We start from the raw sequence: 72,089 nt of genomic DNA on the forward strand, positions 1-72,089 counted from the left end.
TAAATGATATGATCTCACTCTGCAACAAAATTGACCTATGCTTCAGAGAACGTCAGGCTGAAAAGCACAGAACTGACCAGCAAAGGTCATTTACGCCTCCCTTGCCTACCCGCCCACCCCATCCTCCTATAGATGAGGAGCCTATGCAGGTGAACCAAATCCATCTCTCCAAAGAGGAACGTCGAGAAGGATGCTAAAAAACCTCTGTCTATACTGCGAAGATTTGGGTCACCTGGTGGCCTCCTGCTCCCGTAAATCGGGAAATGCCCATTCCTAACTGACCCTGGGGACAACAAGTTAGGAGTTATGAGCCCATCCCCAATTACTAAAGATTTCAAAATTTCCTTAGCTTTAGATCTCAAGCCTAACCCTGTCTTCGTTACTGCTCTATTAGACTCTGGAGCAGCCGGAAACTTCATGACTTCCAGCCTAGTTAATAAACTACAGATTCCTTGTTCATCTCTCAATCACGCAATTTCCCTGACTTCTGTAGATGGACGGCCTCTAGCTAAAGGAGTGGTCACCAAGGAAACTCAACCAGTGTTAGCCCGTGTTGGGGCACTTCACTCCGAGTCTTTAAAGTTCTTAGTGATACCAGAGGCTTCCCAAGAAATCATTTTAGGACTACCCTGGTTATGCCAGCATAATCCCAGGATAGACTGGTGTTCAATGCAGATTCTTTCATGGGGAACTGACTGTCAGGAATCCTGTCTTCCCAAGATACGACCTGTAAGAAAGACAGCTTTGTTAATATCTCCAGCTATTTCCAAGGAGTACCAGATGTTCTCTGATGTTTTTTCCAAACAACAGGTGAATGTCTTACCTCCCCACAGAGAATGGGACTGTCCAATCGAGCTGCTGCCTGACAAGATGCCACCTCATGGTCACACCTATCCTCTATCCTTGCCTGAGACTCAAGCCATGTCTGAATACATCCAGGACAACCTAGCAAAAGGGTTTATTCATCCTTCCACCTCTCCTGCTGGAGCTGGGTTCTTTTTCATTGGCAAGAAGGACGGTGGCCTAAGACCTTGTATAGATTACCGGGGCCTTAATGATATAGCGATCAAGAATCGATATCCTCTTCCCCTGATCACAGAGTTGTTTGAGAGTTAAGGGGTCCATCATATTCTCAAAGTTAGATCTGAGAGGGGCTTATAATCTCATCCGTATTCACGCTGGTGATGAATGGAAGACCGCCTTTAATACTAGAGATGGACACTTTGAATACCTTGTGATGCCCTTTGGGTTGTGCAATGCCCCTCCCGTGTTTCAGGGCTTTGTTAATGAAATTTTCCGGGACTTGTTGTACGTCTCTGTTGTTGTTTACCTGGACGATATATTGACTTTTTCATCTTCTGTAGCAAAACATCATGAACATGTGAAGGAAGTATTATCCCGTCTAAGAAAGAACCACCTTTACTGCAAACTGGAGAAATGTGTCTTTGGGGTACCCAGTGTGCCATTCCTTGGTTACGTCATATCTGGCTCCAGTCTAGAAATGGACCCCAAGAAGGTGCAGGTGATTTTGGATTGGTCCCGTCCTCAAACTTTGAAAGCCATCCAGAGATTGCTTGGGTTCACCAACTACTATAGACGCTTTATTAAAGGATTTTCATCATTATTGGCTCCCACTACTGCTCTGACCTGAAAAGATGCTAATCCTGCCCTATGGTCACCCAAGCCAGAGACTGCCTTCCAGCTTTTAACTGCCTTCCAGCTTTTAAAACAGGTGTTTATTTCTGCTCCAGTCTTACGACAACCAGATCTGGAAAGGCCATTCTTTTGGAATTGGATGCGTCATCAGAGGCCGTGGGTGCAGTTCTTTCCCAGCATTATGATGATAATCAAGTTCATCCCTGTGGGTTATTCTCCAAGAAATTTTCTCCTGCTGAAAGAAATTATGCTATTGGTGAACAAGAACTCTTGGCAGTGAAGTTGGCATTAAAAGAATGGAGATACCTGCTGGAAGGGGCCAAGTTTCCCTTCACTGTCTTCACAGACCACAGAAATCTCCTCTTCCTCAAGAATCTTCAGTGCGTGAGTCCTTGTTTGGCCCGATGGGCAATATTTTTTGCTCGGTTTCAGTTCACCCTGACCTTCCGGTCTGGAGCCCTTAATCAAAAGGCAGATGCTCTGTTCAGATCTCTCCTCTGTGATGACAAATCGGAGAATCAACAAAATACCCCTGTTTTCTAGTCGAGTGTTTGTCACCTTACAGTTACAGTCCTTGTGGCCCAGGAGTTAAGGAAGCAGCTCCTCACCTGGGCTCATTCCTCTTGCTTTGCAGGTCACTCAGGTACCTGGAATTTTTTAAAGATAGGCTATTGGTGGCCATCCATGAAAGCAGACATGTCGGAGTTCATTTCTTTATGTTCTTCGTTTGCCCAGCATAAATCTTCACATCAGGCTCCGGCTGGTGAGTTGTTGCCACTACCTATTCCATCACATCCATGGATGCATCTCTCCATGGACTACGTAATGGATCTGCCGAACTCTCAAGGGTTCACTACCATCTGGGTCATAGTAGACCAATTCTCTAAAATGGTCCATTACAAGCCACTAAAGAAATTGCCTTCTGCTCCTTACTTGGCTCACTTGTTCGTTCAACATATTTTCAGTCTCCATGGTCTTCCTGCTGATATAGTCTCTGACCGTGGTGTTCAGTTCACAGCAAAATTTTGGAAAGCCTTATGTTCTGTATTGCAAGTGAAGCTAAATTTTTCTACGGCTTATCACCCACAAAGCAATGGTTCCACTGAGAGGGTTAATCAAGACCTTGAGACTTTCCTAAGGGTTTTTATGACATCTTCCCAAGACAATTGGTCTGTATTGCTGCCATGGGCTGAATTTGCACATAATGCCTCCTACCACTCTTCCACGAACCAAACTCCATTCCAAGTGGTCTACGGTCTTCATCCTCAGGTCCCTGAGTTTCAAAGCCTGCCTGTCTTTGCTGTTCCAGCTGTAGAAGACACTGTACGGAGATTTGCATCAATTTGGTCTCAAGTTCGTGCTAACCTCGAGAACGCGTCCTCCCGTTACAAATTTCAAGCTGATAAGAAGCGTAGGAAAGTACCACGTATGCAAGTTGGAGACCAAGTCTGGTTGTCCTCCCGGAACCTATGGCTTAGAGTACCATCTATGAAATTTGCTCCACGCTTCATCGGGCCCTTCTCCATCATATAAATCATTAACCACATGGCTTAATGCCTTCAGTTGCCCCCTTATCTGAAAATTCCCAATTCATTTCATGTCTCCCTGCTTAAACCCCTGGTGCTGAACAAATTCCACAGAGTCCTGCCTGCTTCTCTCTGTGTCCAGAATGAAAGGGGCATGGAGTTTGAGGTCTCCCAGGTCTTGGATTCTCATATCAGCAGAGGACATTTGCAGTACCTGTTGGATTGGAGGGGTTATGGCCCAGAGGAACGTTGTTGGACCGATGCCTGAGATATCCATGATCCTGAACTCATCAAGAGGTTCCCTGCTGCCCATCCGGAGAAACCTGATGAGTGTCCTGTGACCACCCATAAGGGGGGGTACTGTCACGGCCAGGGTTTCTCGGCATGGTGGTCACCGGGTATTACCTGTGAGGTCATTGTGGCGAGGGGTGCGTGATAGCGGTGCTGGTGTTTGGTGAGGGGCATTGGCTGTGCATGGTTCTGTGCAGGCACATTGTTTCTAGGGCTGGTGAGGCCTGGCGGTGCATCCATTCCATATGGCATGGGCGCCGCCATCTTGCCTGCGGCCATGTGATTCAAGCTGTCCAATCCTGGTGGATCATGTGCTCTTTCCAGAAAGTCACAGCATGGCACCGGGTATTTAGGAAGGTCCAGAGCCTTCCTTCCTTGCCAGTGCAACGTGTTTCTCAGCTGCGGCTGAGAGAGAGTACCTGTGCCTTACCTGCCTCCTTGGAAGCGCTACTAGCCTGTACCTCGCCTGTCACTTATTAAAAGCTCCACCTTTTTATTTAAATATGCTTCTGTGTTTGCTCCTATCACCACTCCGGGTCCACAACAAAATCAGAACCTCACAGGGCCCAAGTTCTGGATGCGACTTTTTTTTTTTTTTTTTAAAGTGTCTTTTTTTGTCTAATATTTGTCTTGTGTGTGCATGTGTGCGCGTGTTAGGCTTAGCCGCACAAGATACAGCATGTCAGCAATGCAACATAGTGCTGCCCCACTCCAGTCATCATCAATCGGTGCTCCGGGCCCAAGTTGTGGACCGGCCAAAAACTAAAACATAGTGTATTTTTTTGTCAATTTTTTTTCTATGTGCGCACGACTGCATGTGTATTAATTTTATAACTGCACCTTGGCTACACTATTGGTACTTGTGACACTGCTTCAAGACTGCAGAAAATATGGATGGCTGTCACATGACAGGAGAGCAAGGCCAAGAACCACATGTTGTAGCTGCCGCCAGCAGTGCAAGGCCGTCAACTTCCTCATCCTCTATGAAGGCCCATGTCCCAGGGCTTAAGTCACGCCATTGATATGGTAAAGCTACTTTTACTGAAGTTAAAAAAAAATTTGAAAGGCAAGTTGCCTTTAGATAAGCAAAAAATTGGCAATATGCCATTCACTACACAAAGTGGCAAGAAAAGGATAAGGCATTGGCCTTTATTTATGGTGACTGCTGGTTCTGTTTCCGATAACCCTTCTGCTTGTAGTAGTAGTGGTGGTGGTAAAATAAAAAAAATTGAAAGTTAAGAAGCGTAAGACAGCTCCGGAAAAACTAACTGTTTGCTCTGAGAAATTGAAATCACAATCTCCGAGGAAAGTGCTAGTGTGTCCGCGGTTGCCATGTGTGAGCCAGACCTAAATACTAGTGTACTGGAGGATCCTCCAAGTTCCAACATTTGTGTGCCCTCTGTAAATGTGGGGAAGGGCAGTCAACATCTTGCAGACGTAGTCATCGAGGATGCTTCTGTGGAATTGCACATGGAGCAGGATATTTTGGTAGTTGAAGGTGCTAAGGATGATGAGGATGAGGATATTTATAATGAGGATGTTGATGATGAGGATGTTAGTGCTGAGGATGTCCTTGGTGTAAGTAAGGCAACAGGTGTTGCCCATGGATTGAAAAAGCCAATGCCCATTGTTGTCATGCAGGGGCAAAAGACAAAAAATCCACTTCTCACGTGTGGAATTATTTACACCCCAATCCTGACAACAGTTGTCAAGCCATATGTAACCATTGCCAAGCAAGAGTGAGTAGAGGGAGGGACCTAAACCACCTAGGAACCTCCTCCTTGTTACATCACTTGGAGCGCATTCAAATATCAAAGTGTACGTCACCAAGATCCAAAACTCAAAAAGTAACAAGTCCAGTGTCACCTACCTGCTCCCTCTCTGTGGGATCAAGCACCTTCGATCTCCAACACCTGCATCATCAACATCCTCATTCATCATTGGGAGTAGTCCTGCTGAATCCAATGTTGGTATTTGAAGCATTATTGTCTCCTCTCCTATCCGTGATTCCTAAGAAGGATCCTTGATGACTACGCCTGTTGCTGCTGCTGTTCTGTGAGTGGATCTTCATCCCAGAGGGGGACTAGCATATCCTCCAAAATACAATTAACTGTCAAATAATTGTTTGCAAGGGCAAACAAGTATGACAGCAATCACCCAGTTGCACAGCGGATTACTGACGCCATAACAGCTATGCTGGTATTAGATGTGCATCCAGTATCCGCCATTACTGCAGTGGGTTTTCAATAGTTAATTGAGGTCCTGTGTTCTCGCTACCAGATCCCTTCTAGATTTCACTTTGCTAGAACAGCAATTCCAAGTCTGTACAAGGAAATTAAAAAAAACCTTATTAATGTCCTCAGAAATGCCATTGTACCCACTGTCCACTTGACCACTGATATGTGGACAAGTGGGACAGGGCAAACTAAGGATTACATGACTGTGACAGCCCACTGGGTAAGTGTATTGCCTACAATAGCAACAGCAGCAGCAACATCTACCAAAATATAGCTGATACAGAGGCAGGCTACTCTTTGTATAACTGGTTTCACTAAGAGGCATACATCTGAGAACCTCTTAGAAAAACTCAGGGAAATCATTGCTAAATGGCTTACCCCACTTGGACTCTCCTCGGGATATGTGATTTCGGACAATGCCACCAATATTGTGAGAGTATTACATGTGGGTGATTCAAACAAGTCCCATGTTTTGCTCACACAATTAATTTGGTGGTGCAACATTTTTTTTAAAATGACAGGAGCGTGCAGGAGATGCTCTCGGTGGCTCACAGAATATCCGGACATTTTAGACATTCGGCAAATGCTTGTTGACGATTGCATGACCAGCAGGTACTGTTAAATTTGCCCTGCCATCAGCTGAAGCAAGAGGTAATAACTCGGTGGAATTCTACCTTCTATATGCTTCAGCGGATGGAGAAACAGCAAAATGCCATCCAAGGCTATACAACGGCCTATGACATAGGCCGTGGAGGGGGAATGCACCTTACTCAAGCGCAGTGGAGAATAATTTCCGTGTTGTGTAAGGTTCTCAAACCCTTTGAACTTGCCACACGTGAAGTTAGTTCAGACTCTGCCAGCTTGAGTCAGGTCATTCCCCTCATCAGACTTTTGCAAAAACAACTGGAGAAACTGAAGGAGGAGCTGAAAGGGAGCGATTGTGCAAAGTATGTCAGACTGGTGGATCGAGCCCTTGATTCACTTCACCAGAATCCAAGAGTCGTCAATCTATTGATATCTGAAAAATATATTTTGGTGACCATTCTGGATCCTAGGATTAAGTCCTACCTTGTGAGTTTTTTTCCAACAGACCGAAATCTAAAACTATGCAAAGAGCTGTTGGTAAAAAAATTGTCAGCTGCAGCCGCACGTGAAATGCCATCATAATCTCCTTCAGTTTCTGCAGCTGCCAGGACAAAACAAAATTTTCCTTACAGAATGCCTTCTGGTCATGCAGATAGTTCACCAAAAAATTACATCTGGTCAGGCCTGAGAGAACTGCCTACTAGTGACTTGTCTTCTACCGTGAATATGTGTGATGTGGTCTCCATTCAAAGAATGGTGGAGGACTATTTCAGAGATAACATCCTAATAGGCATGTCAGACAGTCCCTTTCAGTACTGGCAGGAGAAAGAGGCAATTTGGAGTCCCATTCAAAAACTGGCGTGTAACCTCCCACAACGGCACTTTCTGTCACTCAAAGTAGCGGGCAAACTGTGTGCTATGAGCACAACATTTCCCATCGCAGAGACTAGATTGCGCACATGCACTGCGAATTAGATGCATGCGAATTGGGCAACCGTGTCTGAATCAGGCCCTCAGAGCACTGCAGGAGAGGAGTTGAGAAGGGGGAAGGGGCTGTTACCACACTGCCTGCATGTTCCATGCCTGCAGAGAGTGCATTGCAAAGTGGTTCAGTACAGTGTAAAGGGTGGGTGTGAGAGGTTTGGCTGTTTGTTAGAAGAACCTTCCTGGCTTTCATGTATCTGCATCCAGTGACATGGAACATGCAGGCAGTTTGGTGACCACCCCTTCCCTCTCCTCGGGTTCTCTCCTCCAAAACTCACAGTCACTGGCCATCAATCAAATATAAATCTCCCCCCCTCCAGACAAGGAGCTGCTACCAAATTACTTCTTGTGTGTGTATGTGTGTGTGTATATTGTATGTGTGTGTATACTGTATATGTGTGTATACTGTATGTGTATCTATACTGTATTTGTGTGCATACTGTATGTTTGTGGATACTGAATGTGTATCTATACTGTATGTGTGTGTATACTGTATGTGTGTGTACATATGTGTGTAAACTGTATGTGTGTATACTGTATGTGTGTGTATGTGTGTCTATACTGTATGTGTATGTGTATACTGTATGAGTGTATACTGTATGTGTGTGAGTGTGTATATTTTATGTGTGTGTAAACTGTATGTATGTTTATACTGTATGTCTGTGTATACTGTATGTGTGTGTAAACTGTATGTGTGTGTATGTGTATCTATACTGTATGTGTGTGTATACTGTATGTGTGTGTAAATGTGTGTGTATACTGTTTGTGTGTGTACTGTATGTGTGTGTAAAGTAAACTGTATGTGTGTGTATGTGTATCTATACTGTATGTGTGTATGTATACTGTTTGTGTGTATACTGTATGTGTGAGTATGTATACTGCATGTGTGTGTATATGTGTGTATACTGTATGTGTGTGTATATTGTATGTGTGTGTATACTGTATGTGTGTATAATGTATGTGTGTATGTTTGTGTATACTGTATGTGTGTGTATGTGTATCTATACTATATGTGTGTATACTGTATATGTATCTATACTGTATGTGTGTGTATACTGTATGTGTATTTATACTGTATGTGTGTGTATACTGTATGTGTGCATACATGTGTGTGTAATATGTATGTGTGTATACTGTATGTGTGTCTGTACTGTATGTGTGTATACTGTATGTGTGTATACTGTATGTGTGTGATGTGTATATTGTATGTGTGTGTAAACTGCATGTGTGTGTATACTGTATGTGTGTATAATGTATGTGTATACTGTATGTCTGTGTATACTGTATGTGTGTGTAAACTGTATGTGTGTGTGTATATATACTGTATGTGTGTGTATACTGTATGTGTGTGTAAATGTATATGTATACTGTATTTGTGTGTACTGTATGTGTGTGTAAACGGTATGTGTGTGTATGTGTATCTATACTGTATGTCTGTGTGTATACTGTATGTGTGTATACTGTATGTGTGTGTATGTATGCATACTGCATGTGTGTGTATATGTGTGTATACTGCATGTGTGTGTATATTGTATGTGTGTGTATACTGTATGTGTGTATAATGTATGTGTATACTGTATGTGTGTGTAAATGTGTGTGTATACTGTATGTGTGTATACTGTATATGTGTGTAAACTGTATGTGTGTGTGTATCTATACTGTATGTGTGTGTATACTGTATGTGTGTGTAAATGTGTATGTATACTGTATTTGTGTGTACTGTATGTGTGGGTAAATGGTATGTGTGTGTATGTGTATCTATACTGTATGTGTGTGTGTATACTGTATGTGCATATACTGTATGTGTGTGTATGTATGCATACTGCATGTGTGTATATATGTGTGTGTATACTGCATGTGTGTGTATATTGTATGTGTGTGTATACTGTATGTGTGTATAATGTATGTGTATACAGTATGTGTGTGTAAATGTGTGTGTATACTGTATGTGTGTATACTGTATATGTGTGTAAACTGTATGTGTGTGTATGTGTATCTATACTGTATGTGTGTGTATACTGTATGTGTCTATACTGTAAGTGTGTGTATATGTGTGTGTATACTGTATGTGTGTGCATACTGTATGTGTATGTATACTGTGTGTATACTGTGTGTGTGTATGTGCATATACTGCATATGTGTGAGTATACTGTATGTGTGTATGTGTGTCTATACTGTATGTGTGTGTAAACTTTATGTGTGTCTATACTGTATGTGTGTGTATACTGTATGTGTGCGTATACTGTATGTGTGTCTATAATGTATGTGTGTGTATATTGTATGTGTGTGCTGTGTTTACTGTATGTGTGTGTTTACTATATTTGTGTCTATACTGTATGTGTGTGTGTATATTGTATGTGTGTATACTGTATGTGTGTCTATACTGTATGTGTGTATATACTGTATGTGTGTGTATACTGTATGTGTGTCTATACTGTATGTGTGTGTATACTGTATGTGTGTTTATACTATATGTGTGTGTATATTGTTTGTGTGTATACTGTATGTGTGCGTATACTGTATGTGTGTCTATACTGTATGTGTGTGTGTATATATTGTGTGTGTGTATATGTGTATACTGTATGTGTGCATATACTGTATGTGGGCCTATACTGTATGAGTGTATACTGTACAGATGTGCGCAGTTAGTTTGTTGCTAAATATGCTATGTAGTGTGCCATGCATGGCGCGCCACACACCACGCCATGAGTCACGACACACAGAAATTTTTGTAACGTAGCGTAGCGCTGGAAAAAAGTAATTATGTGTAATACAACTTTTTTTCCACCAGGTGTCACTTTTCCTAAACTACACAGAGCATGCATGTAGAGGACTTGAGAAGAGGAAAGGGGCTATTGCCACACTGCCTGTATGTTCCATGCCTGCAGAGAGTGCATTGCAATGTGGTTTAGTACAGTGTAAAGAACCTTCCTGGCTTTCAGGTATCTGCATCCAGTGACATGGAACATGCAGGCAGTTTGGTGACCACCCCTTCCCTCTCCTCGGGTTCTCTCCTCCTCAACTCACAGTCACAGGCCATCAATCAAATATAAATCTCCCCCCCTCCAGACAAGGAGCTGCTGCCAAATTACTTTTTGTGTGTGTATACTGTATGTGAGTGTGTATATTGTATGTGTGTATACTGTATGTGTGTGTGTATATTGTATGTGTGTGTATACTGTATGTGTGTGTATACTGTATGTGTGTATATGTGTGTGTATACTTTATGTGTGTATACTGTATGTGTGTATACTGTATGTGTGTGTATGTGTATCTATACTGTATGTGTGTGTATACTGTGTGTGTGTATACTGTATGTGTGTGTATACTGTTTGTGTGTCTATACTTTATGATTGTATATTGTCTGTGTATGCATGTATACTGTATGTGTGTGTATACTGTATGTGTGTGTCTGTGTGTATACTATATGTGTGTGAGTATACTGTATGTGTGTATATGTGTGTATACTGTATGTGTGTGTATGTGTTTGTATACACTATGTGTGTGTATACTGTATGTGTGTGTATACTGTACAGATGTGTCCAGTTATTTTGTTGCTCCATACACTATGTAGTGCGGCACACATGGTGCGCCACACACCACACCATGAGTCGCGCCACACAGAAAGTTCGTAATGTAGCGTAGTGTAGAGCTGAAAAAAAGTCATAATGTGTAATACAACATTTTTTCCACCAGGTGTCACATTTCATAAACTACACAGCACATGTGTCAGATTTCCAATGCATGTTCTGTACCACCGCCCCATGTTTGGCTGACAAAAGCGGTGATTTGGTACACTATACAGTAGAACAGCATTTTCCACATGGAATCAGGAATGTATAATAAAGCTGTAGAAGATTGTATAATAAAGATGGAAATCATTAAGTGTGTGAGTCCTCTACTTTTATATAAAATTATTTCACATGCATGCCCAGCTCTGTATTACACAATGACTGTGCGGTTGAAGTTATACACTTGCGGCAATGTAAGTACTGTCGGCACTATCCCAGACTTAGACATTGCAGTGATTTCATGACTTTATGAACTATTGTAGTATCGGGTTGAGGCGTGTAGGCTAGGGGGCTAAAGCCTAGCCTCACTGCTTCTTCTGCCTTCTTGTCCCGCAGGTTTGAGACCTTGGAAAAGAAAAAAAAAAAAATATATATATATATATATATATTAAATCTTCACTAGTTCAGTTTTCAATACATTATCCACAACTTCCCACCACCTGGCATTTCTATGCTACTTTATGCCACTGTGTGCACAAGAAAGGGATGTACGGCACTCCAATACAGTACCCACGTAGCGCCTTGCTAGTCACGATATGGCGTTTCAAGTCTATTTCTACTGCACATGCCCAGTGTGTCGGGAGTCACACACTGCATCCCAGACTATACTGTAGTGATTTTATAACTTTAGAAATTAGTAGTAGGCTGTTTAAAACAGGGGTCTCTATATAACAAACTGATTGTGCGTTTTAAAATGCAAAATTATGGCACTGTCTCAGACTTTTACACTATAGTGATTTCTCATGACTTCAGTAACTGGTAGTGGGCTCTGTTTCAGAGAGAGGTCTATGTTTTACAAACTGATTGTGCGTGTAAAGTGCAAACTTGTATCAATGTCGGCACTGTGGTGGCTGCCAGATCCGAGGGGTTACAAATGGGATCTCTGGTGAATGACCAGTGGAGGGGTTGCAATGGGATCTCTGGTGCTTGCCCAGCGGAAGGTTTGCAATGGGATTTCTGGCGCATGCCCAATGGAGCCAAGTCATACGTCATGTAGAGCTATGCCATGGTGTATGGAAAATCACAGCACTGTGCATGCCCAGTGCATCGGGAATCACACAGCGAAGGTGGGATGTCTGTATTACAGTACATACTGACTGTGCGTTTAAAGTGCAAACTTGCGTCAATGTCGGCGCTATCCCAGACTTGGACACTATAGTGATTTCTCATGACCAGTAACTGGTAGTGGGCTCTGTTTGAGAGAGAGGTCTCTGTATTACAAACTGATTGCATGTTTAAAGCGCAAACTTGCATCAATGTCGGCACTATGGCGGCTGTCAGCTCCAACGGGTTACAAATGGGATGTCTGGTGCATGCCCAGTGAAAGGGTTGCAAAGGGTTTTCTGGCACATGCCCAATGGAGAGTTGCGTTGGGATTTCAGGGGCATGCCCAGTGGAGGGGTTGCAATGGGATTTCTGGCATATGCCGAGTCAAGCCAAGCCATACGCTATGTAGCGCTATGCCATGAGGTATTGGAGATCACAGCAGTGCACATGCCCAGTGGGTCGGGAGTCAAACATCGAAAGTGGGATGTCTGTATTACAGTACATACTGACTGTGCGACTGAATTTGCACACTTGCACTACTGTCAGCCCTGTCCCAGACTTGGACAGTATAGTGATTTTATGACTTCAGTAACTGGTAATGGGCTCTGTTTGAGAGAGAGATCTCTGTATTACAAACTGATTGGGAGTGGGAGGAAGTAATCAATTGGCATGAAAGGCGGCGTGTATAAGTGAACGAAGAGGGCGGACAGGAGAGTGAAGGGAGATGAGATCAGAGATGTAAATGGGAGAGGAATGGGTGAGGGCTTTGTAAGTGAGTGTGAGAGCCTTGAATTGGGTTCTGAAAGGGAATGGTAGCCATTGTAGGGCTTGCATAAGAGGGGAGGCAGATGTAGAGCATTTGGAGAGGAAGATGAGCCGAGTAGCAGCATTGAGCACAGACTGGAGAGGAGAGAGATGGGATTTGGGGAGGCCAGCTAGGAGAAGGATACAGTAGTCTAATCTGGAAATGACCAGTGAATGTACAAGGGTTTTGGTAGCATCCTGGGTGAGAAAGGGTCTGATCTTGGAAATATTCTTGAGATGGAAACGACAGGACTGTGAGAGGTTCTGAATGTGTGGTTTGAAGGAGAGGGAAGAGTCCAGGATGACTCCAAGACAATGCACTTTGGGACTAGATGAGAAAATTATGCCATCTATTAATAAAGAAATAGTGGGACATGATGTTATGTGGGAGGGTGGGAAGACTATCAGCTCAGTCTTAGACATATTAAGTTTGAGAAATCGCTGAGACATCCAGGAAGAGATAGCAGAGAGATAGTTATAGATACGAGTCAGAAGAGAGGGGGAAAGATCAGGTGAGGATAGGTAGATCTGAGTATCATCAGCATAGAGATGATAATAGAGGTCAAAAGAGCTGATAAGTTTACCTAGAGAAGGCATATAGAGAGAATAGGAGAGGTCCAAGAACAGAACCTTGGGGAACACCTACTGTAAGAGGCTGTGGGGGGGAGGAGTCGTCATGAGAGGAAACAGAGAAGGAATGGTCAGAGAGGTAGGAGGACAGTCAGGAGAGAGCAGTGTCACATAGACCAAGACAGTGAAGGATATGCAGCAGTAGAGGGTGGTCCACAGTGTCAAAAGCAGCAGAGAGGTCAAGGAGAATGAGCAGGGAGTAGTGGCCCCTGGATTTGGCAGCAAGGAGGTTGTTGCTGACTTTTGTGAGGGCAGTTTCAGTGGAGTGGAGAGAATGGAAGCCAGACTAAGAAGGGTCAAGGAGGGAGAGGGAGGAAAGAAATGTGGTGAGGCAGTTTTAAACAATATGCTCAAGGAGTTTGGAGGAAAAAGGGAGGAGAGAGATTGGTCGGTAGTTAGAGAGAATGTCAGGATCAAGGTTAGGTTTTTTAAGAATGGTGGAGACAAGGGCATGCTTGAATGCAGAAGGAAAAATGCCAGAAGAGAGGGAGAGATTAAGGAGGTGGGCAAGATTGGAGCAGGCAGAAGGAGAGAGGTAGTGGAGGAGGTGGGAGGGGATAGGGTCGAGGGGAGAGGTGGAAGGGGGGAGGCCTTAACTTCCTCTCTAGTCGCAGGGGAGAAGGATGTCAGAGTCAGTAAAATGGATGGGGAGGGGTGATCCAGGAAAGGAGGAGGTGGAGAGCTGGGGGACTGGTTGGATATGATGTCCTGACATATGGTATCAATTTTAGATGTGAAATAGGTAGCAATGTCAGTGGCAGAGAATAAGGGGGGAGACGAGGAGGGGGTGGGCAGAGGAGTGAGTTGAAGGTGGAAAAGAGACGCGTAGGATTTGAGGACAGGGAGGAGATGAGTTGCTTGAAATATGACTGTTTAGAGAGGGAAAGGGCAGCACTGTAGGATGACAGCATGAATTTGAAATGGAGAAAATCTGCCTGAGAGCGTGATCTTCTCCACTGTCGCTCGGCGGTTCTTGAACATTTTTGCAGGTATCTGGTGCATTTGGAATGCCAGGGTTGAGGTGTGGATTTGTGAGGGTGAGTAGTGATCGCCGGAGCAACAGAGTCAAGAGCAGAAGTAAGGGAGGCATTGTATAGGGAAGCAGCTTGTTCAGCGCAGGAGAAAGAGAGGATAGGGGAGAGAAGTGAGTCAAGTAAGGAAGAAAAGAAAGCAGTGTCGATAGCTTCAATGTTACTCTTAGTGATGGTGGCTTTCGGAGGTAGAGGAGGGGAAGGAGAGAGGGATAGGTTAAAAGAGAGGAGGTGATGGTCAGAGAGGGGGAATGGGGAATTGGAGTAGGCAGAAATATCACAATGGTGAGTGAATACCAGATCAAGCAAATGCCCACTCGCATGGGAGGGTGAGGAGGTCCATTGGGAGAGTCCAAATGAGGAAGTGAAGGTGAGTAGTTTGGAGGCAGCAGATTCTGTGGGGATATCAATAGGAATATTGAAGTCACCGAGGATAATATAGGGAAGGTCTGAGGAGAGAAAGTGAGTGAGCCAGGAAGCAAAGTTGTCAATGAACTTGGAGGGAGGGCCAGGGGGACGGTAGATGATAGCTACTCTGAGGTGTACTGGTTGGAAGAGGCATAAAGCATGAACCTCAAATGTGGAGAATGTAAGGGATGGTACTGATGGTATATGTTGGTATGAGTAACCAGGGGATAGAAGGACCCCAACACCACTGCCATGGCGATACCCAGGCCTGGGGGTGTGGGAGAAGGTGATGCCCCCATAAGAGAGAGTTGCAGGAGAAGTGGTGTCAGAGGGTAAAATCAGTAATGGCAAGGAAATTCATTGAGTTGGAGATGAAAAGGTCATGGGTGGGAGCCAGTTTGTTACAGACTGATTTGGCATTCCAGAGGTCACAGGAGAGAGTGACAGAGTTGATAGGAGAGATGTGAATGAGATTATCAGGGTTGCAATAGCGTGGAGATGAGAATACTTTTGGAGATCAAGATGAATAGAGTGTAGGGACCATGCGTGCTCCTGTGCTAGGAGGGGACCCTGTAGGATGTGGGCAGGGAGCGAAGTTAAGGAGACGTGGATGAAAGTGGGGCGAAGTGACAGGGAGATAAGTAAGGGAGGAAAGATTACCAGTGTGGTAGTAGGATCCTTGGGGGGTATAAAAGAAATAAAATGGAGTAATGGGAGAAGAGGGGGAGGAAGGCAGAGAGAGAAGGGGAGATAGGAGGAGGAGGAGGAGACCAGGGGAAAAGGATAGAGGTGGAATTAGAGGGCAGAACAAAAGATTAGTTAGAAACTGAGTGAAGGGAGGAGTTGAAGACAACATGGTCATGGTAAGGATGAGGTAAAGTGTCAGCACAACAAATATATATTATTGAGTTTTGAAAAAGTGGAGGTAAGATGGGAGTAGAAATTGAATATTAGAGAAAAAAGAGTAGTAGTAGCTAGATGATGTAAGACTAGGCAAAAGAGCTAAGGTAAAAAGACATTATTAGAGAGTTAAGCTGATATTAACAGTATTCAGTAAGATTATCTATTAAGCACAGAGGCAGCACAAATAGTAGCAAGTGATGGCCAGAATTTTTGTAGCAACCAGAGTTCAGTGTTGAAAGTCCAGGTTATGCAGTCAGCAGGAATTTGTAGCAGTGAGATTTTTAAATCACCTTTGTTGATGGTTTTTCTAGAAATATAGATTAGGTTTTTAGAAGTGCAGATCAGTTGTTTCCCTTCTATTCCACTTCGGTTCAACGCCGGTCTAACGCCAGTATTAATCTTAAAATGCACTTTTGAATGGGGCACTTCCAGCCAGGCTATTCCAGCCTATTAATGACCAATATGTAGGAGACCTGGCATGTTAAATTACTGATTGCTTACAAGCCCAGCACCCTCCCACTAATACGGCTAGCAATAAATTGAGTAAAACAAACACACAGTACATACCACTAGGCTAAAAACAGGCTCAATGAGCTAACTAATACCCCTTTTCCACCTAACTTCCAGGTCTGACCCGGAATTGGAACAAAGTTCCTATCTGGATCAGACCCGGAATTGTGCAGGCGCCGACTCTGGATATTCCTGAGTCAGCGCCGCTCACACCGCAGTCGGGGCTGCATAGACCCGGCTTTTGCAGAGTGAAAGTGGTCGCTTGGAGATGATGTCATCTCCAAGCGCCACTGAAGCTGGACCAATCATGACCCGAAGTGCGCTGTTCTCACAGCAGGGTTTCACGGGCTAAGCCCATGTTAAACCCTGCTAGTTACCTGGGTTGGATTGCCGGGTCACTCGACCCGGCGATCCAACTCTCTCCCCTTTTACACCAGAGAGCTGCCTTGGTTAACCCTTCAAAAACCCGGGTTTTAGCTCCGGTGTAAAAGGGTAACAAAGTAACTAAAAACATCAAACTATACATTGATATGCTATAACATTGCTTATCTGCAAAAGTCTGAGACTTGTAGTCCGTTACCTAAGTTCTCAGGCTGGCCAATATATATTCAGTATAGCAAAAGTCTGAGACTTGTAGTCCTTAACCTAAGTTCTCAGGCTGGCCAATATATATTCAGTATAGCAAAAGTCTGAGACTTGTAGTCCATTACCTAAGTTCTCAGGCTGGCCAATATATATTCAGTATAGCAAAAGTCTGAGACTTGTAGTCTGTTACCTAAGTTCTCAGGCTGGCCAATATATATTCAGTCTAGCAAAAGTCTGAGACTTGTAGTCCGTTACCTAAGTTCTCAGGCTGGCCAATATATATTCAGTATAGCAAAAGTTTGAGACCTGTAGTCTGTTATTACCAGTGTGTCACTCTCCAGTATGAATCTGCACTGCAGATCTCCTCCCAAACTGATAGTACGTTTAAAGTGCAAACTTGCATCAATGTCAGTGTTGTCCCAGACTTGGACACTATAATGATTTCTCATGACTTCAGTAACTGGTAGTGGGTTCTGTTTGAGAGAGAGGTCTCTGTATTACAAAATGATTGTGCATTTAAAGTGCAAACTTGCGTCAATGTCGGCGCTGTGGTGGCTGCCAGCTCTGAGGGGTTACAAATGGAATCTCTGGCGCATGCCCAGTGTAGGGGTTGCAATGGGATCTCTGGTACATGCCCAGTGGAGCCAAGCCATACACCATGTAGTGCTATGCCTTGGTGTATGGAAGATCACAGCACTGCGCATGCCCAGTGGATCGGGAGTCACACAGCAAAACTAGGATGGCTGTATTACAGTACATGCTGACTGTTCGTTTAAAGCGCAAACTTGCATCAATGTCGGAGCTGTCCCAGACTTGCACATTATAGTGACGGGGGCGGGAGCGGTAGGAGAAACGCAGGATGGAAGTGCGTTTGGACTTTTTAATATGGGCATGCATAATTAAGATGCATCGCCAGCCTACGTAGCCGAAGGTGTCTTTACACACAGCTGCACTCGCAGTGCTTGCCGTTGGGTCAGGTCAACCACAAGTGGTGCGTATGAGTCTGATGTAAGCCGATGGTACCGATTATTCAGTGGACTTCCTATATATGACGGATGTGACTAAGGAAAAGTGGGCGTCTTCTTTCTTACCGCTATCGCACGGCAAAACATAGTGGGTGTGCTAATGTTTAGCTAGCGATTGGAGGATTAGCATACTTTCACTACGGATGGCTGTGTGCGTACTTTGCCTTGTGAACGGACCTGAATCAGGCTCTAAGCGCACTACACTTTGATATTTTGACTACATTTGGTGATGGTTTGCTACACTCGGTTTTGTTGCCCACTTCATGGATGCTAGGCTTATCGCTCTTGTGACGTGGCTTGATTTTGCTCACACATTGGGAATGGCACCACTAGTTTATCTGCAACTGGGTGTTTACATGGAATTTGAGGTAAGATGTTTTATTCTTCTTATTATCTATGATGAAAGTTTTTAAATAAAACTGAAACATTGGGATGACATCTTTTAAAAAAAAAAATTCTCGAATTTTTCTTTATTATTGTAGAGTTTCTTTTTAACTTGGTGAATAATGAACATATTGGTCATTTAATTTTTTTAAAAACTATTTTTTTTATTGCACAGTTTAAAAATGTGTACAGTATACAGACAATTAAACAAAAAATAAATTTATTCTACAAAGTACATAATGAAAATATTTACATGCTGAGTTTTTGATTCAATTCACAACAATTATGACCTACAGTATTTTTATAAAAAAATAATGTGGCTGAAAACATGACTAGCTCCGAGGTATGGCGCAGATTTCATGAGGCATCGGTGCATTAGTAAAGCCTGGTGCAGGCGTAAGGTCCAGTGGTGCTCCAGGTGGAGCTTGGAATGTGAAGTTCTGCAGAAGAGTCGTGAAGAACACAAACAGCTCCGTTTTGGCCAGGTTCTCTCCGGCACAGCTTCTTTTTCCTAGTTGATACATAAATAAGAAACAGTTCTTGAGCAAATGAAAAAAGCAGCATTACATACAGTTTCAATAGAATATTAGTCAATATTGCAGAATATTTTGTAACAAATCAGTTTATTTATTTTAGTTACATTTGGGGCAGTTCAGATGAATCAACTTCTTTTGTTCAAACGTCTTCTGGTTTTTTCCCCAGTTGACTAGAGGTGAGGGGTGAGCATGTGAGAGGCACAGTTTCTGCCACAGTGGAACTGATTCAGAATGTACGTAAACCCGATGATTGGTGTACAAATATTTGAAGATGTCTCTGCAGACCTAGGCCCTGATTCAGAGCCGGACGCTCTGACCAGAGCGCTTGCTCTGAATCAGGGCCCACCTCCATAATTATGGAGCGTCCTCCTGGACGCTCGTATAGCTGTGGGTCACCACCCACAGCATATACGAGCGTGCAGGTTGATGGTCGCGAAGGTCTTGACCATCGCGACCATCGCCACTGCGAGCCGAAGCCTGCGGTTGAGTTTTTCAACCGCAAGGCCAGGAGTGATTTTGGCTCTATCAGAGCCAAAATCACTCCCACTGACATCACTAGTGATGTCAGTGGGGCCGGCTTCTGACGGTAGGCATTCCCTTGGGAACGCCCCATCTGGGAGGCACGCCCCCGTCACGCCCACCAAAGGGGGCATGCTGTCAATCAACATCGACAGCACGCCCCCTTTGATCAGACACAACGAACGAAGGAAAGTCCTTCGCTCGTCGCGTCTCGCGCATGCGCGCGACGGAACTCCCTCCGTCGTGCGCATGCGCAGTACAGACCATCGACCCACTTGCGAGCGGACAGCCGCTCGCGAGTGGGTCTGAATCAGGCCCCTACTGTGATGCATGCTCAGAGCAACTCAGATGCATGTGCAGAATAAATAACATTGGTACAGCATGTGACTCAGGGCCTGATTCAGACCCGTACGCTAAGCCGCAGACACACGCTATGGGTGATTGTCGCATGTCTGCGCATGCGTCAAAATCCGTATGCGCGAACCGGTCATTGCGTCCGGGAATCATTCGCTCGTAGCACACAGACTGGACGCTATTTTGAGTGACAGCGCCGTTGTAACAGGGAAAGGTGCTTGTGAACGGGGGAGTGGTGCTGCAAACGCAGGCGTGTCTGGGCATCTAAACGGAGTTTTATGGGTGTGCATAATTAGCATGGAAGCGTCATTGAACACGTCACCTGGTTGTATTTCATCCTGCATTGATCGCAGTGCTTGCGGTGGAGTAGGGTCTACCTCAAGCGCTGCGTGCAGCTCCGATGGCTCTCGATGTTACTGATTAATCAAAAACTTCCTGGAGATACGTGTTTTAAGAAAGAAAAGTGGGCGTCTTTATGCCGGCATGCGTTTGCTCTGTCGTCGCTCTCTAAGACATAGAGAGCGTCCTTACACCAGACAGTGCGATCGTGGAATTTGCATACCCGGCCCCTTCTTACTGCGTGAGCGCGCAGCTTAGCGTCCGGGTCTGAATTAGCTCCTCAGGTCCCTAATGTTATAGATTTATATAGCATTTATTTGGTAAATGATAAAATGACTATACAAAAGTACGGTTGAACCTGCTAGATTGCTATTAATACAGTCAGTACTCTGCCCTGTTGAACACTGACTGGGGGTGGCGCAGACATTGTGGGGAGTAGGACTTTATAATAATGTGTAGGGGGCATCATCTCAATTTTTCCTGCAAGTTCCAAATAGATTTCCAGTGATGCCCCCGGGTACATTCAAACAATTTGTTGATCTGTAGAGAAATTGTATAATACCGTATACTGATTTTAGAATTCTAGTATACTGTAAGATTATTCCAGACTTCAGATAAAATGTCATTATTACTGATCTTTCACAAGTGGTTGCATCTGAAAGAAATGAATGAATGTTACCTATTGAGAATGGTATGAAGGCCTCATTCTTCTTGAAGTCTCCCTTTGGGTCAAGAAAATGTTCTGGGTAAAACTGTTCCGGTTTCTCAAAGTAGGCTTTATCTCTCAGCACAGAGGATAGTATTGGGATAACGATGGTTCCCTGGGGTGTAAAAACAGATCCAAATTAGTAATAATTCATGCTTAAATTGAATAATGCAAACTAAGTGATGTATAAATTATACCCTTTTTACACTGACATGAACGCACATCAACCTGGGATTTTTGTCAGTGTAAACGATTCAACCCGGGTCCAGTGACCCTGGGATCCAACACGGCTAGCTTGCAGAGCTGGGCACGGGTTACTCTCGTGTCACCCTGCAGTGTAAAGGCGCGACGCGGGTCATGATGACCTGCCGCATGCTGCCTGATTGGTGGGCTTCAGTGGCGCTTGACTATTACATAATTTCCAAACGTCCACTGGAATGCCGGAAGACCAGTGTCACTGCAGACCCGGGTCCGGTATGAACGGCGTCGATCCAAGGATAACCTGGGTTGGCGCCACAGTATTAAAGGGGTCAGACCCAGGACTTTGGTATAAAAGGGTATAACTGTAAAGCAGAGGTTCCCAAACTCAGTGCTCAAGGCATCCTAACAGTCCAGGCTTTATGGATGTCCAAGGCTGAGCACAGATGGTTAAATCAAATTGATTGAGGTACTAATTAAGTCACCTGTGCCAAAGCATGGTTATCCTTAAAACTTGGACCGTTAGGGTGCCTTGAAGACGGAGTTTGGGAACCTCTGCTATAAAGTATAATTTTATAATACACAATAATATAATTAAAATAGTGCACTGAAACTGAACTTTCTAATGAATGAGTTGTCACAACAGAACACACAGATTCTAACCGTTCTCTTCATGCTACAGCTGCAATTAATATTCTGCAATCTTATGTACTGTACCAAGTGCTTCTACTAAGCTCATTGTGGTTGTGCCATCTTTACCATTTATTTCATATCATGATTTGTAATTCTTTATGTATCATGATTCCCCCAATATATAGCACTGTGTAATATATCAGTGTTTTATAATAATATTATTATTATTATTATTATTATTACAATAAACAGGGATTTCACAGAAAATACATTAAGGGGAGACGTAGTGTATGAAGCCTCGGAGAGAGAGAAAGTGGGGAGGTGGTCCAACGCAACAAATTAACTTCTAACTGTCATTTATCTGGCACAGTCTATGAAATAACAGTTAGAGGGTGATTGGTTGCTTTGGGCGGGAAGCAGTCGGGAAGCCAACGGACGCAATCCCGACTGCCAGCTTCCTGACTGTCTAATTCTGGAAAGGATTAAATGACAGTCGTCGAGATACCGACACCTATCATTTTACCTATGCCCGGAGACCGACGCCGGGCTTACCGATCGGAGGTAAGCCGTGCGCTGGGCGAGGACAGCTGCGGGGTTGGAGGGTTAGGTTAGAGGCTCCTGGGGGGGACTTAGGGTTAGGCACCCCCTGGAAGGGTTAGGTTTAGGCTAGGGGAAAGGGGGGTTGGGCTTAGGCACTTTGGGGGGAGGTTAGGGTTAGGCACCCCAAAGGGAGCGTTTGGGTTAGGGGTGTTAGGTTAGTTTATACTTACCTGTAGCACAGTTGGGATCTTCACCTCTGCCGGGCTTCCTCTGTTGGGATTTGAACCGCCAGCGATGCGGCCAGCGGTAAATCATACCGATCCCCTTTGGGCAACTTCTCCCCTTTCTCTCTCTCCAAGGCTTGATACATCTCTACTATGGAATATTATAAACATACAAAAATGCCATCTCTTTCTTATCTTCCAGCATTCACCTGAAGGTCACGCAGATGGCCGATGTTCAAGCAGATGATCCAATGAGAATCTGGCAGGATGCGTCTACACAAAACGCCTCCTGCGGCATTAGGATATTAACATACAGTCTCGTGCATAGATGCAGCGGCTGAGTGATTAGCCTACATAACTGAATCAGGCCCTTTATCAGGTGGGAGAGGTGACAATCCTGGGGCTCTGCCCCCATCAGGGCAGTGCCTGGAATTTCTTGGAAGTAAGTCATTAATACACAGTAAGGAAAAAACAAAGTAGTAGAAGGTAAGAGCCTCCACCCACCTTTGGAATAAAATACCCTCTGAACGTGACGTCTCCAGTAGTTGCATGTAGCACATTACTCGGGACGATATCACCAAACCGCTGAATCTCATGAATGACGGCGTCTGTGTACGGCAATTGCTTCCTGTGCTCTAACTGAGGCTGAGCTGATCCGATCACTCGCTCAATTTCATTTTGCACTCTCTCTGTCAGGGAGAGGAGTAATCTCATAAGAACAATGACACCACAGCAGGGTCATTCAGTGACAGCTACAGCACATCAGATTATATGACACAGCCAGCTTTGAAGCCGAAATAACATTTGCGTCATTTTTCATACTCATTTCTTACTTTGGACATCGGGGTATTTCATCATTAGCAGGAGGCCCCATCTCAGAGTAGTTGAGGTGGTCTCCATACCAGCAGCAAACAGATTGTTGACCAGTGTGACTAGGTTGTTGTTGTGGTAATACAAAGTAGATTCTGGCTTTCCCTGCATAATATAAATGGAAATTAATTTTAACCAAACAATATTTTGGATATTCATGATGTCCAGGAATAATAAAATAAAATAAAAAATTCTGCCTTATCGTTGTGTATCAGTCATTTATGATGTGGTCAAAGCATGGAGTCTAATCACCATGGTTGCCCCAGTTCTTTTATGTGTGGTAGTTTAAGTTTACTAGTAGCTAAAGCAAACAATAGGATACTGGAAGTAGAACCTATTAAGTAACTAATGACAGATAAATACACCAGGCCAACAAGGTGTAAGAAACAGAATGGTGATATAATATAAAAGAGTCACAAATTTGTGCTAAATGGCAGTAGATTAGTAATGGTCATCACAATGCTTATAGTTATGGCAGGTGGCATGAAATCATAAAAGTACTGTAAACTGGCAAAGGGTCATGACAGGTGGCATAAAATCATAAACAAATCTACTGAGGTTAGGGCAGGTGTCAGACAAGAAAAAAAATAGTAAGAAGCCAAAACAGATGGAAATCAGAATTGGAAAAATAAGCATAGTCTGTAACAATCAGAATAACAGGAACCAACACACAGGCCAGAAGAAAATACGCTATCACTAGTGGATGAGTATGTGCTTCTACTGTAACTGCTTTACAAACCCACCTGGGACCAATCACAATAGGAAACCCCTAGCAGCACAATAAATAAATGTCCTTCCCGCGGTACACCAGGAATTGATTGAAGGTGTCAAAGCAACCAATGCAATACAGAAGGTCCTCAATGGTATACAGTAGGTGCAGCTGTATCCATTTGTTAATCCCAGAGTATGGCATTACCTTTAACACCCACCTCTATACATTTCTTATGACAAGTTTTCATTGTGTAAATTGCTACTTATTACCCAGGATCTTTTGTTGGGACTACAGTATGGACCTAATGCAGAGATGTCTGAATTTAATTCTGAGATCTCTGATGTTTGTGGAACTGCACAGTGTGGCTGTAGACATTAGATGAGTAACAGTCTGCAGCCATTTGGGGGTGGGGGGTGGCGACGTGGAACGTTCTACAAATGGGGGCATGTCAGACCCATTTTATAGGCATGTGGAGGCCAGAGGCTGCAGTTTCCGACGCAGCTTCACTTGCCCCGGCAGTGTGAAAACATCGGCCACACTAAGTAACCTCGGGGTTACAACGATGACCAACATTCACACAGATGATCCAAAGCTGCATCCCCAGATGCAGCAGCTAATCACAGAAGCCGGCAGTGGGAGTCTATGACTGCAGACACCCCCTGCTGCTTTTACATATTATCGCACAGCAGCTGCCTCCCAATAAGCCATTTATGACACTATTATTGGGGGCGGGGCCAGGGGCGTGGCCACGCAATAAATATATTGCATATGGTACCTCTTGTTGCTTTGCAAGGAATGAGTCAATAAGATTTCTCTGATCATTTATGTCCAGCTCTTCCTTCTGTTTTGTAAATTTCGCTTTAATAAATTCCTCCAATTCATCGTTGTTTTCAACTATTTTTCTGTGCGCCCCGGGAAGCCAGCCAATGAGTGAGGGATAACTGTTGTACAACTTGAAATAGAAATAAAAATAAATGATCATTTTAATCATACCATATTACATGAAATACTTGTATGAAATTGTCATGTAAAAAATGAGCTTACAGTAGGTTTAGAAAAATGAATTGAAAGAGAAACTAAACACAAACCTGGTTAGCAGTTTTTCAGCACTGAGGGGGAGGTGTATCAAACCTTCCAGTGGAGAAGTTGCCCATAGCAACCAATCAGTGCCTACAGATGTGTCCTCATTCACCTATCTCCTATACACTATATGGCACAAGATGCCCGGCGTGACTGAGACGAGTGTAGCGTGCCGTCTTTTTCTTTAAATGTTGCTTCTCATTCACATTGCAGACGCAGCAAAATACAGCTCACAGGGCCTGGTCCAGCATAGATCGCAATTGCAACCGCGTATGCAGATTGGCCGATGGTGCGTACTGCGGATGCATATGTATTGCGCTGCGTTTGTGCTGTGATTGCACTGCGGTCACGCGCGCATACAGCAATCCATCGCAGAGTGAGTGACAGGATGTGAGCGTTTGGGGGTGGTGACGGGGGAGTGGTTGGAAAAACGCCGGCGTGCCTGTCCAATTGAACGCCGTTGCATTGGCGTGCATAAATTGGCATACGCAGCTTGTGTACTCACTGCGTGCGACGAGCTGCGATTGTAATTGCGATTTGAGCTGAATCAGGATCACAGTGCACTAGGGATGCTGGGCTGCCAACTTTAACTTCATATGAATCAGTTTTATACTTATACAAAGTCGCCGGTGAGCTACAGACGTTGGCGAGAGACAAAGCCGCGATGCTGTGTCGCAGCACTTCGTATACAGATTCAGACTCAGTCGTACACCGATGTACGAGTGTCGCGTATCAAAGTTGATCAGTGCAATCTAGCAAAGTAGTTTTGTCTCTCCCAGTTGTTTTATTTATGCAAATTAGATGCGAGAAAGACGCTCCATTTGGATGAGTTATCCAGAACCTGACCCGCCGAGAGTAGCTGTTTGGCGCGGCTGAAGCCGCTATGTATGAGGACACATCTGCAGCTATCAGTCCTATTTAGAAGGTTTGATACAACTCCCCCTTTAAAATTTGAGAGAAATAATATGTTATTGAGAACAATTTTTGTCTATTGATTACGTTTTTTCTAAAGAATTTCTGCATTATGTTTTAAACAAGGAACGGTGCATGGGAATGGATCTGGTGAAAATCTGCGTACTTCGCATGTGCCGTAGATAGCGCTCGCCAACTGTGCATGTGCTGGATGGATGGAGATTATAAGGGGTATATTAACTAAAGGTTGATTTTGATTGATTTAAAATCAATAAACATTGATATTGTGTTTCTGGGGCTATATCAGACATTTAATAAAACTTTAATAACCAAATCAAAAATTGTCTGTTAGTAAATATGTGATTTAGCCCCAGAAACACAACATCGATGCTGATTGATTTTAAATTGATCAAAATCGACCTTACACCCTAAATGCAAATCACTCTTTCCATGAGCTGGGTGTTTCTGGGCATTAAATGGGTGTCAGCCAGGTGGACGCATGGAACTGACTGTCATAGGAGTGTCGAGTGTCAATGTGCGGGACGGTGATTCCACAAGCCGATGCATGAATAATAACCATAGACAGGGAGATACTCACATTAGCATATGGTAGCAAGCAGGCTGCTGCAGCCATACGTACAAGCATCCCTATAGCTGCCGTGGCTGTGATTCAGTACCTATCTGTTTGCTTGGTTTCATGCAGCCATATTCAGAGCATACTTGCACCAGCCCTTTGCTTGATACAAAAGATACATCCACAAAATGGGAGATTTCCAGGTATGCACAATACAGTATACTCCAATTCCATTGACACAGTCTCACTGAACTTATCCTGTGTACAAACTAGAACAACGCATCACTCAGCAGACCGGTCCGCCATCCGAGCGGCCAATGTGGTAAGCTATTCACCTGTCAGCTGCTCGATATGTCTGGGCTGACATGACAACTGGATGGGCATTTAAATTTGCCTGCCCAGTGGTGATGTCAGGTTTGGCGGTCCCTGCAGCAAGTATATGGGCAGTAAATGAGTCACAGATGCACCCCTCGATATATATCTTTCAGTTTGGCTGTGCTGGAGGGCCAACCTGATATGTCTTTGAATGACACACCCGCCGATGCACTCGCGATATATCGTTCATCCATCGAACAAACAATAGATCAACAAATGTGTTCCCAGCATTAGCCTATGTGAGGGTGAATCATTTCAGCTCAGTTATGCATCTTTACCCACAGATGTGACTAAAATGTTTGCAACTCTACATTGCCCAAGCTTGGTCCTGGAGAATGCACAGTGTGATAACTGCGCAAACGGACTTGTGTTCAGCTATACAGCTGCCCCAAATTATTTCATAAAATATCTCCATTGATAATAAGATGCAGTTTATTGCTATTAACTTTTCTGCTGTAACCACAATATCCCTTTTATGTTTAGCCTATATGAGCTCAAAATGTTAGCACTCTTCTATTGTAAATAACTGAGTATATACAGAATAACTACTGTTACAAAGTTGCAACAATGTTGCTTCACTCTGCAAATATTTAACATTATTGTAGCAGAAATACAGATGACTTTAAGTGCTGTTTTTCCTTATAAAGCAAATCTTTTACATTATTATATAATGGGTTTAATTTCTGTCCCCACAGTTGTGCACTAGAGGGGAGATCTCAGAGTTCATAGTGATTAATGCAGAGACACAGGGAAATTGAGGGAGGGAGGTGAACCCAGCACGGTGGGTCGGATTGATATTGTCAGAAAAGATTTGAGGCAGGAGGGAGGTGGGGCTGGCAGGGACATTGCAGGCTTGTGGGTGGGCTGTGGGTAGAGGAGGTGGACAGGTGGAGCCATCATCAGAATGAAGACTGGAAAAATAGAAGGATATGGGAAGAATGAAGGAGAGGGAGGAAGGAATGGGAACAAGATTCAGAGAAGACGGGGGGACTGCGGGGAAGAATAGTGGGAGACTGAATGAATAGGGTGAATAATAAGTGGCGATGGGAGAAATAAGGGGATACAGGAGGAATAGGGGAAAGAGGGGAGACAGGATGGATGTAGGGAGTAGGGAGAAATAGTGACAAAAATAGCTGGAGACAGGAGGAAGAGGGTGTTGAATAGGGAGAGATGGGAGGAATAGGGAGAAGAATAGGGAGAGACTGGATGAGTTCAGGGGGGCAATAGGAATAGGGGGAGATGGGAGGAACAGTGACAAGAATAGGAGGAGACAGGAGGAACAGAGGGAAGTATAAGGGGCGATTGGAGGAATAGAGGATATGAGAGGAATATGTATGTAACCCAGGTTATGGGTTAGAGAAATATACTGAATTAATAAGAATGTATATATGGGTGTACATTTCATATATTTACACATGAGGGAATTTAACTAGTTAAAATTGGTAAAAGTACTGTATGTTGTATATATTAGTAAACATGTATGTGTTGCTACAAATATGTAAAAGAAAAACAAATATGTAAACCATGTATATGATTTAATTCATGTATAATAGGTATATGTGATTCATGTATTTATATATGGGTTGATGTGGTACTTTTATCTGTGGTGAGGATGTGCTCCAGTGTGTGGGATGTACATGCACTGTGGTGGAAGGGGGTGGAGTGATACCGCTGGGAGTAAGTTGGTTCCTGTCAGAGAAAGAGAGTCCGGTTTTCAGGAGACAGAGAACAGCTCTCAGCACAGCTGACAGGAGAGTCTGCAGATCTCTCCCTCAAGTGTCACCCCCCTGTGTCCTGAGCAGTTTCGGGCGCAGGGGGGTGGCGTCAGAGAGAGAGCAGGGAAGCTGGAGGGAGAAGTGGTACTCACCCTGCCCTGCCCAGAGAGGTGTTTGTGGTGGCCAGCGGCTGTGTGGTAGCGGAGGTGGGAACTGATGGTGATAAGAGGTGATAAGCTGACACTGAAGGCGGAGTGGTGGGACATCTTCACTGCTAAGAGGCAGCGCTCCAGGAGAGGGGGCGCCCCTGCAGTTTAGGAGGCGAGCTGGCAGCAGTTGAAGTCAGCAGCAGCTGAGATGAGTCAGTCAGCTGAGGGGGCTCAGCTGTAATAGGAGACAATGCAGCACCTAAGGGGCCAGACTATTCAGCCAACCGGGAGGAGACCGCTGCATTTAGCAATATTCAAGGGTCTGTCTGCTGAGCAGAGCCCAGATAGCAGAAGTCCCCACTACTATAGGAGGTGGTGAGCAAGCACCTAGCACCAACAGCAGACATAGGAGATATATAATTCACTTACTGTATATATGCTCACTATAGCTGTCAGCTAGATAGGAGAACAGGCAGTGAGTGATAGGAGAGCAGGCGGTGATAGAACAGGCAGTGAGTGATAAGAGAACAGGCGGTGAGTGACAGGAGAGCAGGCGGTGAGAGATAGGAGAGCAGGCAGTGAGTGACAGGAGAGCAGGCAGTGAGTGACAGGAGAGCAGGCAGTGAGTGATAGGAGAGCAGGCAGTGAGTGACAGGAGAGCAGGCAGTGAGTGATAAGAGAACAGGCGGTGAGTGACAGGAGAACAGGCAGTGAGTGACAGGAGAGCAGGCAGTGAGTGATAGGAGAGCAGGCAGTGAGTGACAGGAGAGCAGGCAGTGAGTGATAGGAGAGCAGGCAGTGAGTGACAGGAGAGCAGGCAGTGAGTGACAGGAGAGCAGACAGTGAGTGATAGGAGAGCAGGCAGTGATAGAACAGGCAGTGAGTGATAGGAAAGCAGGCAGTGAGTGATAAGAGAACAGGCGGTGAGTGATAGGAGAGCAGGCAGTGAGTGATAGGAGAGCAGGCAGTGAGTGATAGGAGAACCGGCAGTGAGTGATAGGAGAGCAGGCAGTGAGTGACAGGAGAGCAGGCAGTGATAGAACAGGCAGTGAGTGATAGGAGAGCAGGCAGTGAGTGATAGGAGAACAGGCAGTGAGTGATAGGAGAGCAGGCAGTGAGTGATAGGAGAGCAGGCAGTGAGTGATAGGAGAGCAGACAGTGAGTGATAGGAGAGCAGGCAGTGAGTGATAGGAGAACAGGCAGTGAGTGATAGGAGAGCAGGCAGTGAGTGATAGGAGAGCAGGCAGTGAGTGATAGGAGAACAGGCAGTGAGTGATAGGAGAGCAGACAGTGAGTGATAGGAGAGCAGGCAGTGAGTGATAGGAGAACAGGCAGTGAGTGATAGGAGAGCAGGCAGTGAGTGATAGGAGAGCAGGCAGTGAGTGATAGGAGAACAGGCAGTGAGTGATAGGAGAACCGGCAGTGAGTGATTGGAACACAATATTACACTCAGCACTTCCAAGAAATCTTCAGCATGATAGGAGAGATGGGGAGCATATTTGGAGTATTAATTTTGCCAGAGGATTACATATACTGTACTGAAATATATCCTCCCCTCTCTCAGGTATCATCTATATAACAGCTTTATGTGAGGTAATTCAGTGACGGGCCTTCAGGTATTCTGTCATTGGGAAAACTGCTAATTCCAGGGGTTACAACCATTCAACTTTAAACTTTGCAGCAGCTCCAACTAGAAATACAAGTGTTGCCAATTACAGGATATACACTTTTGTTGGGATAAATAAGTAAATTACTACAGTTGCAGATAGAGTATAGAGGATGTCAGAGCAACAGGTCAGCGCATAAGTTTACTCTATGGCTACTTCCTCTGTTGCCTGTATGAAACGTCATTATTACTCTATGGCTACTTCCTCTGTTGCCTGTATGAAACGTCATTATTACTCTATGGCTACTTCCTCTGTTGCCTGTATGAAACGTCATTATTACTCTATGGCTACTTCCTCTGTTGCCTGTATGAAACATCATTATTACTCTATGGCTACTTCCTCTGCTGCCTGTATGAAACGTCATTATTACTCTATGGCTACTTCCTCTGCTGCCTGTATGAAACATCATTATTACTCTATGGCTACTTCCTCTGCTGCCTGTATGAAACGTCATTATTACTCTATGGCTACTTCCTCTGCTGCCTTTATGAAATGTCATTATTACTCTGATCCAACTACTTTACTGTATGAGACTATTAACACAAGTGGAAATGGATAACTGTATATGACTGTGATATTCGCTGTAAGATTCTAGATTCCTGCATAGTTTCTATTTACGGATCAAAAATATCTCTATATAGATTATTCTGATGTGGTATAAATGTATTGTTCAGATAAAATGTATTAATATATAAACGTATAACTGTGTATTTCAAAGTTAAGGTATATAGCAAACATTTGTTATTGCCTAGGTATTACTTATTCATATAAAGATATATGAATTATAATCTAAGTGTGTTACTTAGCTGGAGGAGCACCGAGAGTTATTGGTGAACGCCTAACCTAAGAGGGACAGGATTTGAACAGGACTACTATTATAATTTATTTACTGGATTATCTACCACAAATTACTTATTTCCTATTAACATTTGGGTTTTCCCACGTAGGCCCAGACTGACCACTAATACTTGGGTGGAGGCACTGATAATAGGATGTACACCACTTAGAGGAATGTTAAGGGTGGGTACATTAGATAACAAGGGCGTTAGTAACCTAGTGACCATAGAGAGGGTAAAAGGGGGGTTACATGTAGAAGAAAGTAGGAATAGTGACTAAAATAGTAGGATATTTGAGGTAGAGGGGGAGGAATAGGGATAGAATAGAGGGAGACTGGATAAGTTTAGGAGGGCAATAAGAATAAGGGGAGATAGGGGGAACAGTGAGAAGAATAGGAGGAGACAGGAGGAATAGAGGGAAGAATAAGGGGTGATGGTAGGTATAGATGGAGAGATAGGAAGGTGGGTGAAGAGAGAAGAAAAAAACATGCGCATTAGCTAGCACCCTGGCACATGCCAGGTCCAAAATATTAGTCTTTTAATACCTGAAGGAATATGAACATAAGAAAAATAAATTAGACATCTTTAAAATCCATCTGATGAGGACACTTACCCTGACCATAGAGCTTTCCAGGAGCTTCACGTTTTCATTAACTAATCTCATGAGCCTCAGTATGGTCGGATCATCGTACTCAAATCTATGCCCGAGTAGTATGGACACAATTATATTGGCTACAGCAGCGTTAATGATGGGCAAATTATTAAAGGGTTTTCCTGATGATAAAACACAGACAGATTTTTAAATTCAAAATGAGCATTACACTATAACTAGTGAGAGAAAACGTCAGAATGCATGTATGAGAATGCAATGTGTAGTGTGTCATGATAATATACATGATAATATACAGTATGAGTGTTGTGAATTAATCAACTAGTCATGAAAGATATTATAAACAACCCCCCTAAGTGGGGTTAAGACTGTCATGTGTGGTTGTTTTAGGGGAAGTTTCTAGGGCACACCTAGTAGTGGCTGATTGGGGGGGGGGGTCAGTTGAATGTAATTAACTGTTGCTGCTTCTGAGTAATGGCGAACACTCACCTCAGTGCACACAGCCTGGAGTTTGAATTGTCCTTGAAGGTACTTTCCTTACTGTCCAGTTTTAGCTACTGTTCCAATATTTTTAGAAGTTTGCTATTTTTTTGGTAGGATGTATTTGATCATTCTACCACTTTATATCAATAGCACTGTGTGATGCTAGTCTACAGTAGTGATATTCAGCTCTTAGGGGGGAATTGAATTAAGCATGCCGTTTACCCCTTAGCTAATTGAATGCGCTGCCCAATTCAATTAGTTGCAGGAACCCCATGCATTAACTCTGCGTCGGGCGCAGCTGGCCTGACAGGCGCCACAAAGGCTGTTCTCGCTCACCTCTCCGCCGCAAGGGGGCGCAGGAGCCAGCCCCTCCTAGAACCTTTCCATCTCTAGGTGCTGTTTGAAACCCCTCTAATCAGTTTTCCCGCCGCCTGCATGGAGTGCAGTAGTGACCTTCCTAGCCTCTCAGGCTCATTGCGCCCAAACTTGTCCGACATTTGAAGGTACGTATTTCTTTTTATTTTCTCACAATTTTGTGTATTTTGCTAATTATATGAATGAAAATTACAAAGGTTGTGGGTATTTTGCGGAAATATGTAGGTTTGTCCAGGGTGACCTCTTAGGCACACTGCGCCTCTTAAAATTTAGTATTTTTTGTTTTACTTGCTTTAAGGTTAATAAATTTGATTTTGTGAACCAGATTTCCATATATTCTCTCTTTGTACATCCTAATGAAGGTCACTGATCACTTTAAGAACGTTAGAATTGCGTTAATTAGGTGTTAATGACAATTTTATAACTGGCGCCTACCGCACCTGGGAGTCCCAGTGGTGCGCCTGATGCAGGGTTAAGTCCCAGAGGGTGGATTTTCCCACGTAGTCACAGGAACTGCAAGGAAATATTTTAATGCAAGGGGAAAACCATAGATTCTAGCACTTTGCATGGAATGGGTTAGCATGCATTCATTTGTGGTTTACTGTGTAGAGAAAATGCTGTTTAATTAAATAGCTCCAGAAGTTAAATCCAGAGCTATTTACTGTGCAGCAAATCCATTGCCTACTGTAATTGAATTCCCCCTTAATGCTCTTAAGTCTGTAGCTCTACAGGTATCATAAAGTTTCATATGAATATGTTAATGTTTTAGGGGCTAGTGAAAAAGGGACACAAAATGAGTTTAATTAAATCTAAGAAACAGAGCACATTAAAATAGAGTATTTTTGCCCATTTTCCAAGCTCATGATTTGTTCTGGTTGACAACAGAAGCATATATATGTGGTTTTGCCAAGTACTCATCATATACATTGAAAGTAGAGATGTGCAGGATCGGATCGGTTCGGATTTTCTCAGCAAGTTTTTCCCGCCAAATTTTAAGCCTCAGAAAGAGGCAAAACATCATGAAAGATGATGTTTTGCCTCTTTCTGAGATCCAAAATTTGGCGAGAAAATCTGAACCGATCCAAGCCTGCACATCTCTAATTGAAAGTACATCTCACTGTTTATAACCCATGTTTATAACCATTTACTTTAAAGGTACCAAATTAATTTCATGTTAGGGTTCATTTAAATTTAAAAAATCCTCTTTAACACAGAATAAACTAAAAAATTAGTTACTTACACAAGCACTCAAAGGATTATCTAATGTATGTTGTATGTTGAACGACAAAGAAAGTGTTCTCAAGTTGGAAGTAAGACAGCAGTATAAAATGATTAGCTTTGTAAGATACAGTACAGTCCAAAATAGAGGCAGACTACTATCAGACTTGAGTTTACTGTATAAACTGAGGTCAAGGCAGGCAGCAACAAAGATAACTTGTAGCAATCAAAAGGTTAGAGAAGCCAATCATGACTAACCTTCCCCTCAAATTGAGCTGAGATGCAATGGAACACCTGAATCTGGTCTACCACTGTTCCTACAGTAGTCCCAGGCTCCGTCCACACCCCTGACAGGCTTGGCATTCCAAAAACTTTTTTGTAGCCTTAGACACAAAATAAAGACCTTTTTTCCAATCTTCGGTTCATGTATATTTGGGGCTATTGCAAGTTATCTTCATTTTAATTGTAAGGAGTTGCTTTATTCCTAACTATGGACATCTTCACCACACTGAATAAATCAGTACACCTCCACCTGCTACTGGAATTTTTTTTTGTAAGTCCTTTACTTGATTTATCGGGACAAATAACATTTTTGTAATCACTAGTCTGTCAGTTTCTTGGTTTATATTATTATCCTTTCTATTTTCTATCTTAGAGACACAGGGGGGAATTAAATTAGGCACAGGGTTTACCACGCAGATTCAATTAGCTGTGGGAACCCTGAGTGCTAAGCACCACAGGGTGGATTTTTCATTGCAACCTCAGGAGCTGCAAGGAAACAAAATCTGTGCTAAAATACAGACTCTGCATTTAACGCATACCGTAGGAAAACCCGATAGATTCCACAGAATCCATGGGTTAGCACACGTTAACCCTGAGTTTACTGCGTGGGGAAAATGCCAAATAATTGAATAGTACCGGGTGTGAAACCCGGAGCTTTCTCCACATGGCAAATCTTGCACCTTATTGAATTCCCCTCACAGATTTGAACTCACTGTAGGTGGGGTCTATATAGCTGTTTAATGGGGTAAAATCTCTGAAAACTGTTGTTTTCTGAGGTTTTGCTTTCTGAAGTTTACACAATACATAGGGTTCACCAAATGTAAGTGTTCAAAATGTCTGCAACAGATATCTGAGATATCTGTTGTGAAACCGCTGCACAGCAAGCCCCATAATATTATGGATTCTTTGTGGCTGCGATATGCCCATTTGCAGTAAAGCTGGCCATACACTAGACCAACTTTTATCCAACCATCCAACTAGTTTGCTGGTTGAAATGAAAAGCTGATAATGTATGGGAGCAAATGATAATCTGGAATTTGCTCCCAAATGCCGGAAAGCAGATGAAAATAGTCATTCAGACAAGTTGGTTAAATGTTTAAACAACAGTTTTTGTCCATTTTCTGGGATTTGGGAGCAAATTGCTGATTGTCTTTTGCTTCCATACATTACTAGATTTTCATTCTAACCAGCCAACTAGGGTGTTTGCACATTACACTAACTTCACACGTGTGGGCATTTAGCCAAAACTACAGCCAATTCCGGGCTGTGTATATGGATGGGGCAGGCTATTATTAGTTACAGACTCTGCACCATGCAGAAATTTTCTATCAAGAGAGGTGGTGTGTGGGTGAAGCTTTATATATATATAGATATATATATAGAGAGAGAGAGAGAGAGAGAGAGACAGAGAGAGAGAGAGAAAGCAGGAAGGTGGAACTCAGAGACTTGTTAACAGGTGAAAATCATGAAGTGGTTTATTGCAGATAGATCATCGACATTTCTGGGAAACACGCCCCTTCGTCAAGATATCCTGATGAAGGGGCGTTTTGCCCCAAAACGTTGATGATCTATCTGCAATAAACCACTGCATAATTTTCACCTGTTAACAAGTCTCAGAGTTCCACCTTCCTGCTTTCTCTATATGGTGGGGATGTTGTGCCCTAATAGGAAGGCACCGGAGCTGACGTTGATTCATATATTCACTGTGTGAGTTACGGTTCTCTGCTACACACACACACACACATATATATATATATATAAAATCTCCATAGACAAAAAACCTTACGGTTTTACATATCCCATTAAGGCTTCTTAGACATGATCTGAAATTTCACAAAACCTACTGAATTTGTGCCACTCAAACTAAATAAAGCAATGAAATTATGATCATTACAGCTGATGCCTTAATGGACGTGTTCCTTGCTCAATACAGATATGGTATGCCATCACACCCTGTAGTTAACTGCAGATTCAGAACTCTCGCAGAATGAGATTGCTGTCACTCACAAAATGGTGGAGCTGCTAATTCACAGAATTGTGTGCTCATTGGAATACACACATGCAGTGTATGCAACTGAGGTTTGAGCAGTTATGTGGCTCCCACAACCCACTCAGTGCTCACAATTTTCCCATTTGTTCACCACAACAATCTCACTGGCTTCCAACATCCTTCTCACTCCATACATTTATCTAATTTAGAATACACGTTAAGCTCCCTTACTTTTAAAACTATCATACTCTGTCTCTACATGTACACTTTCTACCCCTATATGGCTCTATGCTGCTATATATTCCCCAATCCCTACTGCTGTGTGGTCTCACAACTGTGCTAGTCTGTGTTCCCTCATCTGCACCAATTTGTTTTTCCCCAGCCGCACAGCCTTGCATCAGAGCCTTCTCCACAGCCACGTTGCTCTCTTTGCCTTATCTGTGGCACTCTTTCTTCCTTCATCTGCACTACTCTGGTCCCCCCAACTGTGCAAATCTGTCTCCCCACCCATTGGCACCACTCTCTCTTCCTCCCTATCCACACCAATCTGTCTTCCCCAATCCCTACTGCTGTGTGGTCTCCAAACTGTGCTAGTGCCGGACCCGGGGGAGGTAGCAGCAGACTGATGCAGGCATGGATCTGAACAATCCGTGATACCTGTATTTAAATAAACACAGAAACAGGGACAGGTCAGTGAGACCTGTCTGTGCTTCTGTTTAATTAAAAAAAACCCTCTGTGAAAAAAAATGGTGTGGCCCATTCCCCAAAAACAACAACCAGCACGAGCTTTGGAAAGCCAGTACTGATTGTGCTAAATACAGGGGACAAATGACATAGGGGTCCCCCGTATGTAGCACAACCAGCACCAGGCTTTACAGAACCAGTCCTGGTTTCCAAAATACAGGCACATAAGTGCCCCCATATTTAACACAACCAGCACTGGGCTCTGAGCCGGCCCTGGTTCTGGAAATACAGAGGGAAAAAATGCACAGGGTCCCCCTGTATTTTCCAGAACCAGCACTGGACTCTATTTAGCAGGGGGGTGATGCCACAGCCAAGGGAGCCCTTTCACCAGGTCCCCCAGCCAAAGCATCACCCCTGACCGCTTGTCAGCCCAGGCTGGGGATCCCCCCTCATTAAAGGGTTCCCCCTCTCCAGGGCACCCCAGGCCCAGGCTGATAGCCCAAGGCTATCCCCAGCACCCCTGGGTGGTGGGTGCTGGGTTGATTGTGTTGTGTGGTGCAAGTAAAGTTAAAATACTACATTTCACAGCATGCCTCCCCCACATGCTGGTACTTGGAGAACCACAAGTATCAGCATGCGGGGCATTATAAGCCTGCTGGTACCTGTAGTTGTTTTTACGCAGGTTTTTTTGTTAAATTAAACACAGAAGCACAGATGGATTTCACTGACCCGTCCCTGCTTCGGTGTTTGTTTTTTTTAAACACATATGCAGGTATTATGGATATTCCAGATCCTATCCTGCATCTGTGTGCCGCTACCTCCTCCAGGTCCTAACGCCTGCTACACTGCCGCCCGCTACCATTCCCAGATCCCAGCCGCAGCTAATGCCCACTAACCCCTACCCCTTCTCCCCCGCATCCCGGCCGCAGCAAACGCTGGCTACCTTCGCCCGGGACCCAGCCCCCACTACCGCCCATAAAAGACAGCCATCTTGCTGCACCCAAGTGAAGCCACAGTGAATACACTTGCTGAAGGCTCCTACTGTGGCTGCGCAAAGAATTTAATCTTCCTATCTCTATAATGGTGGGTTTGTGAGGTAATAGTTTAAAAACTGTAACTTTCTCAATTACCTGAACCCCAAAAGGCCCTATTCTGGAACAATAGCTACCTAATAAAACAAACCCCAAGTCTAAATTCGCCCCCTACCCTGAGTTATGCCTTCCCAAAACTCCCCCATACAGAACAGCAGAAAAGTTGTCCTAACTGTGAATATCAGAAAAATTTAACAGTTGGAGCTTTAGATTACTCCCAAATCCTCATTTTTTATGTTTTTGCCCTGAAATTTGGCACGCAGCACCAAGCTACAATAGCTTTTGAGGTGTAGCCCCTTAAACACCCTACCCCCCCTTCGGAATTCTCTATGGAGATTTCCGTTTTTTTCTATTCAGCCATAATATGATGTATTATTGTATCACTATATATTGGTGTATTGTGCAACATTGTATTTGTTGTTAATTGTTACAGCTGAGCTGCGGGGAACAGGCTGATGATGTCACTATTGTGCATCCCCGGCGGCACCCAGCGGACCAGCTGGACACATGTTGAAAGGTTTATAAGGTGTGTAGATGTATTTGATTTTTGTATGTCCTGATGATGAGATATTAAAATCTAGAAACGTTGATTCCATTTCTGCCAGCATCATGGTATGATTTCTGAGTGCCGCCTTCTGTATGTTATATTTGGATCCTGGAGTGGATACCTAGGAAGGCACCAGCTTGGATGTATTTGAGGTTATGGGAGTGCTGCCTGTTCGGTGAAAAAAAAAAAAATTATATATATATATATATATATTCACTGAACAGGCAGCACTCCCGTAATATTCACCGAACAGGCAGCACTCCCATAACCTCAAATACATCCAAGCTGGTGCTTTCCTAGGTATCCACTCCAGGATATATACAGTGCATCCGGAAAGTATTCGCAACGCGTCACTTTTTCCACATTTTGTTGTTACAGCCTTATTCCAAAGTGGAATAAATTAATTTTTGTCCTCAAAATTCTACACACAATACCCCATAATGACAATGTGTAAAAAGTTTTTTTGCAATTTTTGCAAATTTAATAACGAAAACCCCCGAAGAAATCACATGTACATAAGTAATCACAACCTTTACTCAATACTATGTTGATGCACCTTTGGCAGCAATTACAGCCTCAAGTCTTTTTGAATATGATGCCACAAGCTTGGCACACCTATCTTTGGGCAGTTTTGCCCATTCCTCTTTTCCTCACCTCTCAAGATTCATCAGGTTGGATGGGATGTCGGTGCACAGCCATTTTCAGATCTCTCCAGAGATGTTCAATTGGATTCAAGTCTGGGCTCTGGCTGGGCCACTCAAGGACAATCACAGAGTTGTCCTGAAGCCACTCCTTTGATATCTTGGCTGTGTGCTTAGGGTCGTTGTCCTGCTGAAAGATGAACCGTCACCCCAGTCTGAGGTCAAGAGCGCTCTGGAGCAGGTTTTCATCCAGGATGTCTCTGTACATTGCTGCATTCACCTTCCCCTCTATCATGACTAGTCTCCCAGTTCTGGCCACTGAAAAACTATCAGGTTCTTGGTCACCTCCCTGACTAGGGCCCTTCTTCCCCGATCACTCAGTTAAGACGGATGGCCAACTCTAGGAAGAGTCCTGGTGGTTCCGAACTTCTTCCATTTACAGATGATGGAGGCCACTGTGCTCATTGGGACCTTCGAAGCAGTAGATAATTTTTTTGTACCCTTCCCCAGATTTGTGCCTCGAGACAATCCTGTCTCGGAGGTCTACAGACAATTCCTTGGACTTCATGCTTGGTTTGTGCTCTGATATGCACTGTCAAGTGTGGGACCTTATATAGACAGGTGTATGCCTTTCAAAATCATGTCCAATCAACTGAATTTACCACAGGTGGACTCCAATTAAGCTGTAGGAACTTCTCAAGGATGATGCCATGAATACTTATGTACATGTGATTTGCAAAAATCGCAAAAAAACTTTTACACGTTGTCATTATGGGGTATTGTGTGTTGAATTTTGAGGCCAAAAATAAATTTATTCCATTTTGGAATTAGTCTGTAACATAACAAAATGTGGAAAAAGTAACACGTTGTAAATACTTTCCGGATGCACTGTATATAGTAACAATATGTTAACAGTGTTATCTGTGTTATTATGACAATTACTGTGAATAAAAGAGCAAACACTCACCTTCATAAGATCTGAATGTCTGCATTAAACATTCACATTCATCGTTAATCTTGCTCTCTATGCTTTTCTTCCCCATTCCGTAATCTCGCATTGTTGAAAGAGTAAATCGTCTCATCACTTTCCAGTTCTCACCATGAGCAAAGATAACACCTGAATAGAGTGATTACAGTTACTGCATTGCACTTTTGTATATCCATTTATTATGGGAGATATTTATGGTGGTCAAACAACTAAATACCTCAATCTCCCCCATCCACTCACCAGCCAAGAGGTCCTAGTCCATAATCCCCTTTCTCATGCTCCAGTCACCTGAATATGTGATGGGGCAGCGACAGGAAGCTTCCCAGAAAATAGGGGCATGCCTGCTCTGTTTTCTGGGCTTGCCGAAGCGAGTTGCTTCCTAGGACACAGCTTCACTGGCCCCGACAGTGTGATTTAACAGGACACCCTGAGTAACCTGAGGGTCACCCAGATGTCTGATGTTGATGCAGTTTGATCCAATGCTGCATCTTCAGATACAGCAGTGTATCACAGAAGCCAGCAGCAGAGGGTGTGTTTTTACTTAAGATGCCTCCTGCGGCTTTTGCATAATTTTGCACAGCCATTGCGTACACCGTCCAACAGCTTAACCCTCCTGTCTCACAGCCTAACCCTAACCCTCCCGTCACAGCCTAACCCTCCTGTCTCACAGCCTAACCCTAACCTTCCCGTCACAGCCTAACCCTCCTGTCTCACAGCCTAACCCTAACCCTCCCGTCACAGCCTAACCCTCCTGTCTCACAGCCTAACCCTAACCTTCCCGTCACAGCCTAACCCTAACCTTCCCGTCACAGCCTAACCCTAACCTTCCCGTCACAGCCTAACCCTCCTGTCTCACAGCCTAACCCTCCCCCCTAGTGCCAAACCCCAACCTTCCCCCAAATCCTAACCCTAATACTTACTGTACCTCCGCAATCTGTCGGTAGTCTGACAGTCAGGATGCCGCTGTCGGTATGGTGACCGTCGGCGTACAGACTGTTGGGATCCTGACTATATCCCTTTATTACATATATGTAACTTTTTTTTTTCAGTGGTATCTGTGAGGTAACATGATTAGGGACTGAAATATTTAATTAATTGAAAAGAACTTATTTCACTTGAATGAATTTTTTTATATGTAATATACGTACAGTGATTGTTGTTTTCTAATGATTTTTAATAGAGATGTCCGCAGAACCCTGTGCTTTGTTTTTGTTTCTAAATTAATAGTGTTTTGCTTTTTCGGTTTTGTCTTTTTTTGCAAAAAATTTTATTTTATAGAAGCAGCTAAAATCATGTATCTTGGACCGGTTTTGGTTCCTATAGTATTATTAACATCAATAACATTAATTTCCAGTCAATTTTGACCACCGGAAATCATAAAGGAAAGGCTTAAGTGCCATTCAAAATACACAAGATTTTCCGGTTTTTATATCCGCGTTGGTGAGAGACCCGAGTCAGGTCTCTGTTCTATACGGAAATACAAACGTGATCTGAGCCAGCATTCGGTTCGACTAGGAACCCCAGAGTTCAGGTGTGTTCAGTTTTCAGCAAAACCCAACAGCTCATCTCTAATTTGTACCTCTAAAGAGTCAGACAGCAGTTACCTTGTCTCCTAAAAATGTCATCGAACACTGGTGTATCAGGTCTTTCAGAAAACTCCTCAGCCTGGTTGATTAGAGCATCTTTTACAGCATCATAGCCGCACAGTACGACCATCTTTTGTGATCCCAACTGGGCGCTGTATACTGGGCCGTACTTCTTTGATAACTGTAAAAAACAGTGAAAGAACAGAATCAACAGACCATTAAAAAGAACAAATTTTAACCCTTTTAAGCTATGATGTTGGACATGTACTAAACCTTGGAGAGAGATAAAGTACTAACCAATCAGCTCCTAACTGTCACTTTATAGGCTGTGTTTGAAAAATGACAGGAGCTGATTGGTTGGTACTTTATCTCTCTCCAAGGATTAGTACATCTCCCCCTGGCTCCTATTACCCATAAGCAGCCCACAAATGTTGATAACTAGTCCATCTAGCATATCAGCTCTATGTTGTTCTTGCCTAGCATAATTTCTACCCTGGCATGCCAGCGGGTACTTCCCAGATAGATGGGGGCAGTGAACACAAGTATCAGTGAGTCTGGGCAGTATAGTTGGGCTGAATGAATGGGGCAGATGTACTAAGCTCCTAACTGTCATTTTTCAAACACAGCCTGTGACATGATAGTTAGGAGCTGAGTGGCTGGCAGTATATAACTCTCTTTTCAGAGTTTATTACATATGCGCAAAATAGCACTGAGTGAAACTCATTAATCTCCCTCCCTATTTAAAAATTGTTGTTAATATTTTAATATCATATTCATGAATTAATTTTCACTAGTATGCAAAGTAATCTTCCTTGAGGCATGTTGTTTATTTTGATAGTAATGTTTGATGTTTGAGAACACATTGTTCATTACAAAAAATGCACACATTGGCTTCTGCGCTTATGTTATATGGTAAAACACGTTAATTGCGTTTGTGAAAAGAGATGCGTCCAATTCACAATCTGTCCCATAATGCGCAATGAACCACATGAATAAATCAGCAATTAGCCTGTATTTGTCTACTTCAACTTAGATAATGATAGTTGGGGGTAAATTGACTGAAGCTTCTAAAAATGAAAAGTGGGGATGTTGCCCATATCAACCAATCAGATTTCTCTATGGCAGTCTAGAAAATGATAAACAGAATCTGATTGGTTGCTATGAACAACACTCCCACTTTTCATATATAGTAGCTTTAGTAAATCTGCCCATTGGTATCTAATTGGTATATTTTAGAATAAATAGCCTACATATAATGTAATTAAATGAGTCTTACATTTGCCAAACAATGGACATATCCTGTATTTTAAAGATTTTCAATGATAATTTTTTTTATGGTAGAGTATCAGCACTAATAGATAGTCTAGTGTGTCAGATCTTCCTAATCATTGGGAGATCTGAGTAACACTAACAGGGGTATTCAATATGGGAGCGAAAACATCGTTTTTGCGTTAATATCGGAGGTATGACGTCATTATCGGAGGTTTTACTTTTACACCGTATTCAATTTCAAAGACTTATCGCAGTTTTGAAAAGTCTTTGATAAAAAACGGGGATAACTTTTCACCATTGAATAGGTGTCGAAAAAAAATTGGGGTTTAGGGGTGCAGGCTTAAAAAAAATAGCCTGCACCCCTGGGAATGACATTTAAAAAAGAACTGTGTCAAAAAAAAAAATAGGGACACCCCAAAAAATGTATTTAAAAATTGGGGTGAAAAAAAAGAATGGGAAAAAATTGATTAACCATAGGGAAATAGGTTCAGGGCTATTCTGCAAGTATGCGGCAGGTGTTTTCTAGAATAGATTTAAAGCGGCAGGTGCACAATTGCAGAATTTTTAAAAACTTACTTTAGGGACTTAAAAATATGCTAGTACCCATTTTCATGTACCCCAAATTTGATGGGACCACTTAAAAAAACGAAAAAAATAACCTAAGTGCTCTTCTGCAACACTTCTTCAATGTCGGAAAAAAACCACCTGCTGCGGCTATTTAAACCCCGTCTTTCATTTGCAGGCTAAAACGGGGGTACCCATAGTGATCCCCCATGTTTTTACAACTTTAGGGGGGTCCTACAATTTTTTAAAGTAAAAATTCGTAACTTTACGCAAATCCAACTTCGGAAGGATCCCGTTTTCGTTAATTTTATATTGAATACGGGGATAAGCGGGCGTGCGCCCGATACTTTAACGCAGGTAAAAACTCTGATATGAAACGTTAACTTCGACAGTGAAGTTAACGTTTCATATTGAATACCCCTCATAGAGTTATTTGCAGAGATGTGGGGGACAAGACCCTACTAAATATAATAAGTGGTGGAGGTCCCCCCCAAATGTCCTATTAATGGAGAGGGAAAGAATTTTGCAAAGTTTTTAAATAAAGTGGAATATCTTCTAAATGATTTTGTGGTATTTAGTACATTATTACCTCTATAAATGAATTATGAGGTTTTGTACTGTTGATCATGTGCATATTCCCAATGATGGGTAGAGGTGTTGGTCCAGGAGGGAAATTCTTGTGCTTGTATTGTTTCCGATTGTTAAAAACATTGACCAAATATAGGATGACAACAACAGACAGAAGAATTGAAACCGGGTCTATGGCAATCATGTTTTCTGTAAATCCTAGAAAGGGAAGACAAAATATAGGTCTTTCATAAGGAAAATAAATTGTTATCCAAATACAGTACAAACCATGGTCCATGAAGAACTGTCTACTGTTCCATGGTGGTTTTGGCAACCAAAGGGACCTGCAGGATTGCCCCATGTGAGTGGAACTACACAAGAATGCAGCTCGTTTATGTACCTTTTTTTTGCCGTGTTTAGGATGTAGCCTTACACAAGTTTAATTGTGTGTCTGTCTGTCCCATATGTGCGTCTGTGTGCATCCTCTCTGTGTGTAACATAGCCATCATTCTAAATGCTTTTTACCACTATTTAGTAAAATGCATTAATTGCTATATTTTATACATACAATATAGAAAGTATATGACTTTATATTTTGATTTTTAATAAAAAGTATTTAAAAATGGCAATAATCAGCTTTAAAATGAATTTAATCGTGTCAAAATCATTACGTCAGGAGCTACTGTATATAGTTATATAAAATTCCTCGATTAAGTCAAACGTTCACTGGATGATAAATCATATCACATTTATATAGCTGTAGACTGAATGATAACACAGATGCACTGTTTGCTACATTACACTTTATGATTACCAAATTTGTGTTATATTGATAGAAATCAGACAGAAATACGGATTATTAGGCATGACATACGGACAGGATTCCACTAGAGAGACATATTTGAAGAACATAGCTGTAGCAAGCAAACAGGCATTAGGTAAGTTAGTATATTAAAGCTAAATAATATAATTGTTTTACAATAATAATTTTGAAATGCCTTACAATTACAGTCAATATTATATTTAGAGAAGTCTTACGATTTGGTTTCTTTCTGTGAGTCCTACAGTATGCAGCACACAGAGTGTTACTGGTCCAGTCTTCTCTTCTCTCTCCTACTGAGAATCATTTGCTTTTATACACTGGGAGAATAATTAAGTGGCATCATGACCCCACCTACTGGTTTTTGTTGGCTATTAGGTAACATTCCTGTTGCTGTTTGCTTTATGACCCCTCCTGTAAAACACACATGCTGTACACCGTGCCAAAGAGAGATGATCTATTACCACATCATATTTAGCATCCTACATGGAACATAGAGGACCTGAACCAAGGGGTAGGTGAGTATGTTTTGTTTTATAGGTATGATTGTGGATTCTACTGGGCAAGGGGACAGACCGGCGCAAGCGACAAGGTAAGTATGTAATGTGAGTGGTAGAGTGAGTGAGTATATGTAATGTAATAAAAATATACAATCTACAATGTGTGTGTCTTGTCATTATTTTAATATTTCTTTTGCAGGAAGACTAAATGTACCAGCGGGCCCTTAATGCCCAGCATGCTGGTACTTGTGGTTCTCCAAATACCCACATGCGGGGGAGGCTTGATGGAACATCTAGTCCTCCTGTAAAAATATTATAAAATAGTTTTTATCTATTTAGTTTTACACAATCAACCCCATGTACAGGCTTCAGCTCTGCTCTAGGGTACCCTGGAGAGGAGGGACCCCATTATTGGGGGTTTCCCACCACCCCAGGCATTCCCAGCCTGGGCTGACCAGTGTCGGGTGTTGAAGGCTTTGACCGGGGGGGCCCTGTTAAGAGTGTCCTTCGGCTGCGACATTAGACTCCTCGCTATTTAGAGGCCGGTGCTGGTTGTGGATAATGTGGGGGACCGCTACTCATTTTGTCCCCTGTATTTTAACAGCTGGGGTCAGCTCACAGTGCCTAGTACTGGATGATAAAACAGGGTCCCCCTTTGTCTTTTCGCCCCCATATTTTCACAACCAGGAAAGGCTCACACAGCCCGTTACTGGTTTAGGGGGGGTGACCTTACATCATTTTTTTTTTATATATTAACACTTTAAATCCATTTTTACACACAGAAGTCTTCACGGATCTCATTGATCTGTGAATGCTTCTGTTATAGATGCTGCTGCTTAGACTAAACTCGCTAGCCTGAAACAGGTCTATTATTTTGCGATTTATTTTTTTTTGCTAGTTCTGTTCAAACTTACACTTTGCACCCTATTACATTCTGCGAGTTGGATGTTTGTAATGGCAAAACATCTGAATGCGGGTTTGGGGCATGCGAGATGTGGAGATATGTGCGGGTTTGCATGTTCTCGCAGCCTATTACATATGCAAATTTGCAACTCGCACATTTTTTTGCGGAAAAACTCGCACATTTCAGTTTTATTACATTTGGCCCATAGAATACGGACACAATTGGATCAAACACAGGGTGCCAATCTGCCAGTGATCACATCATTAGCAGGTCACATCCCGTGTTCGACCCAACAGTGTCCTGAGCGAGCAACGTATAACAAGAGCAACTGATATGCCGTTTGCATTGGTCATGACATATTCACCAAAATATTACTCTTTGGGTCCTATGGACGTGCAATGTGTGACCTGTGGAGCCCTACACTTCTTGTTAGGGGAGATTAATGGCCAGTTTTAAGACTGCTGACACAATGGAAAGGTTTCGTTGCCAAATGTGGCTGTTCCACCATATTTAGCAGAACTCTTTATGACAAATACCCTCAAATTACACACTCATTATCTCCATAACATCCTCAGTAACTAATATCCATAAATATCCTCCATAACTAAGGCGGTTACTGCAGGGATTCCCTAGTAGATATGATCAAAGTAAAGTTATCAACACAAATGCAAAAATAAAATAAAAAAGTCAGCGCACCATGCCTACTGACACCTTGAGTTATGTTTTTCTTGTTCCTACTGTAATTACAGCACATTGAAATTACCATAGGCCACTGTTGGGAGGTACAGTATGTGGTTGCAAAGGTGATTTAAAGGGTGTAAGGGTGCAAGGCATACTTGCCGACATTTCTGCAGGGGGAACCGGGAGGGGGCTGGCAGGACCGTCCAGCAGGGAGGGTGGGGGTGGTTCAAGTAGGCGGAGCGGGGGCATGCCGATGCAATTGCATCATAGTGCCCCCTCACTTTATAATGCCAATATTACTACCATTATAAGGCAGGGGGCGGGGCTACAATTACGCGATTCAGCGCAAATCGCGTCATCGCAACTCCGGACCACCCACTTTGCGGACGTCGCGGGGTGCCGACAGCCATTCCAGGGGACTTGCCTAATCTTGCGGGGTGTCGGAAGCGGCACCCGATTTTCGGGAGGCTCCCGACAGTCCCGGGAGAGTAGCCAAGCATGGTTCAAGGTGTAAACATGACATATAAAGGACCATTTATATTTTATATATTGCAAGTACAGTATATTACTTTAACACCCTGTTGAGAATATTCCCTATGATGTGCTTTTTTGGCTCTTTTTATATGCATTTGTATTGTAAGTGGTCTCTGCATTATGACACAGTACAAATAATGTGCAGTATTCTCAGCCTTTACGCTGGTTAAAGAACTCACATTACCTTGTACCTTGCAATTTACCACATGTCACCATTTCTAGAGAGAAAGAACTCGATTCACCTGTCCTGCGTTTGTGGGAGTTTCACCATCCAGCTGTGAACTCGTCTGACTTCTCCCTGCCCTTCTCTTATCACAGACAATACAGCATTTCTGCTAATCTCTGTCCCTTCATATCACATACATGCTGACTAGAGAGAAAGAGGAAATACTCCAGGTGAGAAAACATGTGATAATGTAAAATCACAAGCCACAAGAATATTTTATCATATAATATGAATAATGTATTTCCTACCATAAAATTAAAGAATATTAGAAATAATTGAGGGGTTCAGAGGCCGTATAAAACCTACCAGCAAATTCTGTACAAAGACTGTAGGCTGAGAATATTAATACACAGGTCTGCGAGCGGACTTCCAATATATACAGTACTTATAATACACAGGTTTTACAGTAAACCACATTTAAGATGTGTAAATGAAATATTTCTAATATTAAGCATATCTGCTACCTTGTCTGACGGCTACAGCAGGCGTATCTTTGATAAAACATTTTCATGATGAGCCATGTGACACAAGTGACATCACTGCTATATTATAGTTTATGATAGTGACATCTCTACTGTCCAAATAGAAGTTATGACATCACTACTGACATATAAAGAAACATTTGACAGGATAGTTTACATATATTGATGTTACTCATACTTTCCTACCCTCCCGGAATGGACGACAGGCTCCTGAAAATCAGGGGCCCTCCCGGCCACCCAGAAAAGTGAAGTGGGCAGCACAGGCGGCCGATGATGCAATTTGTGTTGAACCACATTATTGTGGCTCCTCCCCCCGCTTCACAATGCCGGCAATCTTAGCTTTGCATAGCAGGGCTACAATGACACTATGATGACCTGTCGTCACGGCCAAATCCCGCCCTCCTCCGCCAAGCCCCACCTCCACTGCTCCCAGACTCGCCCACCTCTACCAAGACCCACCCCACACAGGACCTCATTCAGAGTCGTTCGTTGCGGCCGCACGGTCGTAGGGGAAAGGGGTCGGATATGCAAATGAAGCGATCGCAAGTTGCGTCGCTAAGATGAGATCGTTAGCTGAACGACCGAGGGTAAGAAGCAGTCGTAAGACTAAAACACGCCCCCTTCTCGATTACAACACACGTCATCTCCTGGGATATAAGGATTATTCGCGACCATCGGGACCCATCAGAGATGATCGCAGAGCTTAAGGCTGACCATACCCTCTCTTAAGCACTACGATCTAGTCAGTGCAATAACCACCATGTCACGTGTGCCATGACACTACTTTGTTAATTATACACTCCCATTAAACTCCATTCGCATAGTCAGGCATGCCTGCGTTCGGATCTCCACTCCCCCGTTTTCAAGCACCTTCCCCTGTTACCACCCACAAACGGTTCATTCTGTCACTCAAACTAACGACCTGTCTGTGTTCAAGGAGAGATAAATTTCTGATCGTAACAGCTAGTTTGCGCACGCGCATTGCGAATTTCACACATGCGCAGTTTAGCGAACATCGGCTGCGTACGACCGTGCGGCCGCAACGACCGACTCTGAATGCAATCCACAGTGCCGACCTGGCTGCCTTTTCCTGGAGGAGGCAGCCAAAAGGTTGGCAAGTATGATGCAATATTGGGCATATGTGAGATCCTCAGATAATGTTGTTTCAAAAATATGTCACAAATGATTTAAATGTATGTAAAGAATAACATAGTGTAATAAAATGAACAACAAACGGTATAAGTAAACAATAGGTCATATCTCTGCCAGAACAAATAGAAACCAAAGATCTCATCTGGGAAGCAGCAATCATTTCTGCCCAAAAGCGCATATTCCAGTAGGCGGAGGAAGTGGAAGTGATGTCACTTCCACCAAGGTGATGAATACTCTATGGATGTTACTTTTGCCAACCAGCATTGTCATTTCTGAACATAGGAGACTGGAAGTGCTATACTGTTCAGTGTGTAAGAGCCATATTTCTGTAGACCAGACACATATATTGTACTTTCATCATAAATAAACTTTACCTCTAATATCTATATAGGATTGTCCAAACTAACGATATTGAATTGGTCAGTCCATAAAGTCATTCAGATAATGACATCTCATAACAGTTGTTTTCTATAAGTATTCCATATTCAAATGTACAGTAGTGGATAAAGATTAGCAATAGTGGCGCATACACTTGTATAATGAAAGGATCTTGTATAATTAGAGGATACTGCATATAAAACACATAATAAATCTAAAGAACAAAAATTATATTTAAAATAAAATTGAAACATAAATTTAGTACATAGTAATCAAAAAAACATATATAACCAGCAACAAATAAAAACTGAAGACATAAAATAAATATTTTATTAATAGCAAGAACTATAAGATACAGTATCTAAAATATTTTGTATATGCTGAAACATTAAAAATAGGAGTGAGGAAGCCAATAGGATGAAACATATTGGGGCTCCCTTGGAATGGCTAATTAAGTCTCTACTGTAATAATAATCACCTTGAAATCATTTTTTTCTTGCCAGAGTCTAGATTTTGTTTGGTGCATCGACAGATGAGCTATTTTCTTTTTGTCAAGTGAATGGGTATTTTTAAAGGTGTTTTTCAGGCCATTAGATATTATATTATATATTTTCATGCCATTAGTGTTTATATATTAGTCTTTGTACCGGCCCATTTTTGTCCTTTGGGGATACTGATGTGCCTGTACCTGAAAAGCCTGAATTTCCTTAATATTTGGTACTAGACTTAGGGTGCCATAAAAAAAAGGTACTTATTAATGACAGGATATTTTGTTTAGTATCACAGTGATACTAATGACTATGTCACCAGTAATTAACAAATTTTACCTGTCCACTTCCTTGACTCTGTCTCTCACGTGTTGTCAGCAGTCTACTGCTACCACGATGGGTTGCTGGTCAATGCACATGTTCTTTGTGTATAGCATATGTGTTAGTTGCATGCTTTAGCAAAAATATGCCATTTAAAATTAAATCAGAACAAAAGTATTGTGGCTGCACAAATCAAAATTGTGCCAATTTCAGGGGACTGTCCTGCAAACTAGATGTTTGTCCTGATTTGGGTTGGGAAGTGTTTTCATGAAAACTGTATAGAAACTAGAGATGTGCGCTGACCCCGTGTTTTGGTTTTAGTTTTGGATCTGGATTCATCTTTGTGTTTTGGTTTTGCAAATCCACCCTCAAGTATTTTGGTTTTGGTTTTGTATCTGTATTTAAAAAAATATATATATTGCTAAAAAGTTTTTAAAAACAACTAAAATCATGTTATTTTTGCAATCCACCTGAAATGTGGATTTAAAATCTGAATTCTGAACCGCTGGAAGATCAGAACTACTGTACAACTCAGATCTGTCCGGATCTCCTGAGATCAGAACCACGACTTTCTTCTGTCCGAATTCACAAAATTCAGGTGGAATAGAATTTGTGGAGAACCGAACCGCACATCTCTAATAAAAAACATAATTCTATGTGAAAAAATGCCAACCAGTGGCATGCCCATGCCCAGTACATTATGATGTGTTCACCTCCCCAGGTGTGCAGTAGCCACTTCCTCATCCCAAATTACCATAGCCCAATGTTGGCAGGTATGTGGTTGCAAAGGTGATTTTACAGTAGGGTGTAAATATGGCATATAAATAACATTTTTACATTTTGTATATTAAATATATTTTACTTTAACACTCAGAGAAAATTCTGTTTTCTTTTAAAATACTTTATTTTAAATTTGAAAAGTTTCACAACATATAAGGTTAATAACATGTCAGTACCACATGCGTAAAATATAAAGGGTGACATTTATTAATTTTTGAACCATGCATGAACCAAATGCAGACACATTATGTAACCAATTTTACCAACATATACAGATAAAACTCTGGTGAGTTGTTACATACACAACATACCTTTTCTACGGGGAAGGGGAAGACAAGACAAAGGAAAGAGGTGAGGGAAAGCTCAGGGTTCAGGGAAAAACATCGGGGGACACAGGTAATGTAGAAAACTGAAGAGCAAGCTTGAACTAGATAAAATATGTCTACATCTAGATGGCCACCTTGCTATTTTCATCTGAACAGTTGAAGATGCTTATATGTAGGCTTCCGTCTGCTCCAGACAAAGTCACGGATAACCTTGTGTGCTTCTGATAAGAAACGGGGGAGAGAAGATTCAGAGGAACTACTATGTTCATGTGTCCCAACCAAGAAAACTTTTCAGTAAGCTATTGTGATAACTCCTGCCATATATTGCTTAGGAGCAGAATATGATTTAGGGCCACAGTTGTGTGAAGACATTTTGGGATGAGTATGCCTAAATACTTGATGTGAGAGGGATGACTCTGCTGAAGTGGAAACATTTAATGTCATGGATTTCCTATAACTGATTTTAAAATTGGTCATCCGACCAAATCCATCAAATTCCTCTATGAGATTGGGCAGAGAAGTCACCGGATTGGTAATAATTGTCAACAGGTCATCAACAAAAAGGACCAAGCGGTTGTCTCTAGGACCACTTTCAATCCAGAAATGTTAGGGTTGTCTCTAATTTTTATTGCCAAGGCCTCCATACATAATACAAAACCAATGGCGAGGGAGGGTAGCCTTGGCATGTGCTATTAGAAATGTTATATTTTCTGACATGTGCCAATGGAGCCCAGTATAGAGAAAGATGCTTTTGAAAAAAAACCCCGCCCAGGACCAAACACCTCAGGACCGCCCTCATAAAGCCTCAAACCACCCGATCAAAAGCTTTCTCTGCATCCATGGAGAGAAGCACCATCCGGACCATTTTACTTTGAATGTGTTGTCCCTCGCCTTCTGCCTGGTACAAAGCAAACCTGATCAGAGTGGATAACACATGGAAGTAGTGGCCCAAGATGGTTTGCCACAGGTTTAGCGTATAGTTTAACATCAACATTTAATAGGGAAATAGGCTTATAACTGTCTGGAAGGCATGGGTCCTTGCTCTCTTATGGGCTGATGGTAATATGGAAACCAAGGAACTAGTCAGAGAAAGGGATTTGCGGAAAGACCACATTGCATGCCCACAGTAAGAGAGGAATAAGTTTGTCCTGAAAGGCTTTATAACAGGAAATAGTAAAGCCGTCAGGAACTGGGATCTTGCGTGTTGGTGATGACTTGAGAACTTCCAAGAATTTGTCTTCTGTGAAAGGCACTTCCAAAGCTTGTGTCACTGCCTCAGAGAGAGTAGTGAACTCAACTTCCTCCAGGACTCTTGTAACCACTAATTCATGATCTGCTTGTTCAGACTCTATGCACACCAAAGTTAAATTATATAATTCCAAATAGTAAGCATGGAATACTCTGGCAATTGCTCTGTCCATAACACAGATAGCACCAGTAGGGTCTTTGCGTTTGGAGATATATCTGAGTGACCTCTGAGCTCTGTTTAGCATCCTACCTAGTTTATTGCCCCACTGGTGATATCTGTGATGACAGTGCTGGTACACACACTGGACCCCATCATCATGCAAACTAATCAAAGAAGTCCTAGCATTATGAAGCTCTATGTATGTGTCAGGAACAAGGGTATTTTTATAGGTCATTACAAGGACTTTAATTTTAAAGAGTAAGGCATTTCTGCACTAAATTTTTTGTTTCTTAAGAAAGAGCCAAGTTGGATATACTTGCCCCTGACAACACACTTGTGTACCACTGAAATCGTGACTGGTGATACCTCTGCAGAGGCAATCAAGGAAATATACTCATCTATAGCCTCCACAAGTTGGGCCCAACTTGACATGTCTTGCAGTTATTGTTCGTTGAACCACCAATGCCAATGACGAGGTGAGGAATGACGAAGATGCAGTTAGAGAGTGAAAGGAGCATGATCAGAACCCACAATCTGGCCGATAGTCACATCTAAGAGTAGATATAGGTAAGAGTGGTTCACACAAACATAGTTTATATGAGAGTATGAATTGTGTGGGGGTGAATAGAATGTAAAATCCCTCTCCGCAGGGTGAAGCAATCGCCAGGTATCCATTTATTGGAAATCATGTAAAATTGATATAAATTGCCTGGCCTCTTTGAGTGAGGTCCTGGAAGCCCCAGTGGAGATGTCCAGTGAGGGTTCTAGTGCCCAATTAAAATCCCCACTGACCAACAGAACCCCTCCTACATGTGATTCAATTCCAGACCTTCAAAAAGGAAGAGAAATTGGCCTTGGTTAGGTACAGATTGACAAATGTAAATTTTTTAAGTGATATAGTGGCTTTAATCATCAACCCTCTACCATCTTCTATTGGCTGTAACATTCATAAGCTTAAGATGTTTAGAGAATAAGATGGCAGCTCCCCGCGAATTAGCGCTAGAGAAGTCACTAAAATATGCCTCAGGGAAGTTGCGAGAGCAAAGGCCCAGAGAAGCACCCTTCCTAAAATGTGTCTCTTGTAAATATACTATGCCAAACCTGTCAACATATAATGAGTGGAGCAAGCGAGATCTTTCACATTATTAGAGAACATTGTTAGTTTTGCCATAGGGAAGAAAAACCTGGGTAGTCCACAAATAAGCTAGCTGCTGACCATTCATTGTCAAAATACAGTCACATATAACAGTCATCACATGTGGGAAGGATTGGTAGGTAAGGTAGGGAGAGAAAAAACACAAGGATGGGAAGGGTAAAACAAACAAACAAACAAACATACTCAGGGGAGCAATATTGTCAAAGTAAAATAAATGATAATACAAAATCTCCTGTCCCTGCATTTAGACAGAAACATTTTAGAAAACAGATACAAACAAAGATGCTCTGCACAAAAAGCCAGGGAAACCCCAAGTGGGTCCTTGGTCATTATATATATCTAGCAGAGGAGGGGGGCTCGGAGGGTAATGATGAACATGACAAAAACGTAAAACATAAAATCATGTATTACACCAAGGGGCCTGATTCAGCTTGGATCGCAATATATAGTATGCATGCAGTTTCAATGCTAATATATGCAAATCCATAGAGATCGCAATATTGCTGCAGCACAAAATAAGGATGGTCAGCACTACCCGTAATGTTAAGCATGATTGCGAAAACATCGGTACAATCGAGTATCACCTTGGGCCCGATTCAGACCCGCTCGCTAAGAAGCGTTCGCACGCACACTGCTGATGTTTGCATTGTGCGCATGTGTACGCATCGCAGTGGGTGTGTGCAAACCAGTCCGTGCAATCAGGAAGCATTCGCTTGCTGCGAGACAGCCTGGCTGAATGAGTGACAGGACAAGCCGTTTGTGGGTGGTGACAGGGGTTGGTCGATGAAAACGGGGCAGTAGTGGTGCAAACGCAGGCGTACCCGAGCATATTAATGCCGTTTCAGATGCGTGCATGATTAAGACGCAGTATCATAGTACAAGTCACTTGGCTGAATTTAACACTGAAGTGCTTGCAGTGCTTGCGGTAGGATATGGTCAACCACAAGTGCTGCATTCGCTGCCGATGGTACTCGATGTTACCGATGGTTGCATACACATCCTGAAGATGACGTGCATAAGTGGGCATCTTAAGACAGGCTGGTGGGTGTCTGCATACACAGCGCGATTGTACGCCAAGACATAGTGGCCGTGCTAATGCCTTGCCGTGCGATCGCCTGCCTTGCAGTGGGATTGCTGGATTTGCATTTGCTGGCTGCGTGCGAATGCATCTAGCAAGCGGGTCTGAATTGAGTCCCTTGTGCCATGTTTCCATATAAGGTTGTGGCGAAATTGAGGGTTCAATTGGGTCCAGCCAATTCGGCAGTATGCGAGGAAGAGAAGAGCACAATTTTGGGACATCTTCATAATCTTGTAGCGTACAAAGAATCCCTTCATCCCTTGGATAATAAGGGATAATCTGCAGCAAAATCTTATCTCGCATTTCTTAAGTTAATTGGTGAGCGGGCAAAGCAGGCACCTCTGCTGAAGAGTGTTATATGAGAGATCTTGATATATTTGTATTTGATGGCCATTTAAGTCGATCTCTGTAGCTTGTCTGGCTTTCTGCATGATCTCCTCTTTCACTATAAAATAATGAAGGCGAAAGATAATATTCTGGGCAGGGCTCTATGGGCTCTGTCAAATACTATTTGAGAATCCAGATCAGTGCCCAGGAGCTCATTAAAGATTTTGGTTAGTGCATATACAATACCCTGTGGGGACACATCTTCAGGGATTCATTTGATCCGCCAATTGTTCCTACGGCCTCAATCCCATCCAACCTCCCCTTCATGTCAATCATTGAACTAGACTGATGGGATATGGAATTCCGGAGGTCAGCAAGCTGGGAGTCTATCTCCTCTCCGTGCTCCTCGAGTGTCACCACCCTGTCTGCCACCTGAGTGAGGTCGGTCTGCAGAGAGAAAATATGAGCTTGGATGGAATCCTGAATCTTCTACTCCATAAGTTGTAAATACAGTTGACTATCTTACAGAGTTAGGAGAGATTGCAGGTGAATTAAGATTTCAGCATCGTCCACACTTCTAGCCCAAGACTGTGACAGTAGAGGAGGGGAGCAAGTATTGAGAGTAAAAAGCCCCCTCTGAACTGCCAGCTACCATGGGCGGAGAAGCAGGACCAGATGACATGGACTTGGGAGTAGATTTCTGAATAAAAAGTGGAAAGCCACCACTGAGGATAGTTTGGCTGGCATGACTGCGGACTTTTTGGAATTACTGCATCTCACCATGGAACAGGTTACCAGGTCTGGGCTAGGTCTGGGTTAACAGATAATAAAGAGAAATTAGGCACAAGTCTGATAGGTGTCACATCTCATGGTCCATCCAGATGGAAAACAAATAAGGAGCCTTGTATTGAACTGAGATCTGCAGGGCTTTTTCTGTATATAGATATAACAATTTCTAGGAAACACAGCAAAACATAATTAAATTAGTAGACCATAGGAGAGAGCTCCAACATCTGGGGAAGCACAGCAGTTCCAGCTGCTAATGGTGTAATTAAAGCAATTTATAGAGAAAGCATAAAAATATATAAATAAGGAACAGGCACCTTGTGTGCACTCTGGGAGATCCTCTACACAGCCTCAGTACTAACTAAACTGGAGGGGAGAGATCCCAAGAAGAACACTGCCCAGAAGGGAGGGGTCGCCTCAGCAAATCCCCCAATGTCTGCTTGATTCTTGCCTCTCACCTGCAAGATGGTGGATGATGCAACAGTCTGTGGGCTGGAGCACCAGGGTCAGGCAGGGATTGGAACTGCTGTTTCAACTAGGGACAGGAACTCCTCCCAGGTTCAGATTAAACTCAAGGACTGGCTTTAGAGGAGTGGATAGGCCACACCCACGGGGGCACAGTAGGTGTCTCCCAGCTCTGGGAACCATATCCTGGTAAAATCAGGCCCCAGGAAAAGGGCAGATACAGATTGGGGCCTCCAAAAGTATTAAAAGAGGTCAATAATAGGGCAAAATACAGCTATCAGCCAGGAGCTTTTCTAACTCATGTCTGCTCTGAATGCCTGCCAGGCCACAACCCCTATTCAGTGTTTTTTGTACTAATAGAATGGGTTTTTTCATATGCATTTGTATTATAACTAGAGATGTGCGCCAACCCCATTGTTTTGGCTTTGGTTTTGGCTCTAATTTGTCATTGGGTTTTGATTTTTCCATTATTATTAAAAAACAAGCACCCAAAATGGATGAAAGTAGTGCACAATTAATTGATTGATTCATTGATTAATTCATTACAATTGATTAAGAAAATTAAATTAAAGGCCACAAAACATTACATCGTCTATAGCCAAGGATTCATCACAAGGATTGAAAGAGAAGCCAAGAATAGTTGCACTGCAGAGCAGCTAACTCCAAATCAGTCTACTAACAAATATTAGGAGGCTGACCTGCTGGCCATACGACCCCCCCTAATTGGGTAACAAACCCCTGTAGTACATTTATGAGCTGCACCAGAGAGTCTGAATATGAGGGATATACAGACAAAAATATTGATTTTGATTTTGACAAAAGCCAAATATAAAAAACTGGCTACCATCTGCAACACACTGTGGATATATTAAGGCGGTGGCCCTTGACATACTGACCATTAGTTTTCTTAAACACTTTTGTATCCTGGCGATTGGAGAGAGGAGTATGAGCCTGTCGGAACAGAAGGATCATCAGTAAGATGGCGGCGTGCTAGAATGCAGCGGCTGGACAGTGCTCCCTGCATTGTAAAATGGGCTGGCTACTTACTCTATTATTCATATTGGCGGGTATGGATACTTGCCATTGGAGGATGATATACCCCCACAAGGCACTACTTTACTTGGGGGACAAAGGTGGCAGTGGCACTGTGTGGAGGTGGCTGGTTGTGGACTCGGCTGGATCCAGCATTCTTGGAGCTGGTGCTTGTGAGTGGGTCTCCAGAGTCGCCGCTGCAGCTGGGAGTGTGGCTGCTGCTGGGAGCATTGCTGGGATCGTGGCTGCTAGTGGCATCATTGGTGCTGTGCCTGGAGGTGCGGCAGCATGTCCGGCCTGGCCTGGAGTGCCTGGAGGGTAAGATGGAGCTGGCGGCTGTGGACCAGAGGTTGGTGGTAGAGAAGGACAAGCCCTACCAGGTTATGCAGAGGATTTTCCAGATTGGGCAGCCCAGGTAACGGGTGAGAGCCTCATGGTGGAAATGTTCTGGATCAAGTTTATACAAACTTTAAGCTTGGATACGAGACTGTTGTATGTGCCCACTTAGGGAAGTCCAACCATGTGTCTCTTTTTTTGGTTCCTATGTATGTACCAATTGTTAAGCATACTAAACCAATTAGGAAATGTGTTCAGGTTTGGCCTGTTATGGCCGTTGAATTTTTGCAAGACAGTTTGGAATTTACAAATTGAGATTTCCTTTTAGAGGAATCTGTGGTAAACAGCTCGATAGATCTGGATCTTTTTACTTGTATGGTTATAGGGTATATAAATTGCTGTGTGGAGAGTGTAATGATTAGGAGAAATTTTAAGGTGTTCTCAAATGAGAAACCTTGCCTGAATGGGGAAGTCCATTCCTTACTTAGGGCACGAGATAGGACCTTTAGGTCTGGTGATAAGAATGGGTATTGTGTTGCTAGGGTAGATCTTCATAGTGGAATTAGGCAGGCCAAAGTAGCCTATGCAGAGAAAATGGGAGAGAACGTTAACTTGAACAGTGTTACAAGGAGCATGTGAAAATGCTTGCAGAGGCTCACTGACTACAAAGTTAAATCAGCTGATGTTGGGAGTGTAGATAATTCCCTTGCAGAAGACCTAAATGGGTTCTACTCTAGATTTAACTGCACAAATAAGCCAGCTGTCCCTTTCTTGGACCAGAGAGTAGTGGAGGTACCCTTTGTGCTGCACGAATCAGCTGTCCGCCAGTGTCTGCATTTGGTGGACCCTAGGAAGGCGGTGGGTCCAGATGTTATCCTGGGTAAAGTCTTGAGGGGGTGCAGTGATCAGCTAGCTGGGGTTTTCATGTTTATTTTTATCTTATCCCTGGCTTCCTGCATAGTCCCTATGTGCCTTAAATTAAGTACCATAGTTCCTATGCCCAAAAATGGACCCCTGAAAGGCTTAAATGATTATCATCCTATAGCTTTGACATCACTAGTGATGAAATGCTTCAAGAGATTAGTACTGAATCATGTCACACTTTGTACTGGGTTTTGATCCCTGGCAGTTAACTCTATAGTACCAAGCGCTCTGATTGCTAAGCTGTTCGGGCTGGGTTTGAATGGCTCTACTTGTAGATGGCTGCTAAACTTTTTATCCGCTAGACCTCAGGTGGTCAAGCTGGGGAAATTTAGTTCCAAGGAGTTGGTGCTCAATATTGGAGGTCTGCAGGGGTGTGTCCTGAGCCCAGCTATGTATTCATTGTTCACCCATGATTGTGCATCTGAATCTCAGTCTGTTAAGGTCATTAAATTCGCAAATGATATCACCATCGTTGGTCTGATAACTAACGGGGATGAACTTGCTTATAGAGCTGAGGTTGCTAGAATGTTTGAGTGGAGTAGTGAAAACTGCCTACTCTTAAACACGCTAAAAACAAAGGAAATGATTGTTGACTTCAGGAAACGTAGTGTTCCTATATTTAGGTGGCCTGACCATCGAGGTACTGTAGTGTCTTCTTTTAAACTGTTGGGGTTTTTTATTTCAGATACTTTGACATGGTCCTTTAACTCAGCCTTTTTGGCTAAGAAGGCACACAAATGCCTGTTTTTTCTGCGTCACTTAACATTGGCATGTGTGAGTAGGGAAACCCTGTTAAACTTTTATCGCAGTATTGTGGAAAATATCCTGACTTATGGGATTGTCATTTTTGGTATGGGAAATGTACAGCGGCTGAACGTAGGGCGATCGATCAGGTGGTTGGGACGGCTAGTAGAATTTTTGTTCCACCATGCACCCAGGAGATATATGAAAAAAGGCTCCTGAAGAAGTCTGGAACCATTTTAGCGTATCCCAGCCATCCAAACCATGCTCTTTGCCATCTAATAGGCGTTTTAGAGCTGTGCGTTCTCGTACTAAACGGCTGCACAATAGTTTTTTTTCCTACTGCAGTGCGTATGTTAAACGACTGTAATAATTTCGATCAATTGCTTCTGTTATGATGTTTTCCTTCTCTTTTATTATTTTTTAATAGTAGTGTAATTGCTGCCTGTTTTATTATGCGGTATAGTATTTCTTGGTTTATCGTTGACATCACTTGTGCTGTTAATGACGATAAAGTGAAGTATAATATAGTATGATTTTTTTTACAATGCACAAAACATTTTGATTTTGATAAAATATACATAAAATAAACTGCCCACCAACTGCAACACACTCAGCTCACACAGAGGCCCTGATTCAGAGCCGGATGCTCTGATAGAGCGCTCGCTCTGAATCAGGGCCAGGCTGTTTTCTTTTTTGACCGGCCTCCTGGCCGCTTGCATAGCTGTGGGTAATCCACCCATAGCTATAGCAAGTGGCCAAAATGATGGTTGCGATGGTCAAGACCATCGCGACCATTGGGCTTGCGACGAGACCCTTATGGTAGGGTCTCGTTGCAGCAACCCCTGGAGTGCATTTGGCTCTATCAGAGCCAAAAGCACTCCCACTGACATCACTAGTGATGTCAGTGGGGCCGGCCCCAGACGGTAGGTGTTCCCATGGGAACGCCTCCGACTGGCCAGCCACGCCCCCGGCACGCCTACCAAAGGGGGCGTGCTGTCACTCACCATCGACAGCACGTCCCCTTTGGTGTGAGACCCATAGCGACGGCTTGGCCATCGCTATTCGGGTCTCGCGCATGCGCATGATGGAGCCCCCTCCGTCATGCGCATGCGCACTGGGCTAACACTGACCCGCTTGCGAGCACTCAACACTCGCGAGCGGGTCTGAATTAGGTCCAGAGTGCAGTCGTAGCGCTTTATATGTACTTGAATAAATGCACTGGGGACAGCGCACAGTATTTTTTTCTACCATCATTTCTTAATTAGCAGCACAGCTCACTTTGCGTGCAGTCTCAGTGTTTATATGTACGTGAACACATGCACTGAGGGACAGTGCACAGGTTGTATACATATATATATATATATATATATATATAAAATAATAACTATTATTTTTTTTTACTTTTTCTGCAAATGACAATTGCGGAAGTCACACCCTTATATGATCGCAGTGGGGTATGCAGCACCACTGTGTGACAGACTAGTAAGGGGAGTGGATGGACACAGCAGCAGCAGCCACTAGACACAGGGAGTGGATGGACACAGCAGCAGCCAATTGACACAGAGACTGGAGCGGACACAGCACAGCAGCAGCCACTTGAGGTGGAGTGGATGGAACCAGCAGCAGCCACTGGACACAGAGACTTGCACAACACAACACAGACTGGAGTCAGTGTGAAATGGCGCCCAAATCACTACAAAGGGGCTTATATGGAATCCAAAACAATCAAAAATCTGATGCTGGGATGATAACGTTTTGCCTAGATTTGAAATCCAAGCAAGGCGGGGAAACCCAAGCCGCCTCTCAGTTTCACTTGGATCCATGAAGTTCGGGTCGGCTTGGTTTTCAGAAAACCGAGCCCGCACATCTCCAATTCTAACTGGAGAGAGCTGCATTATGACACAAGAAACATAATGCATGTTATTCTCAGCCTTTACTCTGGCAAAAGAACTCACATTACCTTATTGACAGCAATACACTTCGTGTCACCTTTCCTATAAAGAAAGACCTCAGCTCACCTGTCCTGTGTTTGTGGGAGTTTCACCATCCAGCTTGTGAACTCGTCTGACTTCTCCCTGCCCTTCTCTTATCACAGACAATACAGCATTTCTGCTAATCTCTGTCCCTTCATATCACATACATGCTGACTACAGAGGAAATTATCCATGTAAGAAAACACGTGGTTATGTAAAATCAAAAACCACTATTTTTTTTATCATATAATATGAGTAATGTGTTTCCTGCTGTAAAATACAAGAATATTAGACATTTTTGAGGGGTTCAGAGGCCATACAGAGCCTATCGGCAAGTTCTATGTATGCCGGGAATGTTAAAACAAGTCACAGGGCTGCGAGAGGACTTCCAATATTTACTTACTATACTGTATAATACACACATTTTACATTGAAATACTTTAAGAGGCTTATATGAAATAATCCTAATATTAAGGATGTATGTTACCTTGCCTGACAGCTAGCCATATTTTTTTTACATTTTCAAAATGAGTCATGTGACACAAGTGACATCACTGCTCTCCAAACTTTTGTTATAGTTTATGGAAGTGAATCACTACTATCCAAATCGAAGTTATCACATCACTACTAAAACATAAGGATACATTTTACTGGATATTTCACATATAGTATATTGATGTAACTGGTGTATTTGCATATCCTCCATATTGTTCAGGCGTCAACTCAAGTGGGGAAGACCAATAATGCAGTAATAGAAACATCTCTGATCCCATTTGTGCATCATAGATGCTAACCTCACAGGAGTGTCTATACCAGTCATTCCCAACCTCGGTCCTCAAGGCACACTAACAGTCCTGGTTTTAGTGATATCCAGGCTGCAGCACAGATGGTTAAATCAAATTAACTGGGATACTAATTAAGTCACCTGTGCTCAAGTATGGCTATCCTTAAAACCAGGACTGTTAGTGTGCCTTGAGGACCGTGGTTGGGAACCTCTGGTCTATACACTGTCATTGTGAGCCGGGCTGGATTACATATTAGGCAGTCTAGATGAGTATCTAGGGCGCAGTGGTTACTACAGGACCTGCCAGCCACACATTAACAATCATTTAAATTTCATCTTATTGAATTATTTAAATAAGTCTTAAGAGCAGGCAGAGCCTGGAGACCAGATGAAAGGGGGCCTACAAATTGTGATTGTGCCCCAAACTTTCTTCAGTCAAGCCACCATAGATTACTACAGAAATAAAATTCTACGCTCAGTCAAGCATGTCTAAGAGAAATGCAGTGGCTGGGACCTGTCATTTGCGATGTCCTGTCATTAGAGGACAGGACATGTCCATAGGTACGTGTTCTCGGTTTGTTATTTTCTGAAGATGTGGATGCCTACAGGGGCCAGGAAAAGGGGCAGGTGAGTATCGATTTTATTTTACAGGTCTCGTGGATGCTACATGGAGAAGAGGACATGAATGGTTACAGGGATTGTAGGTAAGTATGTGTGTGTGTATGTGTGTAATAAAATTATACTTTCACGGAGTGTGTGTACTGTGCTTGTTTTAACATTTCTTTACAGGTGTACTAGAAGTACCAGCGAGCCCTTAATGCCCTACATGCTCGTAATTGTGGCTCTCCAAGTACCAGCATGCGAGTACATCACGTTTAAAAGCAAAGTTGCTGTGAGCTTTAAACCTTGATAGCATACTCTGAGTTTAACACTAATGTGATGGCTATGTCCATGTTATAATTCTGAGCAATAGAGTAGGGTCTTGCAGTAAAGTGGGGTCCCGTGACGATGGGCTGCAAGCTTAAATGCATTGATCAATTCATGAACTAAAACCCCACTGTTTATTATGTTTATTATTATTATTAGTTACTATGGTGAGTGCAGAGCCCCTGTGATTTCTATTTAAACAATGTGGTCAAATACCATGTTGCACCCCAAATCTAGGAATGGTGAGTGCCGTGGATTAGTGCTTTTTGTTTATTTTGATTAATTTTTATAATTAATCATTTTTGTGATCACATTTTCTCATGCACCCCTTTTAACTAGTGTAATTAGCTTGTGTCAGCTGTTTTCCTAGGTGCTTTGCAACAGGTGTGCTTGGTAACTGTCTCACGTTTAAAAGCAAAGTTGCTGTGAGCTTTAAACCTTGATAGCATACCCAGAGTTTAACACTAATGTGATGGCTATGTCCATGTTATAAAGCTGAGCAATACAGTAGGGTCTTGCAGTAAAGTGGGGTCCCGTGACGATGGGCTGCAAGCTTAAATGCATTGATCAATTCATGAACCAAAACCCCACTGTTTATTATGTTTATTATTATTATTAGTTATTATGGTGAGTGCAGAGCCCCTGTGATTTCTATTTAAACAATGTGGTCACATACCATGTTGCACCCCAAATTTAGGAATGGTGAGTGCCATGGATTAGTGCTTTTTGTTTATTTTGATTAATTTTTATAATTAATCATTTTTGTGATCACATTTTCTCATGCACCCCATTTAACTAGTGTAATTAGCTTGTGTCAGCTGTTTTCCTATGTGCTTTGAAACAGTTGTGCTTGGTAACTGTCTCACGTTTAAAAGCAAAGTTGCTGTGAGCTTTAAACCTTGATAGCATACCCAGAGTTTAACACTAATGTGTTGGCTATGTCCATGTTATAAAGCTGAGCAATAGAGTAGGGTCTTGCAGTAAAGTGGGGTCCCGTGACGATGGGCTGCAAGCTTAAATGCATTGATCAATTCATGAACTAAAACCCCACTGTTTATTATGTTTATTATTATTATTAGTTATTATGGTGAGTGCAGAGTCCCTGTGATTTCTATTTAAACAATGTGGTCACATACCATGTTGCACCCCAAATCTAGGAATGGTGAGTGCCGTGGATTAGTGCTTTTTGTTTATTTTGATTAATTTTTATAATTAATCATTTTTATGATCACATTTTCTCATGCACCCCTTTTAACTAGTGTAATTAGCTTGTGTCAGCTGTTTTCCTATGTGCTTTGCAACAGGTGTGCTTGGTAACTGTCTCATGTTTAAAAGCAAAGTTGCTGTGAGCTTTAAACCTTGATAGCATACCCTGAGTATAACACTAATGTGATGGCTATGTCCATGTTATAATTCCGAGCAATAGAGTAGGGACTTGCAGTAAAGTGGGGTCCCGTGACGAAGGGCTGCAAGCTTAAATGCATTGATCAATTCATGAACTAAAACCCCACTGTTTATTATGTTTAGTATTATTATTAGTTATTATGGTGAGTGCAGAGCCCCTGTGATTTCTATTTAAACAATGTGGTCACATACCATGTTGCACCCCAAATGTAGGAATGGTGAGTGCTGTGGATTAGCATTTTTTTTTTCTATATATATATATATATATATATATATATATATATATATATATATATTTACTAATATCAGTACAACAGCTGCAGTTTAAATAGGCTATGTCAGAAATAAATGCAGAAAACAGCTCTTTCAATATGACAATGTATTATGCTACAATACAATCAAATAATGGACACAATGTTACACAAGTAGCCAGGAGAATATATCACAAGACATATAATCCATACTTATAAAATGAAGCATGCATGCATTATTATCTAAAAGTCATACATTAACACACTTTAGGGTCTATTTAATAAGCTTTGGATGAAGATAAAGTGAACGGAGATAAAGTACAAGCCAATCAGCTCTTAACTGCCATGTCACAGGCTGTGTTTGAGATATGACAGGAGCTGGTTAGTTGGTATTTTATCTCTGTCCACTTTATATCCATCCAAGGCTTAGTACATAGGCCCTTAAATAGATCCAGATATTTTTATTCATGTACAGTATCCTGCATATAAAGGTCTAAATTAACTATTTAACAGATAAATAGATTATTTAACTCTTAGCTCTGTGATTTGAGGCAAATGAATACTGCACTGTTTATGTGATTGTAAATGTTGTTGCATCCAGCTTGTGTTACACATCAGGGAAACGTGGCACAAAGGTGAACTGAGTTCTGTAGATGATGTTATGTAACTGCAACAGACAAAGTCAGGGTGAAACAAGTTTTCTTACTAGAGATGAAGTAAAGTGAGTTTAAAAAACAAAAGAAAGTGAGTGTTAACTGTAAATAATGATAACACAAAAACTTGGCAAAAAAGTGAACTGAGTTCTGTAGATGATGTTACATAACTCCAATAGACAGAGTCAGGGTGAAACAAGTTTTCTTACTAGAGAAGAAGTAAAGTGAGCTTACCAAAAAAATAAAGTGAATGATAACTGTTTATAATAATAACACAATAGGGTGATTTAAAGCACATTATTGTGGAATACATTAAAGTCTATAAATACAAAACTTGACTAGTAAATAACAGTAAATGTTATACTTGAAATGAAAACACATATCAAAATCAGGAGACACATAAAACAAGGTAAGCAAAAATACATAACATATGTTGAACTTATTCTAAAACAGTTCTGAGTGAAACATTTTTACTTGGTTCACTATGTGAGACCTTGTAAGCAACATGGAGCATAAATATTACACAAGTGACATAAATACATGTAAAATATCCTGTAGATCTAAGAATGCAATTGGGAATTGGATTATATGTTTTTCGCATGTGACATTATTTTCTTTTTAATTACATGCATTCTTTACAGACACAGGGTACTGCAATGGGGCCTAGGTTAATCGAGTGCTTTGCCAAACTCTATAGGAACAGAGATACAGTATATATGGGATGGTGAGTTTGTATTGAACTTGGTCCTCTATGGGAGGTGTATAGATGAAGGATATGCAATCAATCATGAATTATGTTATTTATTTCACAACATTAACCCTTTTCACCATACTATGGACCTCATTTAGGGCCTCATTTACTAACAAGTTTTATCACCAAAATGAGTGATACATTTCACTGTGTATGATAAATGGTGCTCCAGCCAATCAACTCCCAACTGTCAACTCTTAGAAAAATGACAGTTGGGAGATGATTGGCTGGAGGACCATTTATCATACACAGTGAAATGTATCACTCGTTTTGGTGATAAAACTCATTACTAAATGGTGGCCTATCTCTTGCCTGGATAGTTCTTCTACTGTCAACTTTCTGGATATTACCCTCTTATTAATAGATAATGCTATACAAACAGTATCCTTTCAAAACTAGGTGGCTATAATAATAACTGCACATACATTTCAATAGTAACCAAAAGTTGAATGCATAACATCCTGACGGGTAAACTGAGAAGAATGTGCAGAATTTGTTCCAAGGAGAATACATTTTATAAAGACATTGCATCTGTATTGGAAGTTGTAAGTGATAAGATTTACCAAGCCCACTATCGAATTCATCATTCCCAAGATCCTTGGAACTAAAGAGGTTCTTCTTTCTTAACCTATAAACTTGAAACAGTGTCTCATAATCAATTTATGGAGTCTTTACTATTTATATTTAGATACGGGTACAACAATGCTTCTGCTAATATGAAAAAGATTGTTCAGAAGAATCAGGTGACTCTCAATGCAGTTCCCATACTGAAAGCTTTTGTAGGATGTGGCACTAAAGTTATTTTTAAAAAGGTTGAGTACTGGGAGCTCTATAGCACCAATTTTTACAGAGGTAATAGGGTTCAAATACCTAAAAGATCTACTTCAGCCTCTCCATGGCAATCTAAACCATGAATTGGGTGTTTCAAATGTTGGTCAAAGAACTGTAAAAAATGTACATTTGCTTTACATAAGTCAAAAACATTTGAGTCCATGAGGCTTATTTATCAAATACGGGTGTTTTCGGGGAACTCCCGCAAATATTAAAGATCCTTGGGAACTACCATGGAAGGAACTGCAGCAGATATCACTGACATCTCAGCAATTCCTCCATTTCCAACCTTCCAATCTTCAGATGGGGTTAGCTATCAGGTAAAAGCAGATGGTAAATTCGACTGCAATGCATCCCCCTTAGAAACCTATGGGGCTGCTGTGCAGTGGGATTTACCAAGCTGCTTGTACCTGGTAGCTAACACCATATGAAGATAGTAGCCTATTGGCTACTGTATCAGGTATTTTGTCCTAAAAGGATCTTTTGTCCCTCGCCGTGTTCCCTTACTGACACATACGCTGGCCAACTGCCGCTCAATCTCAGTAGGTGCTCAGGGTCCGAATCAGGAAGCAAAGTGGTAGCATAAGTTATCACTCTACTTCCAGCTCTTCACTGGGATGGGCTCTTAATCGAGCCTCAACAAATATACTGTATGTAGAACAATCACTACATTACAATATATGTAGACCAAACCAGTCACTACAATCCAAAGCATCAATATGTCACAAAAAATAAGTCACATCACTTACATATATAAACTCAAAACAAGAAAAGGGTGGATACAATGTGCACTATGAATATACAAAGAGTAAACAGCGCTATCACTAATAAATACTATCAGTGAGATGGAATGGATTATATATACTACCATATATAAAAATGGTAATAAAAATACGTAAAAATATAAAATAAAAGTAACTGTTCTCCGCAGCTGGGAATTAGCACTTATACCATATAATTGTCCAGAAAAGTGCAGTAGTGCAATATAAAAAATTGTTCCTTTTATAGCCTCCTGGAAGCAATCGGCGGAATGTCACAATGCTTGTATTGGAAGGTACACATCATTTCAGCTGTATATAGTTGCTACCATAAAGTCTAGAGCAGGAGGGATCCTAACTAGTGGAAATTAATCATACAGAGCAATTGGATCCATTGAAGTTGGTGGGCTGTTAATCCTATGATAGTAAAGTTGTTGTAGCCAGTGGTTGATTCCCACGTATTGTCCAATGGAAGGTTCAAGGGCTTGGTCCAAGTAGTATAGGGTATAATAAAAGTCCCAGTGCAATAGGTAGAGTGAACAGTTGCACTAAGAATAGTTCCAAACATAAAGTCTTTATTGTTGAAGGAAAGTTCTTCTAATTTCCACAATGAATTCCTTCAAATATTCCTCTGGTGGATAATCAGTAGATATGAAATATACACAAATGGAAATAAAAACAATAGTGTAATCCTGACTGAAATTTTCACAACCAAGTGAAAATATAAATAGATAGAATAAGTGTTTGTTTGATAGTATCCATTTACTCCAAGGTTAAGGTGCTTCCCACAAAGACCAGAACAACCCGTTTGGTGTAAATTGGCAAAATGTAGATGCTTACACTTATCCTTATATGAACAAGATCTGCATATAAAGGTTTCTTTACTCCACCGGTCTGCAACCTTGCGGCAATTGCAGTGTCGGTGTTATGAGAAAAGATATACCACTTATGTTGCAGTATGTTATAAGAACAGATGCATTTATTGTTTTCGAAAAAACATATAAGGGATATACAATCCATACTAGAAAGATGGTGATGTTACCGCAAAACAGTCTCCAGAGACAGATGATGAAACACAGGTATTCCTCGCTAGTGGCTGTAATGGATAGCTAGACAGGATATATATTGACCCCCAAATCATTCACCCGACACATTTTGACGCACAGGTGTCTTACTCAAGGTGAGTGACTTACCTAAAATGCTAGATTTATATATCTAAAAACAACGGAAACCAGAAGTGCATAATTGGAACTATGTATAAAAATGTAATACAGGTTGAGTCTCCCATATCCAAAATGCTTGGAACCAGGGATATTTTGGATAATGGAATATTCCATATTTTGGAATAATTGCATACCATAATGAAATATCTTGGGAATAGGTCCCAAATATACACACAGAATTTATTTATGTGTTATATACACCTTATACACACAGCCTGCAGGTAATTTTATACAAAATTTCAATAATTTTGTGGCTCAAACAAAGTTTCTGTTCAAAAATTAAATTAATTTATGTTTCATATACACCTTATACACACAGCCTGAAGGTAATTTTATACAATGTTTTTAATAATTTGAGTCTTAGACAAAGTTTGTGTACATTGAACCATCAAAAATCAAAGGTTTAATTTTCTCAGTCATGGCAAAAAAATTCCGTATTGCGGAATATTTGGATATGGGAGACTCAACCTGTAAAACCAAATGTTATAATGCAATTTTGTAAACAACAGTGAACCACAACATACCATCAAAACAAGGAGTGTAAAGTCCCCTTACACCCTACTTAGAAGAATAGTCCGATGCAATCCCATCCAATGCCATGTCCGGTGTCCTGTATGTAAATGCAAAACAATAAAGTTGTTTGAAAAAAAAAATGATGTAGTAATAGTGATCCTACAAACAGATCAATAAAGTTACTCTACAAAAATGTAATGATCCTGTTTAAAACACAATGGAACAATAAACTCTCTATTAAAAACATGAACAAGGAAAATAACTCTTTTATCCCTGCAGGGCCGCAACTAGGGGGGGGGCTGGAGGTGCACGTGCACCGGGTGAGCCACTGTACCTGGTGCCAGTGACCTCCAGCCCGGCGCTGCAGAGAGGCTCCAAGCCGGACGTCCGCTGGTAATATTTATTACCAGCGGGCGCCCGGCTCCTTCTCTGCAGCGACGCGGTGTAGCCGGAGCCGGAGGCTGGAGTTCTCTCCCGAACTCCAGCTTCCGGCTCTCCCCACGGGCACTATGGGGGAGACGTCATGACATCTCCCCCATAGTTCCAAGGAGCAGCCGGCGGACCGGACGCGACGCTGGATGCAGGAGCGGGGTTCAAGGTAAATATTTTCTTTTTTAATAAGCTGCACTACAGGGGCATTATTATGGGGGCAGGGGCATTACCACAGGGGCATTACTATGGGGGCATAGGCAATAAGGGGCATTACTAATGGGGCATGAGCACTACAGGGGCATTACTATTGGGGCATGGGCACTACAGGGGCATTACCACAGGGGCATTACTGTGGGGGCATGAGCACTACAGGGGCATTACTGTAAGGGCACTACAGGGATATTACTATGGGGGCATGGGTAATACAGGGGCATTACTATGAGAGCATGGGCACTACAGGGGCATTACTATGAAAGCATGGGCACTACAGGGGCATTAATATGGGAGCATGGGCACTACAGGGGCATTACTGTATGGTGGGCACTACAGGGGCATTACTATGGGGGTATTAACATATGGGCATTACTATGGGGGCATTACAATATGGGCACTACTGCAGGGGGAATTACATGGGGGGCGCCAAATTACTGTCTTGCCCCTGGTGACAAAAATCCTAGTTTCGGCCCTGATCCCTGTGACATGAGCCTATTGCAGATGGCACAGTAATACTTAGCTGCTCAAGTGCTTGTAGTTTTAGTTATATTCAGCTTGTCGGTGTTAGAAAAACAAACAAACAGCATAATTTTTAGAAACTGTTTCAGACAAGAGAAATGGGCGTAAAGGTGAAGCAAGTTCTGTAGATGATGTTACATACAACAGATAGAGGGCCTGATTCAGAGCCGGACGCTCTGACCAGAGCGCTCGCTCTGAATCAGGGCCCTCCTACCTAATATTGGAGCGGCATCCTGGCCACTCGCATAGCTGTAGGGTCTCGGTGACCACAAGCCCTGGAGTGATTTTGGCTCTATCAGAGAAAAAAATCACTCCCACTGACATCACTAGTGATATCAGTGGGGCCGGACCCAGACGGTAGGCGTTCCCATGGGAACGCCTCCGTCTGGCAGCCATGCCCCCGGCACGCCCACCAAAGGGGGTGTGCTGTCAATCAACATCGACAGCACGCCCCCTTTGGCGCGAGACCCATAACGATGGCTACCCCGTCGTTATTCGGGTCTCGCACATGCGCACAACAGAGCTCCCTCCGTCTTGCGCATGCGCACTAGGGCACCATCGACCCATTTGCGAGCGCTCAGCGCTCGCGAGCGGGTCTGAATCAGGCCCAGAATCAGGGTACAGCAAGTTTTCTTACTAGAGATAAAGCAAAGCGAGTCTAAATAAATAATGAAAGCGAGTAAGTATATGTAATAATAGCACAATAAGGTGTTTTAAAAAGTACATTAATGTGGAATAATTAAAGTCAGGTAATATAAAAGTTAAACATAAAAAA

General features: G+C 42.5%; 1 protein-coding gene across 1 annotated transcript; it reads right to left on the reverse strand.

Moving 5' to 3' along the window:
* Positions 1-18,641: 18,641 nt before the first annotated feature.
* On the reverse strand, positions 18,642-45,325 carry LOC148533757 (cytochrome P450 2B4-like). The gene is made up of 10 exons (XM_088467244.1): positions 45,273-45,325; positions 44,257-44,453; positions 41,850-42,012; positions 40,225-40,374; positions 31,950-32,110; positions 24,804-24,980; positions 23,280-23,421; positions 22,951-23,135; positions 20,825-20,966; positions 18,642-18,908 (listed from the first exon to the last, which is right to left on the reverse strand). Exons 2-10 carry the CDS (start codon positions 44,437-44,439, stop codon positions 18,730-18,732), a joined length of 1,482 nt encoding a protein of 493 aa, XP_088323370.1. The 5' UTR covers positions 44,440-44,453; positions 45,273-45,325; the 3' UTR covers positions 18,642-18,729.
* Between the last annotated feature and the right edge of the window lie 26,764 nt (positions 45,326-72,089).

The sequence above is a fragment of the Taudactylus pleione genome, unplaced genomic scaffold (assembly GCF_031769625.1).
Source record: "Taudactylus pleione unplaced genomic scaffold, aTauple2 ptg000070l, whole genome shotgun sequence".
Classification (NCBI taxonomy): Eukaryota; Metazoa; Chordata; class Amphibia; order Anura; family Myobatrachidae; genus Taudactylus; species Taudactylus pleione.

Coding starts and splice junctions, on each gene's coding strand:
- LOC148533757 (XM_088467244.1), bottom strand. CDS start 44,439: ATGATTGCCATAGACCCGGTTTCAATTCTTCTGTCTGTTGTTGTCATC. Junction 24,981..31,949: donor TGGAAAGCTCTATGGTCAGG/GTAAGTGTCCTC, acceptor TTCTATTTCAAG/TTGTACAACAGTTATCCCTC. Junction 23,136..23,279: donor GAAATACCCCGATGTCCAAA/GTAAGAAATGAG, acceptor TCTCCCTGACAG/AGAGAGTGCAAAATGAAATT.